Genomic DNA, 72,089 nt, shown 5'->3' with positions numbered 1-72,089 from the left:
GATTAGATTACTTCAGACGTAATCTAATTTTATTTTAGTTAATGATAATGTTTTTTATTTAGTTTTAGTTTCAGTTTTCATTAACTGTAATAACACTGGTTGGAAACTGAGAACTGGTTCTTTTTCACATCCATAAAAAAAAAAAAAAAATCTGGAACTGAATGATTTTCATGACTTTCGGTTCCGTAGGCAGTTCTCGAACATGCATTCCTCCGATTCCTGAATGAATGAATCTTATGAACCGGTTCTTTTGAATCTAGAGTGCAAAACATATAGTGCAAACAGTGTAGTCTGATTCCAGAATGAATGACTATTATGAGCCGGTTCTTTTGAATCAAATGTGCAAAACATATAGCGTGAACAGTGTAGTCCGATTCCCAATCGAATGACTCTTATGAGCCGGTTCTTTTGAATCTAATGTGCAAAACATATAGAGCGAACAGTGTAGTCTGATTCCTGAACGAATGAATCTTTTGAACCGGTTCTTTTGAATCAAATGTGAAAAACATATAGTGCGAACAGTGTAGTCTGATTCCCGATCGAATGACTCTTATGAGTCGGTTCTTTTGAATCTACTGTGCAAAACATATAGCACGAACAGTGTAGTCCAATTCCCAATCAAATGACTCTTATGAACCAGTTCCTTTTGAATAATTTCAAGTAAATCATTACTGGATGCTTATTGATATGACAGTGTTAAAGAAGCATTTAATGGATCGGAACTGGAGTCGTTATGCAACCTCATGATTTCCATCTCTACTAAGCAACCACCTAGTAACCACAACCAAATGTATTTGAGTATTTGTTCACTTAAGTCAATAGTTTACTTTAAAATAATGTTTGATTGTCATTGTCCTAGATGACAGAATACCAAACCATCTGAGCTCAAACTATCTTCACTTTTCTAGGGTATTTTTGTTAAATGACGTTTAATCAACTGCTGTTTTTTAGTGGATGTATGAAGTCAGTTCCCCTCAAGTTCACACAGCTGACCTAGCAGAGGAACTCTTGTTTTATCATTTCAGACCTAAAAAACATCTTAAAGTAAAAGCCACGTGCTTAGATATATTGTGCAATCACACTGAACTTAGTTTGGAACTTTGATTGTCCAGATACTTTTGTGTCTCACTTATATATACATTTAAACAAGGTTTATAAGTTCCTAGAGTCGTCTCTTTTAACTAATGCTGTTTGTTTGACTAACAGATTCGGGGTAAAGGCTTCGACTGGCCCTCGTAGTGAAGGACTTTAACCTGATGAAGTGGATTGGGGTGAACTCGTTTCACACAAGTCACTACCCGTACGCTGAAGAGATACTGCAGATGGCCGATCGTCATGGCATCGTGGTTATAGACGAGTGTCCTGGAGTGGGCATTAAAGACATGTATGACAGTTACACACTGTCCCAACAAATAAAACGCTTTGTTAATAATCATGAACTTAAAGGTGAAGTGTGTAATTGTATTGATGTTACAACAGAAACCTGCTTGTTAATGGGAAACAGACATTATTTTTGCAATTCCGTTTGGTGATACGAGTGATACAAAGATGACGCACGTCAGCTAAAATCATGCTTGCAAAGTTAATTGGTTTATTTAGGAAACTTGGACTCATGATGCAGTTTCGGGAACGTTTCTTTGGATCATCAACTGATCGTCACGGAGGAGCTCGTGAGATGTGATAAGAATCACCCGTCTGTGGTCATGTGGTCTATGGCCAACAAACCGGCGTCTGAAATGCCGCCCTCTGGATTCTGTTTCAAGTGAGACAAACTAAATGTGAATAACTTGTTTTTCACCGGCGGGTCCAAAAAGGGGCGCTATATCGCGAAAAAAGTTTACACTTAAAACGTTAAAGTCTCTGGATATATAAGTTAGGCATATGAGGTATCATTTGAAAGCTTAAAATATGAGCTTTACACAGATAACCATCACTTCTGCATTTATGTTACTTAAAATCACAAAATAAGGCCACAAAACATTTGCGGTGAAAATTAGCGCCCCCTAGAGGTAATGGGGTAGAAATATTTATATAAAAATAAAAGTCCTTCACATAGCACCTAAATGGACAAGTCATATATCAAATGAAAGCTCTCATTCTCAGGAATGTGACTGTATAGTTTATTGTGTTGTCCTGATACAACAGTTCGAAAGATTTTCAAAAGAATCACAAAGTGAAATATGATTTCTGTATGTCATCAAATACAAACATCTCTTTTATGCTCCAATAACTGCTGCAGTAAGCCCCAAGTACCCAAAAACTTTATATCTGCTTTTACCTTAGGAAGTTTTCTAAAAAATTAGCCATTATTTACTTGTCTGTGAGCTTGCTTGTGTTGAATAATCCAATGTTATATCTTAGATGTACCAGAACAAAATATGCCATCCAGAAGGAAAAGCATGCAAAACAAATCATCAGAAAATCTGTTCAACTATTGATGATAAAATTGTATATATCATTGCAAAGGGGAGGATCTCAGCTTTCTAATGACTCCTAGATTGAGCTTCTAGTCCACTCAGAGGCCGAGATATTCAATGAAATAATGAGGGTGGTGCTTGAACTGAAAATTAGACTGAATGTCTATGGACGAGCACATCTGTAAGAGCTGAAATGTGTTAGAGCGCCACCTACATTTCAGATCTGTATATTGTGATGGAATGTGATAGAGAAAAAACAATATTTGTTCTTGTGCTTTCTGCCATCTAGTGGAATAAAATGAAACTTTTCATAGTGATGTAGAGTGAACAGAACCAGAATTACATGTTTACAAAGTAAGGACAACAACAAATAAAAAAAATAAATAAATAAAAAACGTTTTTTAAGATTATAAACACATACAATATTATTTATGAATAATTGGAGTCTTTTTTTTTATTTGAGGGGTTCTCTGAAAAATGTGACCAATTATTTGCAATTACTCCACAGTATGTGTGAATGGTGAGCTTGTAAATTTGAGTGTGAAAAATTGCGGACAGCAGCCCAAAAAATGCACCAGAGTTTAAGGGGTTAAAGGGATGGTTCACCCAAAATGGAAAAATATTTCATTATTTACTCACCCTCATGTTGTTCCAAACCCGTATGATGTTATTCATACGAATGAAAAACGCACAAAATTCTGTACAGCTCTTTTCTATACAACAATAGATCATAGTGACCACGGGCTATCAAGCACCATGAAAGCAATATGAAAGTAGTCTATTTGGCACAGACATCTTACAGCAAGTCTTCTAAAGCCATTTGATAGCTTTGTGTGAAAGTTAGTCTGAAATGTTTAGTCATTATTAACTGATAATCTCCCCCTTTGTTTTAATAAATGTCGTGGGTAAACTAAGGAGGGCGTTTTGGGTTCGCTTTGTTACAGTATGTCACCTAATACATCAAACAACTTCAAAAGACCAAGAAATATCCTGATTTGACCCTTTTAACGTGAATGTTGTTGTTGTTTTGGTGAGCATCTGGTTTTACCTTTATGTGTACAGTATATCATAATCAGTTGTTGAGTCATGTTTATTTAGGTGTAAATAATGTGTTCAGGTAGAAACAGCTGCTCTCTCATTCATGTGAAAGAGACATTTATACATCTGAACAGGCTGCTGTGTTGGAATTGTCTCATGATCTAATATATCGGATTCACTGAGTCTCAAAGCCTTAAACTCTTCATGCACACAAGAGATGTGATATTAATTTGCAAATACATCAGTTTGAATTATGTACTCTCAAATGCAGTGAATTACTGTTGGCCATTTTACATACAGCAGCGATAGAAACACCTAGGTCATATTTCACCCCAAAAAATCGAAAATAAAAATGCAAAATTATATTTTGCTTAATTAATAGATTTTGCACAAAGAAAAGCCTATTTTTAAGACTTTTTGAATGAAGATTTTTTTTTTGCATTGTCATATTATTTTCATTAATATTAGGCACATTCAGAGCCCCAATGGTCAGTAGCTATTGTAATGGGGGAAAAAAATATATATATATATATATAATCTCAGACACAAATAGTGAGATTAATGCTATGAGACATTGTAATAATTTGGAAGAACAAAATCCTATTTGAGTAGCATGATTATTTTACCTTTTTTTAATGTTTATGTTTTACTGTCTGAAACATCATAGATTTACTGTTGTATTTTTTTGTCCACTTGACCGGTTACATGCATCACAAACAGCAACTATGCCAGAGATAAAGAGGTGAGACACCTTACATCATTTTAGGCATGAAATTGTGTTCATATACGTTACTTTTGAGTAATATATATGTTACTAAGGAACCATTTGACAGCCTAGTACAATTCAACTTTGTGTGTCACCTGTTTAAACACTGTTTATCTTATATCTCATATTGTAACACTGAGTAACTGTAAGTTTGAAGTATTTCTGCGGCATGCAAATACAACACAGTCACAATCAGTCATACGTTGAATTTACTTTAGATAACTTTCCTAGAAAACTGTCCTCATAGTGCACAGGGCTAACCGTGTTTACCATACTCATTCTAGCACACTTCACTTTCTCTCAATAAAGTTGAAATTCTGGAAAAAGTGAATATTTTGGAAGGTGTATAATTATTATTGTATTTTAAATGATGAAATTTCTTCCCCCAAAAATGCAAGCACTGTTAATGCAATGCATTTATTTTTCATTAAGTGCAATTCAGTGTGCTGTTTTTTTTTTCTTCTAAGAAATGTGTCATTATTATACTTCCGTATGGTTTAAAAGATGAATTATAACCTTAAAATAACAGCATAGACCAAATGTTCTAATCTAACCATGTGCAGTTTATATTTGCAGATATATCAACGTCCTTTTTATGCAGAACTGTATTTTATTTTTGATAAACGTTTTATTTGTTAGGATTTATGTATGTATAAATGTTAACATGATCTGACATATTTCTGAGTAAAACGGGATGTTAAAAAAAAAACTAAATTTCGGGCAGGACTCTTTTTTTTTTTTTTACATGGTAGCTGTATTAATAAAGTAAATAGTCGGGGCCTGGGTATCTCAGCGAGTATTGACGATGACTACCACCCCTTCAAATCAGTGTGCTGAGTGACTCCAGCCAGGTCTCCTAAGCAACCAAATTGGCCTGGTTGCTAGGGAGGGTAGAGTCACATGGGGTAACCTCCTCATGGTCGCGATTAGTGGTTCTCGCTCTCAATGGGGCGTGTGGTGAGTTGTGTGTGGATCACGGAGAGTAGCATAAGCCTCCACATGCTGCGAGTCTCCGCGGTGTCATGCACAACGAGTCACGTGATAAGATGCGCAGATTGACGGTCTCAGAAGCGGAGGCAACTAGACTTGTCCTCCGCCACCCGGATTGAGGTGAGTAACCGCGCCACCACGAGGACCTACTAAGTAATGGGAATTGGGCATTTTAAATTGGGAGAAAGGGGATACATTTTAAAAAAATAATAATAAATAAATATAGTAAATAGTCAGTTTTCATTTAAAGGCGTGGTATTCGGGGCCTGGGTAGCTCAGTGGTAAAATACGCTGGCTACCACCCCTGGAGTTCGCTAGTTCGCTAGTTCGCTAGTTCGAATCCCAGGGCGTGCTGTGTGACTCCAGCCAGGTCTCCTAAGCAACCAAATTGGCCCGGTTGCTAGGGAGGGTAGAGTCACATGGGGTAACCTCCTCGTGGTCGCTATAATGCGGTTTGTTCTCAGTGGGGCGCATGGTGAATTGAGCGTGGTTGCCGCGGTGGATGGCGTGAAGCCTCCATACGCGCTATGTCTCCGTGGCAACACGCTCAACAAGCCACGTGATAAGATGCACAGGTTGACTGTCTCAGACGCGGAGGCAACTGAGATTCGTCCTCCGCCACCCGGACTGAGGCGAATCACTATGCAACCACGAGGACTTAGAGCGCATTGGGAATTGGGTGTTCTATATTGGGAGAAAAAGGGGAAAAATCCCCCAAAAAACAAAAACAAAAAAAAAGGCGTGGTATTCTACACATTTGTAACATATTTATATCTGAAGTACACTTATAATGTCAGTCAAGGTTTGTTGCACTAAAAGCAGTTGTAATTTATTTTGTCGTGACCACTTCCAGAGTTCCCATGGTCATGGAAAACCTGGAAATATCAGTGTTTTCTAGGCCTGAAAAACCTTTGCAAATTTGTGAAAATAATGAATATTAGTGAAAGTAATTTTTTAGCAGTTGTTTCGAGCTGGTGTTGAGTAGAAGTGAAGATTTCTCCTTCTTTGGAGTCGGTTCTTTGCCGTTATTTGGTCACAGTGGTTCATTAGCTAATCAGTCTGACTCAATTTCATTTTTAAAAATCGGTTTCGTGATATAACAAATGACTGGAAAAGGGGACTGGTTTTAATTTTCACCATCTGTCTGACCCTTACCACAAAACTGGCGTTTTTTTGCTGTTGTGCCTTTATAATTATGTAAATGACTTAAGATTAGCTAACCTCTTTGCATATAAAATAAGAGTCAATGCCAAGTTGCTGAATACTTAGTAGGTGTTGATATCTATATGTGGCTGTTCTTGCATTTTAGCATCAATACATTTTCTGGTTGGACTGAGGAGGAAGTTTTGAGTCTTCAAACTCTTTTAGTTCAAAAGAGCAAAAATAGTGATGTTTTGTGCAATAAGAGGATATATAAATACTGTTTCTGTTGACATTGGCTCTCCCTCAGGCTCCATACGTGGACGTTATCTGTGTGAACAGCTACTTCTCGTGGTATCATGACCCGGGACATGTAGAGGTCATGAGTATTCAGTTTGATAACTGGTATGAGAAATAATACAGAGTGAATATGGAGTGGACGCTGTGCCTGGCCTGCACAATGTAAGTCTACAAATGAATAAAGCCAGTCTGATTTAGTCTGAGATGAGCAAAAGTCAGTAATAACATATCATTTTTACACTGGGCTGAGAAAAGATTGTATAAATTGCACTCCATTTTAGATGTAATGTTGGTCTAGCTTGGTTCTTTTGCTTTTTTAAAGGGCTAGTTCATCATTTACTCACCCTCATGTTGTTCCAAACCTGTATTTTCACACGGTTCTGTTGCAAAACATGGAAGAAGACAGTCAAGCTGCAAAAATGACATAAAAGCACATTTGGGTGAATTATTCCTTTAATTGCATGCATTTTGTAACGCAATATTTTTTATATAATTAATCGCACTGAATTAACGTGTTAAATCAACATCCTTGATATATATAATGCAAAAATACTATTTCATTGCTGGTAAAAAAATATTTATTGGGCAGGTGTGGCAGAAAGTAAATTTCCTTTCTTTGTTGTTGTGTAGGATCCACCCATGATGTTCACAGAGGAATATCAAAAGACCGTCCTGCAGAACTACCACAACGTGTTTGATCAGTTCGTCACTGGAGAACTCATCTAGAACTTTGCTGACTTCATGACGGCTCAAAGTAAGAAATAATCGCAACCCTTTATTACGAACAGGTTTTTCTGGAACACACATTAACTAACGGCATACTTATGCAACCTTGATAAGAGAATGAAAAAGTACCTATAGTGTTAACAAAAAAAAAAAAACAACAACAAAAAATATGGAAAACATCATTAGTGATAAACTGGCCTACACAGAATCTGTACATTCCTACACATTTCCCTTATCACTTTCCTTCTACATATTTCTGGTCTTATTGTGAACGATTTATCAGTGCATACTTTTCCAATTAAAAAAAAATCCTCATAATCATGAAGTCTCCGCCTCTTAATTGACCTTCCTTTTTCGTCTGACGTCACCTTGGACATGTGGTCTGTTGCTACAGCTGATTTTGTTGACATTTTATGACTATATGACTATATAAAATGTCACTTATTATCTTGGCTCGATTGAGCCGACATACTGTTATTCTACAAACTTTATTTGTAGAGTTTTTTCAAAATCCCTAAACTGAGATCAACATTTCTAACTCTAACTCCTCTTAGAGCTTTCAAGCTACATCCACCAAATTTGGCACAGACCTTCAGACTGTTCTGGAGTAGTGTGCTATGTAATTTCTAACTGAATGGACTTATGGTTTTCGCGTAATCTGTCTGTAATGTCGAGCCCCTGAGAGGACAGGGCAGGAATTTGCTTTCTAAAATAGTTTGCGTGCCCTCGCAATAGGTTTTCCATTCCCCCGCAATAAATGTACCATGGTTTTACTACATTAACCATATTTAAACCATGATATTCATAGTAAAACCATAGTGATATTACAGGAAAAATAAATTTATGGTAATATCATAATTTTGTGCGTATCATGGTTTTACTTTGCAAATACCATAGTTTAACCATGGTTTTACTGTTGCAATATTGTGGTTACACTTTAAAATATGGTTACATTTGTAAACATTAGTTAACAACATTTTTTAAACATGAACTAACAAGGAATAATGTTGTTGTTTTTATTTATTTATTAATCTTTTGACAAAAACCATGGTTTTATTAGTAATATTATATTATAGTAACTATGAAAAGTAAATAACCATGTTTTTTGGTGGAAATCATGGTTTTAAAACAGTATACTGTATCCATATAGTAACCATGGTTTTACTATAGATTAACTATAGTTTTACTACAAATACCATGGTATTTGTTGTAAAATCAAAATAACCGCAAAAGTATGATTTTATTACCATATTTTTTGTTTTCCTGTATTAGTACTGTGGCTTTACTACAAATATCAAGGTTAAAATATGGTTATTTTAGTTAAACCATGGTAAATTTATTGCAAGGGAACACAAACTATTGCGAGAGAATACAAAACTTAATGCAAGGGCAAGCTAAACTTATTGCGAGGGAACGCTAAACTTATTGCGAGGGAACGCATAACTTATTGCAAGGGAACACAAACTATTGTGAGGGAACGCTAAACTTACTGCAAGGGAATGCTAAACTTATTGCGTGGGAATGCAAAACTTATTGCGAAGGAATGCTAAACTTATTGCGAGGGAATGCTAAACTTATTGCGAGGGAATGCAAACTATTGCGCGAGAATACAAAACTTATTGCGAGGTCAAGCTAAACTTATTGCGAGGGAACGCATAACTTATTGCGAGGGAACACAAACTATTGCGAAGGAACGCTAAACTTATTGCAAGGGAACGCTAAACTTATTGCGTGGGAACGCAAAACTTATTGCGAAGGAATGCTAAACTTATTGCGAGGGAATGCTAAACTTATTGCGAGGGAATACAAAACTTATTGCGAGAGAATACAAAACTTATTGCGAGGGCAAGCTTAACTTATTGCGAGGGAACGCATAACTTATTGCGAGGGAACGCATAACTTATTGCGAGGGAACACAAACTATTGCGAGGGAACGCTAAAGTTATTGCGTGGGAATGCAAAACTTATTGCGAGGGAATGCAAACTATTGTAAGGTCATGCTAAACTTATTGCGAGGGAACGCAAACTATTGCGAGAGAACAAAACGTATTGCTAGGAAACGCAAAACTTATTGCGAGGGAACGCAAAACTTATTGCGAGGGAATGCAAACTATTGCAAGGGAACGCAAAACTTATTGAGATGGAACACAAACTATTGTGAGGGAATCCAAAACTTATAGCGAGGGAACTCAAAACTAATTGTGAGGGATCGCAAACTATTGCGAGGGAACGCAAAATTTATCGCAAGGGAACAAAACTCATTACAAGGGAACAAACTATTGCGAGGGAAAACAAAACTTATTGTGAGCGAACAAAACTCATTGCGAGGGAACGCAAACTATTGTAAGGACATGCTAAACCTATTGCGAGGTAACGCAAACTATTGCGAGATAACAAAACGTATTGCTTGGGAACGCAAAACTTATTGCGAGGGAATGCAAAACATATTGCGAGGGAATGCAAACTATTGCGAGTGAACACTAAACGTATTGCGAGGAAACGCTTAAGTTATTGAGAGGGAATGCAAAACTTATTGCGATGGAACGCAAACTATTGCGAAGGAACGCAAACTATTGCGTGGAAATGCAAAACTTATTGCGAGGGAACTCAAAACTAATTGCGAGGGAACGCAAACTATTGTGAGTGAACGCAAACTATTGCGTGGGAATGCAAAACTTAATGCGAGGGAACTCAAAACTAATTGTGAGGGACGCAAACTATTGTGAAGGAACGCAAAATTTATTGCGAGGGAACAAAAGACATTGCGAGGGAACATAAACTATTGTGAGGGAAAACAAAACTTATTGCGAGGGAACATAAACTATTGTGAGGGAACGCAAAACATATTGCGAGGGCACGCAAAATGATTATTATTTTTTTTTAATCCCGCCATGTCCTCTAAGGGGCTCCGTAAATGTCTGTATAACCATCAAACTTAGTGTTCAATAACAATAGTGTTCAAATCATGTGTCACACTACTTAGCGAGGAAAACATAATTTCTCTTTCTCTCTCTAGCCATCACTTGAGTCATTGGGAGTAAGAATGGAATCATCACCCGTCAGCAGCAGCCAAAAGGGGGAGCGTTTCTCCTGAGAGCGCTACTGGAGGGTCGCCAATGAGACGGGTGTGCTGCCCACCTGGGCCAGATAACCTTGCCTGTGTTTCTGCTGAAGCAGAGGGGAAAAGTGACAGTCAAAGTGAAAGTGTTTTATATCATTTCTGTGGAAGCACACAGACCCTTCCAGACAATTGTAATGTCTTAAAAATAATTTCTGAATGCTGTTTGTCCTGTGAATGACACTGATGTGGCATAAATACAACTTTCTGGAACTACTTATAGATACGCTAGTATAGCTGTTGAAGTGCAGCAACACTGTTGGACCTGATGTCTTATCCAAGTATTCAGCCTCTGGGAATAAATATTGTTCATGTTTACATTCAATTCAAATATGCAAACTGAACTTATGCAACCTGTCAAGAACACGTCCAGGTCATATTTCAACCCAAAATAAAAAATGTAAGCCTATTTTAGGACTTTTATTGTAATTGTGGCATTATTAAAGGGATATTTCACCTAAACATAAAAATTCAGTCATTGTTTACTCCACCCCTGTGTTGTTATAACACTATATGACCTCATAAGGGAGAAATTGTGAATAAATGTTGTGCTCAGTGATGTCATACAATGGCAGTTTATGGTGACCACCTCTTCAAGCTTCAAAAGAACACAAAAGTATAATTCAGAAGTCTAATAAATTATTCATGAGACTCATGATTGTTATGAAAGCATACGATAAGATTTGATGAGAAACTGAAATCTAATGTATTATTTAGTGAGAATGTTCACTGACCGTTGATCTCCTGTGTGTGTTCATGATAGGACACGAGAGCAACAGTTCACGCATCCCCCTCGTGACATTGGGGCGTTCAAGAGGAAACTCGTTTAATCTAAAAACAGCGATAGTGACAACGGAACACAACACAGCTGCACACAAAACAGAGAACAGAACTTACTAAACATGTCTGAAGAGTTTGTAGTCCAAGAATTGATGCATTTCTATGCCCAGCCTTATTTTTTTTTTTAAGTTTAAGGACCGGTGCCAGTTCACAGTGGATGGAGTTACCTGCGCGATGCCGAAAATAGAAAACAAGCGATTGATAGAATGTACCGTCGCTCATCACGGCTGGTTAGGACAAAAACTCTGATTACCATAGAAAATATATTTTTTATCATGTGTCGTTTGCCGTCAGGTTAGGACACGGTCAGGGTTCCCACGGATTCTTAAAAAGTCTTAAAATGTTTTAAATTCAGTTTCCCAAAGTTTAAGGTCATAAAAAATTCTTAAATATCTTAAATGATACAACAAAAGTCTTTAAATTGGGGGCAGAAAGATAGGAATCATGATATGACAATGTGATTATCAAACTTCAAAAGAATATGATTTAACTAAATAAATTCATGCGCTACATCCTTCAAAGTGAAAACGCGACACTGTTGTATTTTCTCCAAGCACGCGGGGGCTTACGAGTGTTTCCAGCTGTTGCGGAGCAGTTCACAATCATTAGGACATATCGGAAACTTATGACAAGCAATCACTAATGATCTACTGTTGATGATGATGTAGTGTTGATAAAATATGACAATGTTTACTTTTAATTGTTTATATTGTAATACGTTGTAGATTATTGTAGGAGTGCACATTTTATATCCTGTATTTGTTTGAATGAGCAGCAAGAAGCAGAGAAGCGCAAACATTTCAAAATAAAAGTCCCCGGTGTATTTCAGAGTTAAAGTGCATCTGGAATTTAATTCAATTTGGACTCATGTAGCCTCTGTCTGGCCCTCTCCATCACAGAAATTAAAGACTAAGAACATTTCATATAGGCTAGCAATTTTAAAAACTATTGGCAGACTAACTGGCTTTCTTTCAACACATTATTGAATCAGCACAATCCAATGTCAGTCGACCTCTAATTTGTAATTCTTTATATAATGGTACATAAACCAATTATAATGTTATATATATATGTGTGTGTGTGTGTGTGTGTAGGAAACATGAAAATATTGAGTATTTCAAACTTGCATATCTCCTACCCTGTTTTACTGATAAGAAATGTTAAGGCCATGTTGAATGTGTGCTTCTGTCTGTTTAAGTAAGAGTCTGTGATACATGATTTATTTTGAGGTTGTGTTGATTTGTTTTGGTACGGGGATACCGTATTCATTTTATTTGTTCGGGTCTTGAAAAAGGTCTTAAAAAGTCTTAAACTCTGCAGCAACCCTGACGGTGTGACTGTGGCTGCCTATAGTCTCCTCTATGTTTGATTTCGGAGTACTCTGTTAAAAAAAAATACAAAATGAGGCTGGGCATTAAAAATCAAATTTTGTCAAGAAGCGCATGTAATCAGACTACACTGGCATACATTCAGACATTATGAAGGCAGATCTTTACTGAAAGATTTAAATGCATTTGCAGGACTTTCCACGAAAGTCAGGTTGGGGCATGTTGTCACATGTATGGAAGGCCATTTCTGCCACATGAAATAAAAAGTGCTTTGGTAAGTCATTAGTTTGTGATACTAACTCACATTTATGAGATAAAAAGTCATAATTAATAGTTTCAAAGTCATTTTGAGATGTCAATTACAAGAAAGTGTTTAAGAGATTAAAACGTCATAAAATGTCACAAATTTACCAGTTACAATATTTGTTGGTTAAAACAATGTTTTGATATTTTGTGTTATGTTTTCCATTTTTTGTTGCTTTATGAATCATTTTGCACCAATAATGGGCTGTTAAATGCTGCCGTTTTTCACATTTAATTCAATTCTGTATAAAAATGTCTTTAGGCAGTCCAATCAAATAATGAGCCAAGATGATGGAAATTGCTTGGTTCGTTCATTATTCACACATGCATTGTGAATACATTGTCCCACCTAGTGTGCAGCATACATACTGCATACTTCAGAAATATTAAGAGTAGTAGCCTATGGCCATGTTCAGAATAGCATACTACTCTTACTATTTCTGCAAATCGTCTTTTCTCGGGTCAAAGAGGGGTCAAAGAGGCCACATCTGGGGGAATGTTTTAATGTCAGACCAAATCCACACAACAATGACACGCTTTTTAATGTTCACTGTGGCGTCTCCTCCGCGCTGATTCCCAAATAACAGATTTCTTCTGTTTCTTTTCCTTCGTTACACGTGATCCATTTAAGAAAATACAGCATTTTTTTCCTTAAATTCATATTTGGCAAATACAGAAGCAAACCTAAACAGTTTATTTTCCACAAAACTCCCCAAAAAAGGTGCGTTTAGAAATAAAAACTGATGCCAACACAGAATCTCCAGTTCATCCGTTTTTTGTATTTTCTTTATATACTAAAATATGCTATAATGTTAACAGTCTGTACATCTAAAGGGGCTTGTTTCACATCCAAACGCACCCCACAATTACACCAGAAAATAAAAAGAGGAAAGAAAAAGTGACACTAGGCTATTCAGAAATAATACAAATATGAGTGCAGGAGCAATCAAACCGTTTAATGAGACAAATGGTTTTGTTTTTGCTTGTTTTAAAGTGTGCAACAATTGTGAGACAATATGTATTTAACACTGCAGATATTTAAACATCACCAATCTCTCTGAACTTACGCCCAGAAAGGCATTTGGACATCCGAACTCTTTCTGAACAAAGGCTGCACAGTTACTCCAAACTCCAAGGCCCAGTGGACATACAGAAGGCACTTTTATTGAAATTTAAAGTTGTGAAGGCAACCTTTTCTGTCATTTTAAGGGGATCATATTGGACATAAATGAATATGCAATAAAGCATTTCTCTCTCTCTCTCTCTGAAAAGCCTTAAATCTCTTGTTCAAGTCAACATGAAATCAAAATCGACTGCTTTGCTTAATAATACACGTTCCTGGGTTTGTTGTGCACGACTCATCAATGCATGTTCTTCCAAATAGGAAAGAAAAATGTTTTCTTTCATCAAACTAATCTGCTCCGCCTCTGAAACGACTTCCCTTTTTGTGTGATGTCACCTAGGCCAGGGTTTCTCAACCACTGGGTCGCAAACCAAAAGTGGGTTGCTGATCATTGTCTGCTGGGTCACGTGATCTTTTCTGTCATGAGTACAAATTACCAATTAAAAGTATAGAACTGTACATTTGCAATGTTTGGGGCAACAGTGATCTCTATCGTTGAATCGTGTTAATATCTCCAGGTTTACGTAAACAACCGCAAGTAGTAATTATTATCTGTCCAATTACAATAATCCATCAATGCTATGAATCTATCTTTTTGGACAAGGTCTGAATGCAGTCCCATTTCTGGACATCATCATTTCAGAGCGGCAGTACCAAGTAGCCATACGGGATCATCCTGTATTTAAAGATGAAATGATTCGTCCCGTATCGAATCAAAATGGGATGCAATTTGTCCCGTATTTAAGCTGCTCCGATGCCATCACCGCAAAATCGTTCAAGATCATTAATTTACGGGGGCCTGGGTAGCTCAGCGAGTATTGACGCTGACTACCACACCTGGAGTCGCGAGTTCGAATCCAGGGCGTGCTGAGTGACTCCAGCCAGGTCTTCTAAGCAACCAAATTGGCCCGGTTGCTAGGGAGGGTAGAGTCACATGGGGTAACCTCCTCGTGGTCACTATAATGTGGTTCTTGCCCTCGGTGGGGTGCGTGGTGAGTTGTGCGTGGATGCTGCAGAGAATAGCGTGAAGCGCTAGGTCTCCGCGGTAATGCGCTCAACAAGCCACATGATAAGATGCGTGGACTGATGGTCTCAGACGTGGAGGCAACTGAGATTCATCCTCCGCCACCCGGATTGAGGCGAGTCACTACGCCACCACGAGGACTTACAGCGCATTGGGAATTGGGCATTCCAAATTGGGGAGAAAACAAAACGGTGGGTAAGGGACCGTCTGAAAAGTCCTAACACTGTGCTAAAACATGCTAAAACTGTGGAGGGTGTGGTAAGGAACCATCTGAAAACTTCAGCCAGAAGCACCAAAGCTACAAATATTGGTCGGTCATGGATGACTGGCATTAAAAAGTGGGTCGCAGTGGGCAAAAGTTTGAGAAACCCTGACCTAGTCCAACCAATAGCCAAATCGTTTCAAGAGGGGAGCAGTACTCTACAAACAACTGCAAACTCGCTTTCAGATCTGGCTCCATTCTGGTACAGAATGTCTACTTTTCACCATTCAATCCATTCCAGATGGATAAAATCAAGTCCCACCCAATAGTTGTTTCCCATTGAATATCCTGTTTCCCTTGAAAATGTCACATTACGCAAGTAAAATATGAATGACTTTAATTGGAGTTAATGTGTGCATTTGCATGCACGATGATACCCCACCCAAACGGTTTTCCGTCAGAAACGGCTTAAGAATAAAACAATCCTAGATTTGTAACCATTACCCTGATTTTGCATTGCACGTAACCATATTTCCCATCGTCCTTACCAATTTATCAAATTTAATCCATTCAGAGGTCAAATGCAGAGAATAATCTGATGATTTAAAATCTAATTTAAACCGGTTTCATTCGTTGTTGGACTTTCAAAATAAGCTGATTTCTTATCGTTATCATTGTATCGCGGTTCATGTAAATCCACGTTACATGTATGTGTGCCGATCTTTTTTTTTTTTTTTTTTTGTTAAAGCAAGGTTCCCACTCTTTTCAAGACACAACTTTCCAGGACATTTTATTTGCCCAAAGGGTGTAATATTTAACCAAAAACACAGAGGTCATGGTGTCTATAATGGTTATTTTTTCTGAATTCATTACACACGTTAATTTAAGCACACAGCACATGCAGATTATATATTTATTTAATTCAATTGCAGACATTTGCATTTTAAAAACCACACTAGGACATATCGCAATTATAATTTTATTATTTGTGCATTCCAAATTTGTCAAATTCCAAGACATTCCACGTTTTATACATGTAGCTAATGCCATTTTTATGACTGGATTCAGTGATTCCGACAGAGTTTTCCACATCGCGGAAATCATAGGGCCCTAAATATGGTAACTGCGGTATAAGTGGACTCGGATCATTCATTTATTATTGAAAATTAATTTACATCCTGAGGTGTAAAGGCCACATCACCACGTTAACCACCTCAGTTTGTGAACTCTACAATGTTTATGTAGTTAACACAACAGCAATGTTAGAGCGAAAAAATTATATTTTTCACTATATTAATACTTGCACTATTTCATTGGAGCAAAGTAGAGATGACAGAAGATGAGCAGAGAATGTACGGTACAGGGCTTCTTTAATGACGGTCAACCGTTGACGTGTGGGAACCCTGTAAATCTGTTCATGTCCTTAACCAGACAATAAGATACCATTTAAAGTCAAACCATGAAGAGGCTTGCAAACAACACTTGCGTACATTAGATAAACCGGTAAGAACGCCTTCTACCAGGGTAGATCAGTTTATTCTTAAACCGTTTATGACCTTTCACCGATAAAGGAACGCCGTTTAATGCGTTTACATGACCTCACACGCTGTCGGCTTATTAACCCTCCTATGGTAAATTTTCCTCATTTAATAAAATGGTTTCCTTTATCTGAGCAGTAAAAGACTTAGTGACTTTTCCTGCATTTGCCATCGGAACATATAAAATTGGGCTTGATTCGATAAGTCTAAGTGGTCGTAAAAAATAAATAAATAAATAAATAAAACAGCAACACCTTTGGTATTCACAGTCAAAATTGACCGACCATTGAAAATGAATGGGAAAGACAAAAAGAGCAAATTTTTTTTTTTGATCTATCAAATACAATCAATAAATCAGCCACAATGCAGGAAAAAAAATAAAAATAAAAATAAAGACAGAAATTACAGGGTGAGACTCTAAAACATCCTCATAGCAAAACATACACACCCACTCACACACAAACACACACATTTAGAAATGAAGGGGTGAGACGATAACACACTCACAATGCAGAACACACACACACACACACAAACACACACAGAACCAGGGAATCAATAATTGGAGCTCTACAGCATCTTTTGGTCATTGTCGGCATTACAAGTCATCTGTAGTTTCCAACTGATCTGACACACACACACTTTTTACTATATAAAGTTTGAAACTACAAAATGTTTACTCTGATTCTTCTGTTTTATACTCTAATTGAATTTTCAGAATTTTGCAGTTTATTTCTGTTTCTTGATGTTCATTGTGTTGAAATTATTATGCATTTGCTTTGACTTATTACATTTTTATGTTTGAAATAAATTATTGTTAGAAAAATGCTTATCTTTGTAACACCATGGTCAGGTTTGATTGCAAGCATAATGACATTAACTATAAAAACTGACACTTCAAATAAATTTGAGAATGCTAAACTTTGACAAATAATAGTTTGATAATGTCTAAATATATATCCAAATGCACATCTTGTGATAAAATATAACATTAGGTTACAACAAGCCATTAGACTACACAGTAGGGGACTAATGACATCTACTGGCTGTTACTGGCATGACATGGTTTAATTTGTGTCACATTCTAATATTTTATTCATGTTTCAACTTATAGAAGTGTAGGTTCTGAATTTTTACTTTTTTTTTATTTTTTAATTGCTTTTGTATATGCAAATTAATGGACACATTTAGACATTTACCTGTAAATAAGATAAAAATAGCATAAAATCCCAAAAGAAATGCAGAATTTTATTGTTCTTACTTCAGGGAAGAAATGGTATCATTATCGTCATCAAAAAAAAAAAAAAAAAAAAAAAGAAAAGTGGGTTACACATCTGATCCTTTCCATCAAAAATGACCGCAAATACCAAAGGGAGGTGCTCTTTTTCAATACCATAGGAGGATTATGCATAATCGGTGTATGCAAACATGCTCAATGCAATAAAAACCAGCCTTTACATGACATTTGAAATAACCGAGTTATTCTCTGCTTTTGACTGCAAAATGTAAACAGTCATGCGCACAACACTTGCGCACATCGGATAAGCCGTTCAGAAGGCAGAAAAGGCGTATAAAATGCAAAATCGGGGTAATGGGTAAATAAATGGTTATCCCGATAAAGGAAAGCCGATAAAAGCGTTTACATGACCACACACGTTGTCGGTTTATTAAGCATATTTGGTATATGATCGTGCATGTAAACGAGCGAGTTGCTGGCAACTTCTTCTGCTGACATAATATAGAAAACCAAGACTACTTTTGACAACGACCAGATGTTAACAACACAAGACTTCAGACAGTAATATACAAATCTGATCAACTCTATTGTAGAACTGGAGCTGTGTAACTAACTATAACCTTTAGTTTTATTCTCTCTGACTGTTGAGTTCAGCTTGTGAGGTATCGCAGCTTGGCCAATAACGCTTTATAAAGAGGCAGAAATAAATTATATTTGCTTAGAATTCCAGCCACATAGAGCAAACACAAGTTGTGCTTCACAAAAGCATCACCAATGCCACTCAATACAAGCCACAAGGTTTCAAGTATAGGCATAACTCAACATCTTCTTGCCACGGACATTATTTAGGGAAGACGCCATGTTTAGTACGATGCAAATAAAAACAAGGCTGTAAGCATTAGATGAACAGTCCATCCAATACCATCTTAAGTCATGTCTATTTTTCACAAACCACATTTTTTTTATCCATTGGGAGTTTTTCAGGCAGACATATTATTTGAATGTTTCGTCAGCTGAACGATCGACACCAAGAGATAAACAGTTTAGCATTGGATGGACATTACCTTTCATTTACATTGTTATTTAATTGTATCAAATTAAAAATGGTGTCTAACCCGACTCCATTTATTTAAACTTCACTAAAGGTGCTGTGAGCTGCGAGCCAGGGCTATCAACTGGCCAGGCAGGGACCTCGAGCCTCAAGACCAAAATCGATCTGCATTCCCGCCATCGGGCCAATAACACTGCAGAGTTGCCCAAAAACCCGCCCATAATATGCCGCTGCAGTGCCAACACCTCAAGCAAGAGGGAAGCTCAAGCTGAGGTATCATGTTATCTAGAATATCGAGTTCATACTGAATGCAAACAGCAAGATCAGTTAGCGTTGACAACTCACCGACTGTAACTGCCATGGTGTCCCAAGTGGTCTCTCCACTAACAGCGGGACGATGTCCCAACACACCATCTATGTAAGTTCACTGAACCATGGAAAGTAATTTCTTTGAGCATCGCTTTGTCCATTAGGCGTTTTAACGGATGTACTGTGTCCGCATTTATTTTTAATCGATTTTTTTCCCGAACCTGGCAAATTCGGCGAAACTCCACCTTTGACATTGAACCTGCCTCAGTCCCCAGTTGGCCTTGTTTGGCCCAAGTGTAATAGGCGGGACAAAGGCCATTGGCCATGGGAAAGCCCAGAGGAGGCACGATGAAGCCCTGGATGTGACAGTGAACGCAACTGGCCCTGGCATGAACTAGCACGCCCTCATTTGGCCCGATAGTGGAAACGCGGCTAGTGACTGACAGACAGAGAGTGCTTCAAAGTCTTCTGAATGGCTAAACAAAGAATCAGATTTTTTTTTTTTTTTTTACAGCTGTTTACATCTTGATATTTCACGGCATCCTTTTCATTCATATTTGACAGGTAATAGGGACGTTTTCTGCGTTCAATTAAAAAAAAAAAAAAACAGCACAAACTTTACCTCAACTCGTCACTTAGACGTTCCCACAGCCCTAGTTATTGTTACAACTATTTCAGTGTACATGAACACACAACAGACAGCCTTTCGAAACAAGTTAGCATGACACCACCAGAAAATGTCCTAATCACTAAAGCTCAAACTAATATTGTTCATCTATGACGAGTAGTTAGTCTTGTGTAATACTAGGGTTGGAAAATTGGTAAGTTCAGATCATGACTTCACATTTGTGTGAATACAGTATTGACAAGCGACAAGTAACAACTTTCAATATTAAATTCAATGTCCAATACACACCAGTTGGTGGAAGATACAACAGGCCCACTTTACAGAAGACCGAACTTAAAGAGGGACAAAAATGGCATGCTTGGACTCTGTTGCATCTCTTTGCATTATTTGGTGACGTGACTGACTATCCCACCAGCTGGAGAAGTCTATGCAGAACACTGAAAGATAACGATTTGAAAGAAAATTGGAATAGTTGTGAAAAGCAGTGGGGTAAAAAGTTTAGATGTAGCTTATTTGATGTGGCTTGTACACATCAGGGTTGCACAACACTATCACAAGACAGAGATTTGAGTGTTTTGGACTGAAAAAAATCTAAAAAGCCAAAGTCAGAATAACAAGGGTTCAACCCTTGGTAAACAAACGTGGGAGAGAGTGAAAGCTCTCAATTTTCGATTTTCTCTAAATGTCTAAATTAGTAAGGAATGCTTAAAATCGGTGTACTTGATGTTGAACTGATATCAAAAGTACTCAATGAGAACTCATAGCAGAGCTAATACATTTGAGAAGAGATTAATTGACCAGAGTCTACTGATGATGCACCATCTTGCCAAATGCCTTTTCAATCAAAACTGATAAAATTTTGCTGCGTTCACACCACCTAGGAATTTCGAATCATAATAACTAATTGTCATGGATAATTCATTGTTTAACCTGGGTAGCTCAGTGGTAAAATACGCTGGTTACCACCCCTGGAGTTCGCTAGTTCGAATCCCAGGGTGTGCTGAGTGACTCCAGCCAGGTCTCCTAAGCAACCAAATTGGCCCGGTTGCTAGGGAGGGTAGAGTCACGTGGGGTAACCTCCTCGTGGTCGCTATAATGTGGTTTGTTCTCGGTGGGGCGCGTGGTGAATTGAGCGTGGTTGCCGCGGTGGATGGCGTGAAGCCTCCACAAGCGCTATGTCTCCGTGGCAACGCGCTCAACGAGCCACGTGATAAGATGCGCGGGTTGACTGTCTCAGACGCGGAGGCAACTGGGATTCATCCTCCGCCACCCGGACTAAAGCGAATCACTATGCGACCACGAGGACTTAGAGCGCATTGGGAATTGGGCATTCCAAATTGGGAGAAAAAGGGGAAAAATCCCCCAAAAAACCAAAACAAAACTGACTGATCTCAGTTCAGGAGACTCTGTGTTGTCAGTAAAGGGTTCAACTTTTAACATACTAAGTCATGTGACTAAACAACATGGTGCCAATCACAGCGGAGTTTGTCTTTGGGAGAAACGCCAACAAAACTACATCGGGTAAGAAACCTTATTAAGTTTTTACATTAAAACCGGTTTGAGTCATAACATTAGAGTCTCTAGTTTCATCCGATATGCCATTTTTCAAATTTGAGCGATTTATTGTGAAACGGCACGCTGTTAAACACATTGTACACTAATGTGTACTTTAGCACATTTTTTCCTTAGAAATCCTATATTTACTGTGCATTATCACATTGAGAATCAATGGTTATCCAAAATACTATTAAAACTAATAATTTCTCAGTCTGAACAGTTAAGAGTAGAATTTCGGTTTTGTCATCTCGTAATTACAATTATTCCAACAGGACATGAATGAAGCATTATTCTGTGGTTGAGAAACCGCCGTAAGACGAGTCAATCGCCAACAACACCTGTACAGAGAACAGTCTGCCTTTGCTAATTTTCCAATAAAACCCACAAATGTTTTTTTAAACACTTGTTGGAAGTGACGGACATGCTGTAGATCGGGACTTTTGTTGTTTTCTGTTTTAATGTTTCAACGGTAAAACAAACACAACCTAGTTTGGAGATTTGCTTTTGGCAGCTATTTACAGAACTGCAAAACAAACAAATAAAAAAAGTAGTCACAGACAAATCTGATCTACACACATACAGCTCACATTCTTTCATGTTTTATGGGTGGTCCTCTTCCAAAAAAAAAAAAAAATGTAAACAAAAAATTACACTTTATTTGTCGTTTTCAATGATGTGTGGAATTACCTCTGCATCCGGTACATTAACCTCATGATCGTTCACGTTTACCCTTTATAAACCCTTAAATTCAGTCCCGCTGAAAGCTCAAGTTCGGCTCGCAACGAGCAAAGACTCTCCCAGTGGATTCAAGTAAGCAATTTCCATGTTTTCTCCATCATTTTATTCCTCAGGGAATGGACAGTCTCTTCCGTTTGTTTGTTTTTCCCATAAGTTCACAGCCTAAACCTCAAGAAAGAAAACCGACGAGAAATAAAAATGGACAACGATGTGTGTTCGTTTTCAAATCCTTCCTCGCAATGTAATAAACCTGTGAATAAACTCTGGCCCCTAAAATGTTAACTTTCTTTACAATTTTTCTTTCGTTGTTAATTTTTTTTTTTTTTTTTTTTTTTTTACACACACACACGACAGAATGAACATTTGTTTGGAAGCAAGGTCTCCTGGTGGCAAGTCACAAATGTCAGAGGTCACATTTTCCCCCATTTGTCCCCCCACCCCCTCCCCATCCCCCGTCTAGTCCCGTTTGGCTTGGAGCTGTTGCTTCCAGGCCTCGTTCAAGTAAACCAGTCGCTTGTAGTTGAGCACAAACAGGATGAAGTTCAGTGCGTATGTGGTGACACAGATGATGCAGAAGTCTTTCAGGACGAAGTACAGGATGTATGCCAGATAGAGGGAGCCCATCACAGACACGATGGACGTGGTCATCAGAATCAAGGCAGCCATTGCGCTGGCCGTCAAACCTGCGCACACGTGCAAACAGCAGTTAGCGAACTGGACAAACAACAAGACCAAAAAGCATTAATGCAGGAAGATGCTTCAATTGTAAAACTGTATTTCCATCACAACTGTGTCATCAACATACATGCAATTCAAGACATAATTAGGTTTTAATATTTTCAGACAGAAAACAATGCTAGGCTTAAATAAGCATGTACGAAAAATTGCATTGTTGGTGTATTTGCATTTAAACACTTAAAATGATCTGATTTTCAGTAGTTATCAGTGTTTGTTGTACATGAAAACACATGAAAACACACCCAATGTCCAAAAGATGCAGACAGGCAAAACAGTCTGAGAAAAACAACTTTACCACTTATTCAAACACTATTCAATCTTAACACATTAGGAGGAAAAGAACGCAGATAGTAAAATCTAAAAAGAGCCTTTTTCACATTTCTGGGTTTTGGAATGCAGAAGTAAACTTCTATAAATGTGAAACCACAGTAAATGTTATTTTTGGCATTCCCATGAGCTCCAACAGCAAAAGAAAATAAATCCACTATTACATTATGTCCATTAGGACTGGGTATTAGGTATTAGGGATCAATGCCTTTTTCACGAAGATTTTCCAGATGATTATTGATATATATCTGGATTTTTTTTTTTTTCAGTAATAAATTGGGCTGCTCATTGTCTTTGTCTTTTCTAACATATTTCCCATCACAACTTTGGTAAAGCTTGAGCGGCGGGGTAAAAAAGGGGGGGGTTGCACACCGGACGCGTGATGTTTCTAATCATTCAGTTTGCACAGTTACATCAGTTTCATACACTAACCTGCAAACTCATCAAATGTCACTTTGTTTATTCTTGAAGTACAAAAACCTTCATAACTTTGGACTGCCATCAGCTCGTCATGTGTGTGTGTGATCATTAAATAAACCGGATTCAGTAAATGTTATGTCGCTCTCTTGTGGTCTCCCAACGCTATTACACCAGCCATTAAACAGAAGACCAACTGAGTGAATTGGAAAGCACGCAAATTAGGCTTCTAATTTTAATGTCGGCTAATTTTAATATATCGATACCTCAAAAATATACCTATTAAATAATGTGCCGATCAATAATTGATATATTGATATTTTATGACATCCCTACTGGATATTGATTCAAATTTCCAGATTGGATTCAGATTCATAAGGGTATATATATATATATATATATATATATATATATATATATATATATATATATATATATATATATCTCACTTATAATGTCCATTTTGCTTGCATATAAAATCTATTTTCTCTCGACTAATTCCAGTATACAGCGGACCTTTTGGCCAGGTACATTACCAAAATTCAATTTATATTTTATTTAAAATCATATTTTATCAGTTTTTCATTGTCACATTTTAGCTTTTTAAATTGTACAAATCCATATATTCCATAAAAAATATGATATCTGAATCACCCCCATATCATCACTGATCCTGGTCATCTAATGGTTAGACGGAGACCTGACGAGGCCTTCAAGTGGAGGATCGGTGATGATCTGGGGGTGCTTCAGTAAGGCTGGAATCGGGCAGATTCGTCTTTGTGAAGGACGCATGAATCAAGCCACGTACAAGGTTATCGTGGTAGAAAACTTGCTTCCTTCTGCTCTGACAATGTTCCCCAACTCTGAGGATTGGTTTTTGCAGCAGGACAATGCTCCATGCCACACAGACAGGTCAATCAAGGTGTGGATGGAGGACCACCGGATCAAGACCCTGTCATGGCCAGCCCAATCTCCAGACCTGAACCCCATTGAAAACCTCTGGAATGTGATCAAGAGGAAGATGGATGGCCACAAGCCATCAAACAAAGACGAGCTGCTTGAATTTTTGCATCAGGAGTGGCATAAAGTCACCCAACAGCAATGTGAAAGACTGGTAGAGAGCATGCCAAGGGTTATTCCAGCAAATATTAATTTCTGAACTCTTCCTAAGTTAAAAAAGTTCATATTTATAAATGAATATGAACTTGTTTTCTTTGCATTATTCGAGGTCTGAAAACACTACATCTTTTTTGTTATTTTGACCAGTTGTCATTTTCTGCAAATAAATGCTCTAAATGATAATATTTATATTTGGAATTTGGGAGAAATGTTGTCAGTAGTTTATAGAATAAAACAAAAATGTTCATTTTACTCAAACACATACCTATAAATAGTAAATCCAGAGAAACTGATCATTTTGCAGTGATCTCTTCATTTTTTCCAGAGCTGTATATTGTTTACATGCATAATTTGTACTATTTACAAATATTTTCATTGATATGAAGAACATGTGCTTAAATGACACTGTCTAGGGATGCACCAATATGGAATTTCTGGGCTGATACGATAACCGCTAATTCACAGCTCATTGTGGCCAATAAATGACCATTTAAAGACATTAAAGTTAAATGTTTTAATCTTTTATCGGCCAATTAATGGCCAAATTATAACCATCGGCAAATCGGTTTAAGCATGAAAACGCCGATATGAAAACCTGATGGTTCAATTATAAATAATTATCACACTTTGTAAAAACTCATATAATATTTGATTTTTATTCTCTCACATTAACGAGGAAAAAACTTTGCTACGTGACACTTGTGAAAGCGGCACTTACCTATACATGATGAGGTAAAACCATCCAAACGCTTTGATAACAGCAAACTTTGACTTCTGAGACATTGGTATGGTATCCATTAAGGATGCACGATTGATTAAGATTGAAATCACAATAAGGTATTGCGTGATTACAAAAGCTTGAAAGGCTGTGTTTAAAAAACAGACTGATAGCAGCACTTCAGTCAGCATTGTGTAAGCAAGCGGCGCCCTCTAGCGGTCTGGACGGCATTTTCCAATATCCATTACACCACTGTAGAATTTAAAAGGGTGTTTTGTTCCATTGGTAACTTTTTATTTTTAATTGATGTGGTTGACATTTCTGTGGAATTGTCCAACATAATATGTTTGCATAATATGAATTTGTGATATTCTATTATATACAGTACAAACATGTAAAATGTGAGTTATGTTGTTTTGAACTGCAAAAACAGAAGTGTTTTAGTATAAAATAACCTTTTGCTTTACATCAAGCATCATGCTATGATTTTTTTTTTTAATCTTTTTATCTTCTATTTATCTTTCATTGTGGCTCTCTTTAAAATTTTGGTCTGTCATGTGTTCAACAGATCCAATCCATGTTCAATGGAAATTATTTATTGTTAGAACGAAAGCTTTTGTACCTCTTTGTATATATTTAAAAACACAAATCCTGAGCAAAACAGCGATCTGATGACAAAATATCGGTATCAGCCAAAAAATGTCATATCCCTGCTACTAAGATAACTTCTTTTGGTCAAATTTCAAAATGTTCAATTGCAATACTCAAGAACGCAAGTACCGAGAATGCATAAAATTAACCGAATGTGTTCTCGATCAGGCCGAATATCGAGGATGCATCGGATGATGACTTGTGGACAAGAACCCGGGGCTACGGTGGCAGACAAAGGACATTTATCGTTGTTTTCCCTCAAGAGTTTCCCGTTATAAGCTCGCGAAAGTCATTATACTCCAACATTTGTAGTTTTGTTGGGCATGATTTTAATAAACAAATAAAGTAGCATTATGTTCTATGTCCTACTGTACTTCCGAGTTCGTTCTTCCAAGGTAGCTTGGCAAGACTGCTATTAATAAGAATGCAAGTCTGTTCTCTGCGTTCTTTGCATTGAGAAACACCCTGTGACAAAATCCATCCAAGACGATGGACGAAGCCAGAGAAATGTTGATTATAAATAGGCCTATAAAAAATATATATATATATATAAAATACTAACAAAATCTAAATAAAACTTGTCATGTCAAAAATACTGATAAAAATGGATATTTGTAATTAAAAATGGGACTGTTTCACTCAATATTTGTGTGCGCCAAGTATTTCTATGATTATTAAAGTTTCACGTTGTTAGCTTAGCAACATGCTAATGTCAAACTTTGTCTAATGCACTTCACGTGTAGAGCACCATTTATATGACACACATATAGTTGTTGACAATGTGTGTTCCAAATCAATCACTTATTTCAGTAAGAACGTTGCCTTAGAACACAGCTGCCTATTTAGGCAGTAGACAGCAAGAGAGCTTACTAGGTTTTGGAACAAAGCCCATATCATCAGCTGATCTTGCCAGGCTGATATCAGGTGAGTGGGCGTGGCTTGTACAGAGGGCATGGAGTATATTTGATGCTTGACCTTTCCTCTACTCATCCCTCCATCAACCCCTCTCTCTCCTTCAGTGTCTCTTGTACGAAAGGAACGATTCTCCAGAACAGAGGGCATTCAACACACTCACTCTGACACAGTCTGGCTATTCATAGTCCTGAAATTTCATTAGGCCACAGCAGGACAAACGGAGCACAAGGACAGAGCGAACGAACTTCCAAACTTGCGTCTGAGATTTGAGTAATGGAGATACATAACATGAGCTAGACTTATGCCAAGACATCAGGAATTAAAACTACTTCAAATGTCTGTTAGTTCAACGTACAGTTCAAGGCTATTAGAGGGTTCTGTTCAAGTGAGCAAACAGAAATGATAAACAGGTAATGGGACGGTTCCTAGCTTACAAAACCGTTTATCACTCGGAGAACTGTACATTAGCATCATACAAACGTACTGTAATAGTGTGGAGAAAGAGTTGACTTTGTCCAGTCATAGAAACACAATGAGTGCTGAACCTGAGCACAGATCTGCAGGCCAAACTCACATGACATTGAGTAATGAAGCAATGGAATAAGGAAGACATACAGTACTTGTTAATGAGGCCAACTAGTTTATTTATGTCTAAAGCGAACATAAACAGCAGGACAAAAAAGCAGATTTGTATCATATTATCAGACTTGAAGTGTAAATGCAGCATAATAGACCTGCGGCTGTCTAGTATGTCGTTAATATTAATAAAACAACATTAACAAAACAAGATAACCACTAAACTTTTCTTGGTTGGATGACTTTCAGTAGCTGTATTTTAACAGTGAAGACCAGTCATTTAAAATAGTTTTATGTTACATTTTATTACTGTTTTAAATGTTTTAATGTTTACTTGAATAGTTAATACTGCTGTTAAAAACGTAAAGCACTATTTTTTTTTTTTTTTTTTGCATCTTTGTTCCATAACTTGTCATTTGTTTCTTTGAATCTTGTTCAGTCACTTGTCATAACTAGACTGGACTACTGTAACGCTCTCATTGCAGGCCTCCCTGCATGTGCAATTGGACCCCTGCCAATGATCCAGAATGCAGCAGCACGTCTGGTCTTTAATGAACCAAAGAGAGCACATGTTACACCACTCCTTGTCTCTCTTCACTGGCTGCCGGTTGATGCACGTATCAAGTTCAAGGCTCTGATGCTGACATACAGAACAGTCACTGGGTCTGCTCCAGCATACCTAAAATCATTTCTGCAGAGCTACGCGCCCACTAGAAGTCTGCGGTCGGCTAAGAAACGTCGCCTTGTTGTACCAACACAAAGAGGCACCAAAACACTTTCCCGGACTTTCAGCTTCATCATACCACATTGGTGGAACGACCTTCCCAACTCCATCCGTGAAGCTGACTCACTTTCTGTCTTCAAAAAACGACTAAAAACACATCTTTTCCATGAGTACCAGTCACAAAAAAATAATTGCACTTTAATCTGTTTTGAATACTATTCTGATGCTAGTGAAACTTTGTAATATGGCACTGTTATACCACTGTCTCCTTAAGATGATTCGCTTATGTTGTCCTCTTTTTGTAAGTCACTTTGGATAAAAGCGTCTGCCAAATGAATAAATGTAAATGTACTTGAGAACTTAAAACTCAAAGTAGTATTTTGCTGTGGTATCGTAATTGCTACTGAGAATCGTCAAATTGCTTTTATATGTAAGCAAAATGGACATTATACCTGAAATATATACCCAAATGAATCGGAATCAAATTTAATTGAATCTGAAAAACTATATCGATACTAGGCTTGGGATCAATGCCTTTTTTTAACGCATCGATAACAACGATTTTCCCAATGATTATCGATATATATCAGGATTCATTCAGCTATAAATTGGGCTGCTCGTTGCACAATTCTTTTCTAACATATTTCAAAATACAACTTCAGTAGAGCGGCAGGGTTATTTAAAGGGGGGGGGTCACATGTCTCGCGGACGACAAGGTGTTCTAAAATTCAAAACAATTATTTTCTATGAAGGTACGCACAGACCGCCAATGCTCGGTGTCAAAATTCTGCAGCGCCATGGAGCTCAACTCGCATATTTTTTCCATTAAATTCGACCCAAATCATTATCAAAGGACAAAGATTATTTACTCTAGTATAACTGGATGATATATTGTGTATATGTATCTTTCATACAGCCTACACAATGTATTTTCAGTAATGTCGTTTTGTAGTTTGACAGCTTGAATGAAAGACCTGTTCAATACAGAGAAATTGCATTACAAACGTCACCATTTCTAATCGTTCAGTTCGCTCATCAGCGTCACTTTGTTCATGCTTGAAAGGGTACAAAAACTTTCGTAACTTTGGACTGCCATCAGCTCATCCTCCTGTGCCTTGTAACCTGCTTCAGTAAATGTTATATCACCCCCTTGTGGTCTCCCAACGCTATTATGCCAGCCATTAAACAGAAGTCCAACTGAGTGAATTGGAAAGCATGCAAATTAGGCTTCTAATTTAAATGTCGGCTAATTTGAATGTATCGATGCCTCAAAAATATCGATAAAATAACGTGGCAATCAATAATCGATATATCTATTTTTGGGGGGGGGGGATTTTTCCCCTTTTCTCACAATTTGGAATGCCCAATTCCCAATGCGCTCCAAGTCCTCGTGGTCGCATAGTGATTCGCCTCAGTCCGGGTGGCGGAGGACAAATCCCAGTTGCCTCCGCGTCTGAGACAGTCAACCCGCGTGGCTTGATGAGCGCGTTGCCACGGAGACATAGCGCGTGTGGAGGCTTCACGCCATCCACCGCGGCAACCACGCTCAATTCACCATGCGCCCCACCGAGAACAAACCACATTATAGCGACCACGAGGAGGTTACCCCAGTGACTCTACCCTCCCTAGCAACCGGGCCAATTTTGTTGCTTAGGAGACCTGGCTGGAGTCACTCAGCCCTGGGATTCGAACTAGCGAACTCCAGGGGTGGTAGCCAGCGTATTTTACCACTGAGCTACCCAGGCCCCATGATATATCTATTTTTTAATGTCATCCCTAATCGATACTTAGCCCTATTCTCATGCAAGAGATTGTTTTTATTGTGTCACACCTGGTTGAAACACATCAGATGGATGTCTTTTGGTCATGACCCTAAAAAACCCTAAATATACCAGTCTAGTTGTTAAAAAACACAACCCGACAGGTAAATTTTATGAAAATAAGATGTAAATTGATTGCAGTCATGGGGATATAGACGGTTAATGTTGTGAATGTTTGACATGTGTCTTATCTCTGAAACGTGATTTCAAACATCAGCAATGATAGACAGGGTCATGTGAGGGTGATGATTCAGAGGAGGTGTGCATACATATGTACATGCGTTTGTATTCTTTCTTGCAGTAAAAAAAAAAAAAGCAAAGCTAGACAAAGAGCAGCAGAATGGAGTGTTTTGTTTTTAAAAATAGACTTTCAATAAACTTTAACTTGACACTGCATCTTAAAAACATGGCGGTCATCGCACAAGGTATCACAACCAAAGACATTTTACTGATGCATGTGAATATAGAGCAACAATTAAAAAACTGCACAGACGGAATGCAAGATCACATCCTGTGTGAACTAAGATTACTATAGTTTAGAATTCTGAGTTTTCATTTTTATTTCATTTCCAATTTCTAATTATTACTTAGTTGCATACTGTCAGTTTGTAGGTTTTTCATTTTAAGTCGATCAATAAATTATAGTTAGGCTGTGCGATATTGCAAATATTCCCGATATAATCATGATTAATTTGCGCACGATATAAAAGTTAGCAATATTGTGAATATCGCGATGTTTTTAAGCATCTTTTATTTGTCCACTGTATTTCCCAAAGAGCACGTCATTTGAGCTTCAGGGCTGCACAACTAAACAAAATAACATCAGAACTGTGATGTAGTCCTATGTCAATATTAAACCGCAGAAGCCTGTGACTTTATGACGTAAGTTAATAATCTGTGCATGCTTCAGAGGGAATGGGTGACGCACCGAACTATGTGCACGTGCGGGGCTAATGATGCCAAGGAGCTCGCGTGATATATCACTATCTTCAGGTCTCGGAGCGGTTCTTGTGCATTGTGAAAACTGCAGGTTATTGTGCAGGTGAAAACCGCTACAAGTTATTAACACGACACAAACCAAGTTTCCATCCACTTTTTGCACTGTTCTGTTATCGACAAAGTGGAAATGAGTAAAAAAAAAAAAAGTTTGATGTCTCCTGCTCATTTCCATTCAAAAGGTGTTTTACCAATAAAATGGGGTGCGTGATGACATCATACTTAATAAAATAAAAAAACCTGCCGCATAAGTTTTGGTTTAGCGCAAAAGAAATTTGGCCTTGAGGCGCTTCCATACAGAATTTTGCGTATATTGCAAATTGTTTACCTTTCGCGTCCCAGCACATTTGTGTAAAATGGAGAGAGTAATGATTTAAGTTATTAAAATTGGCCAGCTCACTGTCATTTTAATTTCACATAATTGCAATCGATAGAAACATCAGAAGACGATGCCGAAATGGAGAAGTAGCTTGTCTGTATCTGGGATTATTAGAAGAAATTGATTGTAATACCTGGCAAAATACAACAGAACTGGTTGCATTATAGCAAGCCTGTAATGCTATATCACACACTTGAATTAAAAATATGGACAGTCCGTTCACTTTATGTAATTTTATTTGTCCCTCCAGAAAATATGTTGCCAAACGGGGCTGCGGTGTCCGAACAACACATAGAAACTTCAACACTCTGCTTAAATCACACCATTTTGTGTGTAGGCTACTTTTCAAAATTCTCCAAACAGTTCGCTTCTCTCTCTTTACATGGTAAATAAAAACTAGATGGTAAATAAGCTAAATAAGTAAATTCTAGTAAATAAAGTCTTAATTACTTCCTACATATCCGTTATCTCATGTCTATTTTTATCTGTATATTAATTATTTTGGCACTTTTGTTTAATCCCCTTGGTGCTGAATTTTATTTGTTTGTTTGTTTTACCAGCTTATCAATCGCACAGGAATAATATATCCTGGGGTTATTTTTTACAGGCCGCTTTGGTCAAAGACGCCATTATCTTCAGATTATCGGCACGTGAACACACCGTCCATAAAAAGTCTAGAAAGACTTCCATCAAGAATAAAGGTAATGTCATTGTCTTTAATGAAATCGAGGAAAACTCATGTCTCCTCATCAGTCCAAGTGTTCCTCTCCGCTATACTGTTTGTTGTGAGGACACATGTGATGTAAATTGTCATGTGACGTGCCATTTTTCTCGACCAAAAAAAGTTTCCAAACTAGTTTTTCATGACATTTGACGTGTCGACACAGGATTTATACGAAAAAATATTATGCTGACACTTGTGAAATTTCATTGATAATTTGAGTTTCCATCAGCTTTATTTTGATGCGCCAAAACGTTTTTCGCAAAAACAAGCCTTGGATGGAGATGTAGTTAAAGCATCACAGAAAAGAAGGAAACGAAAGCGTTTCAACTTTCAATGTTCCGCCAAAATAAAAGCTCGAGGTAAAATAAATGACAAAAACACATTACTATTGGATAAATCTAATTCTCAAATAAATAGTAATACTTATTCAGTATTATATTATAGTAATGAACCTGACTGGGTCAAAATGATATAGTATTCAACTGGGTTCCAAAATAATAAGTGAGGGAAGTTTATTCCCAAAAATGCTTTAGAGTGGGGGTCTGGGTATCTCAGCGAGTACTGACGCTGACTACCACCCCTGGAGTCGCGAGCTCAAATCCAGGGCGTGCCGAGTGACTCCAGCCAGGTCTCCTGAGCAACCAAATTGGCCTGGTTGCTAGGGAGGGTAGAGTCACATGGGGTAACCTCCTCGTGGTCGCTACAATGTGGTTCTCACTCTTAGTGGGGCGCGTGGCGAGTTATGCGTGGATGCCGCGTAGAACAGCGTGAAACCTCCACGTGCGCTATGTCTTCATGGTAATGCGCTCAACAAGTCACGTGATAAGATGCGCGGATTGGCGGTCTCAGACGCGGAGGCAACTGAGATTCGTCCTCCGCCACCTGGATTGAGGCGAGTCACTACGCCACCACGAGGACTTACAGCGCATTGGGAATTGGGCATTCCAAATTGGGGAGAAAAAATTAAAAAAAATAAAAATAAAAATGCTTCAGTAAAAACATATTTAGTTAAAGAATGCTTTTTATTACGCCAATATGTATTATTGCATATGGGTGCACATAAATAATCAAATATATTTATATATATTATGTGTTTACTTACAAAATGTGGAAAATATACCTTCATTAATTTTTACTACATTTTTACTTTATGCATTAAAAACATTCTGAACCTACTCAACTACAATTAGTTAAGTTGACATGACGGTTCCTCTGAAAACAAAAACAAATGACATTTAAGCCATTTCAAAGAAAATACATAATTATCAATATATATATATTGAATATATTCAATTGGCTGAAAAATATCGAGTTACTGTTCTGATGACTAGGGCTGGGTAAAAATATTGAACGATCACAATTTATTGATTTGATCAAGACATATTTCTTGAAGGAATTTGAACATTTTTGAAAAGCTAAAATAATAAAAAACTAATGATAAGTCAAATGTATATTTACATAATGCACTAAATTAAAAGGTCCACTGTATAATTCACAGCATTAACTAAGACGGAATTTATTTTATATGCAAGCAAAATATATGTTATAACTAAAATACTCTAAAGGAAATAGGAAACAATCGAGAGCTTGTGAATCGGAAGGGTATCAATACACAGCCCTATTGATGAGGCAGCAGCATGCGGAAAACCAAAGTATACTTTGGCCTTTAATTTGACCATGTTTAAATGAATTCTTCAGAACTTCACTTGATTTTCACTTTAAGCTCGTCAAATTGTAAATCTGAGCTTTAATGTAGAGTAGGGCTGGGCGATATGACGATATATATCGTGGCGACGATATAAAGTGTCAACAGAGAGAGATTTTGCTATATCGTGTATATCGCGATATATAAATATCCATGTGCATAGTGGGGGCTTGTCTATCAGTGGGCGGGGCTTCACGTAAGACTGAGAGAATTGAAGAAACAAGGACGGGGATTTTTCCAGCATTGAACATTTTTCTGTGGCCGCCCAAGCGAATTTAATGACCTTCATCGTGCGTTTGGCGCTTTAAAAGCACTAAATATTCTTCTCATCTAACACGCGAATGTTTCACGTGACTGTGGCGCGCTGTCTCTGGAGCTCCGAAGTGCTTGCGAATCAAGCAGGCTTCCCGATGTTTGTGCTCCAGAGACGGAGAGCTCAGAGCGGGGTCACTCGAGCTACCCACTCATTATTGACCCGAGAAAACCCCAAATGGAGAAAGAAATCTCCACAGAACGGGACGACTCCCAAACAGGTCAAGAAAATGAAGAGCCTGTCATTAAAGCGGGTGCGACATCTGTGGTTCGCACGACGATAATCACTCGTAATAAAAGCAATCTGTTTTATCACCTCAAAATGAAACGCACAAAAGAATATTATGAAAGCCAAAAGATGAACTCTGCATTAATTCTGTCATTTAGTGATGGCCATCAGTTACAGCCAAAAGATCTACACTGGTTCATCCCTACAAATTACAAATGCTCACGTTCAACCGTGTCACTTTCTACAGAGCAATGGGTTGATGTTGTTCTTACCTAGTAATAGTTGAAAGACATAAAAGAATATTCCATAGACACTGTTTGGCTGGTTTACAGCGCTGTCATTCCCAAAAATGCTTCCCAACAGTCCGAATCCTCGACCCCATCTGGACAATAAGACAGAAAACAAAACAGAGATGAATTCAGGTAGGAAACGCAGAAATCAGAAAACATGACAGATCTAAAAATATATATGAATATATCCTCTGAGCAGTCTGGGCTTTGCACGGGAATACAAGCACATTAAAAAAGAAGGTTTGGCCTAAATCAAAATGATACAAGACGAAGATCAAAACAGTATATTAAAGAACAGTGTTTCCTATTATCAATATAAACAGCAATTTAATCCCCAAAACATATGAAGCAATAAAAACAGCATAAATATTCCTGTTCCAAAAACAAATGAGAAAGTGTGTCTATTTTTAGAGAATTCCAGCATTATGTGTCATTTGCAATCAACACATGAAATGTATATTCACAGAGAACGTAATTACCAGTATACTGAATCATTTGCAACAATGTTACAATAAAGCAACAATAATGAACAAACACAATCTGTTTTAACTAATAACACAAATTATTGTGTTGTTATTATACATACTGAATCATTCAAACATTTACAATGTACGTTGGAAAAAGTATGTGAACCCCTAGGCTAATTACGTCAACAAACGCTAATTAGAGTCAGGAGTTGGCAAACCTGGCGTCCAATTAATAAAACTAGATTGGAGGTGTGGGTTAGAGCTACTTATATAATTGCTTTGAATAAAACTGGAAACAGTTAAAAAGTTATCTGGAAGAGCTTAGATATTCATCTGTCCACAGTTAGACAAACTGTCTATAAATGGAGGTGATTTAGTACTATGGGTACTCTCACTAGAAGTGGCCGTCCAGCCAAGATGACTCAAAGGGCACACCGCAGAATGCTCAATGAGGTAAAAAAAGAGTCCCAGAGTGACAGATAAAGACTTGAAGAAATCATTGGAACTGGTTAACGTCTCTGTTCATGAGTCTACTATACTGAAAACATTAAACAGGCGTGGTGTTCATGGCAGGACATCATGAAGAAAATCCACTCTTTGGAGTGTCCCAGTCAGAGCCCAGACCTTAACCCAATAGAGATGCTGTGGAATGACCTCAAGAGAGCCGTTCACACCAGACATCCTAAGAATATGTCTGAGCTGAAGCAGTTCTGTAAGGAAGAATGGTCCATAATTCCTTCTGAACGTTGTGCAGGTCTAATCCGCAGACACCGGAAACACTTGGTTGAGGTTACTGCTGACAAAGGAGGATCAACCAGTTATTAAACCCAAGGGTTCACTTATTTTCTCCACAGCACTGTGAATGTTTAATGTGATGTGTTCAATAAACACATGAAAAATTATAATTGTTTGTGTTGTTATCTTAAGCACATTGTGTTTGTCTATACTTGTGACTTTAATGAAGATGAGATCACATTTTATGAGCAGAAAACCAGCTAATTCCAAAGGGTTCACATACTTTTTCTTGCCACTGTACATAAATCACATAGACAGAAAATATACCACATTTGAAAGGCCAATTTAAAGGGTGTTTTGTTGCTTTGGTAAACACTTTTAGCAAAAAAAAATTTATATTGTGCCAGCAGTGTTTGTAAAGCCTGAAATCATTTTTATACCTTTTCTTCTTCTAATCCAGAAGAATAAAAGGTGTGTCACATAAACCTGGAGTGCAGGTCCCATTTCATCATTGCCTGCCAACGTATTTGTTAAAGATGGACTTCAGTGCCATAACTCCTGAGGTCACACCTAAATCTCTACCATATGTTCCATCAGCCCCAGTGAAAGCATGTTTATGCTCAGACTGCTGCTGTTATTATTACTAAAGCTAACAAAGGCAAGCATTACTATCACTTCTAATTACTTCTAATTGATTATTGCTAAGTGATTTTCACCTGGCAGATAAAACAACAAACTGACAACAGAAATCCCATAGACTTCCATTAAAAGAGGGATTTGAGCTATATCTAGAGACCAGAATATCACACCAAGTCATCTTCAATACAGTTTTGTTTTTTACTTAAGGGTACTTGTAAAGTTTATATTGAAGCAAACTGCATGCTATTTTTGGTCAGTGTTACTGCTCTGGCAGTCTTTGCATTCCATCCAGTTTCATGCACTCCAAATTAGGGCTGGGTATACACAGATTTCCCAATTTGATTCGGATTCACAAGCTCTCGACTCGATTAGCTGAGAGAGGATTTCTTTCATACTGTATGTAAGCAAAATGGACATTATAACTGAAATGTACCCAAAAGAATTAGAATTGAAAGCTTGTGAATCAGAATCGAATCATTATGTTGTGATGTAGCACGATGTATCAAATCATCGTTAGGTGGCTGCCGATACCCACCTCCATCATGTTGGTTACATGTTAGTTTTAAGAATTTACAAATCTGTGTATTCCATCAATAAATATGGCATATATTTATATTACATATACGCTTTTTGTTCCATGTTTATAATTTACATGATAAATGAGCTTTTTCCAAGTATTTCCATTAATATGTAGAAAAAGTTCTAAAACGGTACTGTCTCTTTAAGAAAAGCGTCAGTTCCGCGAGCATCTCACAGAAGTGTTTTGGTTAAGCGCATATTAATGACAGTTTGTTTATGGCATCCATGCTGAGAGTGACTTGGGGATGAAACGGTTAGTCGACAACGTCAACAATAAAAAATTGTCGACAAAATTTTTCATTAGCCGAATAGTCGTTTGATCACATTTAACGTTAACACAGTCCAGACGCATCCAAACTTTCCAAACAGCCTAAAAAAAATACAAAATAAGTAAATACTGAAGCAGTTCTGTCGTGAAATAAGTGGATCTGGATCTGGCATTCCGCTTTTAGCAAAACTTGCATGTCAGAGAGACCAAAAATAATTGATTGCGACAATAATATAAAATCTAGTCGCCTCTGGCGACAGTCGGGTTGTGTGCGTTCATAAGCGGTTTCATCATATATCATCTTGTGAGTTATTGAATACATGTATAGAGCGCGCATCATCGGTGTGGCTTACGCCACTTTTCACCCGTTCCGTTTCTGACGAGCTCGCTGCACCGCACGCAACAACAAACCCAGCGCGAGAGAGTCGTGAACAAATGACTCTTTTGAACCGGATCTTTTTTATGAATCACCTGAAAAGAACTGAGGGAGTGAACAAAGGATCTCAGGATAGCAGTTTGAATCAGATTCACTTTCTCAGCGAATCATCCGTCAGTGTATTCACAACTGGGAGCGCAGACATTTCAAAATAAGAGTCCCATGAGTATTTCGGGCTTCTTTATAATTAAAAATTCCCATATTGTGTGCTGTTTTCCAAATATTCTGAAGCTATGATAGCATTGTGTGAGGGACAGAATGAAATTTAAGTTGCACTGATAATCTCACCCTCCACCGTAGCTGGAATATAGTACACTTTTATAATACTTCTACGGCTTTTTGTCATGTCTGGAGTTTGAGAGACGTGGTCAGGATGAATGTCGTATGCAAACATTGTTGTATGGAAAGAGCTGTGTGAAGATCCTTCCAACATTCTCCTTTTGTGCTCCACAGAATAAAGAAAGATATAATGGTTTGTAAATGATATGAGGGTGAGTAAAGATTTGTCATTTCTGGGTAAACTATCGCTTTAAGAGATAGACCTAAAGGCCTGATTATGTAACATTCCTGAAAACCTTCACCCGGCTGGAGTTTTGTTTGTTTGTTTTCCTGTTAAACACATGTTTTATCAGAACTCCCTGCTAAGCACCATGGACTGAGAGGTCCCTCTGCAAGCAAACACAACACATTCACCAAAAACAAGGTTTCTGAAGCTATTCTGTAAACTTAGATGCACAAACAGTGAGAAAAACAACTATCCAACAATTCACATGACAGTCCTTGCTATCATATCTACATCTTTTTTCCCCTCTAAGCACTTTTAACAAAAAACAAGTTGCATGCTACAAACAGGGATGCCACTGTGGTGAGTTTTTGACACCATCAGATAACCTTCTGAGAAACAAATTGCATTTAAAGGAATATTCTGGGTTCAGTACAAATTAAGCTCAATCGACAGCATTTGTGGCGTATGCTGATAACCACAAAAAAAATTATTTCTACTCGTCCCTCCTTTTCTTTAAAAAAGCTAAAATTCTGTGTTCCAGTGAGACACTTACAATGGAAGTCAATGGGGTCAATCTGTAAACGTTAAAATACTCACTGTTTCAAAAGTATAGACACAACACATAAACAATGTGTGTTAACATGATTTTACTGTCATAAAATCACTGTTCGTTGCCATGACGATGTAATGTCAACAAACCCTAAAACCCTAAAATGACTAAACAATGACCATTTAAAAGCTTTATAGCTCAAATACACAAGTTTTAATAGAAGAATGAATGTAAGTGCTTTTATACAATTTTAAGCTTCACATTTCTGCCTTTAAACCCTCCAAAAATTGACCCCATTGACTTCCATTGTAAGTGTGAACCTCAATTTTTGCTTTCTTTTTTTAAAGAAAAGGAGGGACGAGCCGAAATTAATTTTTGTGGTAAACAACATTGTCACAAATGCTGTCGACTGAGATTAAATATTTTTTTAGACTATAAAATGCACACAAAATTGCAAAACACTAATTCACCACAATATTTACTCAACATTTTCTAAACACACCCCCGAGAACACAACTTGTTTACCATCTATTGACAAAGCTCTCTGAAGATTTAGAACCTGATCACTTCTGTTAATTCTGTTATAACACTGGACTACAAAATAAAATAAAATAAAAATAAAAAAATCACAGGCTGATTTAAAAGGTTACTTAACTGATCAGGACCAATCAATTCCACTTTAACGCACCACTAAATCTATATATCAATAAAACAAACATTCAACTCTTCAGGGCAGATGTATACTAGAGGTAGACCGATATATTGGTTGTATCGATTAATCGGTGCTGATATTTACTTTTTGGAACTATCGTTATATCAGTTTTACAGATTAATCGGTGCCGATAGTTGCATTTTTTAACTATTGGTTATTGGCAATATATCGGTTTTACCGATTAATCGGTGCCGATAGTTGCTTTTGGAACTATCGGTTACTGGCAATATATTGTTTTTACTAATTAATCGGTGCCGATAGTTGCATTTTGGAAATATCGGTTATCGGCAATATATCGGTTGTAACAATTAATCGGTGCTGATATTTGCTTTTTGGAACTATCGTTATCGGCAATATATCAGTTTTACAGATTAATCGGTGCCGATAGTTGCATTTTTTAACTATTGGTTATTGGCAATATATCGGTTTTACTGATTAATCGGTGCCGATAGTTGCTTTTTGGAACTATCGGTTATCTGCAAAAATCTATGCTGATAGTTGCAGTTTTTTTTCATTATTATTATTATTATTGCTCAACAATAAACCTCATCTGGTTAAATATATATACAAAACTTCATCTGGTGATTATATAGGCTATAAAAAGCTTAATTTGATAAATACTTAAGAGCATTGTAACGGGGCCAAGACTCTGTCATTTCAAAATAAGAGTCCCCGGTGTATTTTGGGCTTGTTTATAGTTAAAAGTTCCACGTTATGCAACAAATCTCAATTTCTCTGGTTATTATTTACATTTATGCATTTGGCAGACACTTTTATCCAAAGTGACTTACAGTGCACTTATTACAGGGACAATCCCCCCGGAACAACCTGGAGTTAAGTGCCTTGCTCAAGGACACAATGGTGGTGGCTGTGGGGATCGAACCGACTACCATTTATGTGCTTTAGCCCACTACGCCACACCACTTATTGGGATTTTGGTTGCACAATAAACTGCTTTTGGGATTTTATTATTTTAATAATCTTTTAGCCTCAACGTCTGTGCATGTTACAGTAAAAAAGAAAAAGGCTAAGAATTTTATTTATCATTTTATAATTGTTTATAACTGATTAATCGGTTTTCCAACATCTTAGTTATCGGTATCGGCAAAATCCACTATCGGTCGACCTCTAATGAATACTGCATTTACAATGGAGGCTTATAAAGTACATATTCATGACATGAAGAGAAATACACTATATTATGGTAAGTGTCAGATTATCTTGATATTAAGCAGCCTGTTGTACTCATTTAGGGACTGAAGTGTTAGCTAGATAAATGCTAATAAATGAGTGGTTTGGATTTATAATCAAGCCAAAAATATGACCCACTGGATTACAAAATAAACACATATTTATGAAATAATCAGGTGTATAATTATCACTATAAAACCAGTTATTCAGTGGACTGATATGGAGTTCATTCACTCATTAGCACTGTTAGCATTAGCTGCTATCGCACTGTTTCAAAAGCCACATACAAATTTATAGCAGAAATACTGCTATAAAAATAACATTTTAATTTATGCATATTTATCTTTGCGTTTAGCCAAGCCAAACAATTTTGCTTTATAAGAAACGACCATAAAAATTAGCCTGATATTTTAATTTGTTATATTTCCAGTCAGGCAGCGGCCCGGAGCGACTCTCAGATGGTGTTTCAAAACCTAATGAGCTCCCTACCTAGCTAGCACCCCCTACATAAAGAGCACTTTTAGGGCATTACAGGCGCGTTGGGGACGTTTGAACGCCCCTGTTATGCCCAGAAACGTTTGATTCGAACTTTCGGCCGCGCCTAAAACAATCGAAAGCGTCTAGGACGCACACACATGCTGTCCAGGTAGGAAACTCGCTATGTTTTGAGCCACAGCCCCTCTCCCTCTCTCTCTATTTCTCTCTCACCTGGACGTGAAGACTTTAGAACAGCTGACCGAGCTGCTCAGGTCGCACATGGCGCGGTAACTGGCGTCGCGGCTCTTCTCCCTCTCCACATGAAAGGCGTATAGTGACAGTAGAATCCCTGCGAGACATACGAGCAGCCGGACGATCCGCTCCCAGCGAGGGGTGGACACTCGCAAGACGGGCGCCGCCATTTTTCCCCGGCCTTTGCACGAACGCGCGCAGCGCGAGCGGGGCTGGGCGGGCGGGCAACATGGAAAAGCGTCGGGACGTGTCACACCATGAGGGCGTGGCTTATAAACGGAGGCTTGGTTTTAATGACAGTGGGCGTGGTCTATTCGGAAATGGGTGTGTCTTCCAAATGTCTCAGTGGAGGGCATTCATGGGTCCAGATACAGTGTGTTTTTGGGGGCCCTTTGAACTCTAATTATACCTACACAGTACACTCACATCTTATAACTTGCTTTAGCGATTTTATCCTGTTAACCTACACTATATCTGTCTATCACTAGCTATATTTATAGTTTTATTAGCTGTCATAATGTTAATAAAATAGAAAGAATTATGAACCTATTTATTGTCTTAGCAAAGTGGAGAATACAATATGAGTGCCGAGCCCAGTGTTGCCGTTTTTTTATTAACTTAACCCTTGTGCGACCTTCAGGACATTTTTGTCTTTTTCATTTTTGTTTTTTTCGATCATTTTGGCTGTGTTAATTCCAACAGCATACATTTTGCCAAAGGTGTGTATTTTGGGGGAAATTTGATATTTCAACCTCAGGTCCTACAGTACACTGTGTACACAAAATAGTCACACTCAAGACCTTCAGGACAAAAATGTCCCCATTGAAACCCATTAAAACTGCCATATTTGATCCCAGTGCCATTAAAGCATAAAATCATGAATTCTATGATATTATGCTTTCATTCCAGAGCCCTGGCTTCAGTATTTACATTTGTAATATTTTCCACTAGATGGCGCCATTTTTCTCATGTTTAGCCTATGGAGCAAATACATAGCTTTTTCCCTATTTTCTGTTTGCTGTATTATAGAGCACTGCAGGACAATTGAAAAAATTATGCAGCTAAAATTGTGTGTGTGTGTGTGTGTGTAAAAAACAACAGTGCATTATGTAAACAGAGTGGCATTTAAAGGGTTAAAATCCTGAAAATGAATAAATATTTGGTAGTTATGATCAGGACTGATGTTGGTTAAAAAAATGTACTAATTGAAAGTGGAAAATAATATTTATATATAATATTATTATGGCAGTTTTTTGACGCGGACATTTTTGTCCTCGAAGGACCTCTGAGTAACTTTTTTAAACTGACGCACAAGGGTTAAACTCTCTCTCTTTCTAACATAATGTATATATATAATGCATATACCAGTGATTCTCAACTAGGGGTGTCGGGACCCACTAGGGGGCCTCAGCACACTTCCAGGGGAGGCCTCAAGATCTCTTAAAATTATTTAAAATAAGGTAGATTATTATAATTTTTATATAATTATTAAAATTTAACTTACTGACAAAAAAAAAAAAGTAATAACTCCCTTCAACAGCTTGATTTTTATGAAGAACGTACAGATAGATATATCTTATAATACGAATATCTCATAGCCTATACATTGGGGGCCTTTGAATATTTTCTCCGACAATGGGGGGCCTTGGAGTCAAAAAGGTTGAAAACGACAGGTATATACAGTATATATGTGTATACAGTACTATATGGTGTATTGCACATTCTACTCTAAATCATGTTTATCATCAGTCCTGTTTCCTCTCAGTATTAATGATAGTGTTTAATTAACAAGTATAATACTGAATTATGACCCATTTAATTACAAGTGGATTAGTCCTCATCTAATAAAACCACTCGTTAAAGACATTAATGTCTAGTTGAAATATGAAAATATGTTAATATAATGAAATATGTGTTGGACGTTATTACATGAATCAAGGAAGGTACAGCATATAGTGAAACAACAGTGCCACATTGTGGTTTAATACTGTTGCAGCACATGCATTGATTTCATAGAGATGTGCTGCTTTAGTTTTGTGAGTTCCTGTATTGTCATCCACTATCAAAGAAGTAAAATGTCTTCAACCAAAAGTGCCAAACATCTGAGTGTTATAGGTCGAGTCGAATACATCATAAACATATTTGAAGAGTTTGACCAGGGGTACTCAACTTTGGAGATCCCGGGGGCCGCAAAGCAGCACTGAAAAGAAATATAGTGGGAAATATTAAAGTTGTAAGTGATTTTTTCATGGAAAGGTATACAAAAAAATTTACTACTCCCTGAAAGATATGAATGAAATAAGTGTCCTCTGTGACAGCTCTAAACTCTGTAAACAGCAAACAAAAATATGTCTGTGGTCAATGACGCTTTCGACCTGTCAATCATTTTGTGCGTTCTCATAGTATTGTAGTTGCAGCGAATTTTTGAGGCTTAATGCCATTTTTATGCCATGTTGTTCATAACAGTTGCCAGTTGAGGGCGCTATTGTGCTGCTGATGTTTTTAAAAAACGTTTCTGCACCATGTTGGTCTCAATAAAGCTAATTTAGTATCTTTGGAGGGCGGGGTTTTGGAAAGAGGGGCGTGGCTAATCAAAGGCTCAGTCTCGTGTAAGTAGAATGGCTAAAATCACATACAGCACCTTTAAGTACTTTTTGCATTGAATAAGTTTGTTTAAATGTGAAAATTATAATGTTATGTAAATTCTACATTTGTAATCATTTCAAACATGTAAAAAATTATGCTCTAGCTTATATGTAACTATTATTTATGATTGTTTGTTATCTTTACATTGTGTCATCATGTATCAATCCTGAGGTAGAAAACTTGCTAATTTAAGTACATTTCACAGATAAATAAAACAAATACATTTTGGGGGCCTGGGTAGCTCAGTGAGTATTGACGCTGACTACCACACCTGGAGTCGCGAGTTCAAATCCAGGGCGTGCTGAGTGACTCCAGCCAGGTCTCCTAAGCAACCAAATTGGCCCGGTTGCTAGGGAGGGTAGAGTCACATGGGGTAACCTCCTTGTGGTCGCTATAATGTGGTTCTCGCTCTCGGTGGGGCATGTGGTGAGTTGTGCGTGGATGCCGCAGAGAATAGTGTGAAGCCTCCACACGTGCTATGTCTCCACGGTAACGCACTCAACAAGCCACGTGATAAGATGCGTGGATTGACGGTCTCAGACGTGGAGGCAACTGAGATTCGTCCTCCGCCATCCAGATTGAGGCGAGTCACTACGCCACCATGAGGACTTCAAGCGCGTTGGGAATTGGGCATTCCAAATTGGGGAGAAAAGGGGAGAAAATAAAAAAAATAAGTACATTTTACTTAACTTTCAGAAACTGGTATTCCCAGCATGCACCGTGCTTAAATAATTAATGAGCTTGCATGATTTCACTGTTTGCAATTTGATATACGCCATTTTTATTGTTGATTTTGTTGTTACGTTTGGTAACTTCTTGTTTTGTGCACTCTTAAGTTAATTTTCTACTCAAAATTATCAACAAAAAAAATATCTGTTGATTGTTATCGTCATCCTGTTTTGTGCACCAAGTGTTGAGGTTTGCATGCACAGCTCTGAATCTTGTTTTCGCCTGTAATACAAGGTGATGTTATCTGATAGAAAAGCATTGAGATGCTAGAACATTTTTAAAAGCAAGGCTAAATTAAGTTTTAAATTGCCTGAGTAAAATGTACAAATAAAGAGTGATTAAAAATTACTAGAAATAAATTATTGCAAAATACATTTTATTTCAGGATTTCTAATTAAAGTCACTAATTATTGTGTGTAGCCTTTACTTGAAAAACGGTATGTTAAATTCACTAGCAATTTCTGTGTAGAAATTGTGTCCATGTTTTTTTTTTAAATAATCCCCACTCCATTTTTATTATTTTTTTCCAGTGAGGATCCCTTTAGCTTTGAGGGTTGGACTGTTTTTTTATTTATTTTTATATATTTTTTTTTATATAAAGCTGCACTCAGTAACTTTTGTCTTTGTGTCATCTTGGACTTACACTGACACTAGTGGTGTGGATGCAGCATCATTTAAAATCAATAATTTTCAGTTTCAGATGCCATTGTAGAAATGTAGCATTCACAGTCAGCCGCGATTACTTTAATCAATGAGTGAAAGTGTCCAATAACAGGACGGTTACTGAGATTAAGTAAGTAGTATTCAGCTGATCATGTGATTCTAACATGTGTGGACCCTCTCCATGTAGAATAAAACAGATTTTATAAGGTTACTGATATGACTGGAGTCTTCACTTTAGTGTGAGAGCTCATGATTTTATACATATATTGCAAAATGGCAATTCATGTCTTTAGGAGTTAAACATTTGTAATGAGGAAAACATTACTGAGTGCACCTTTAATTAAAAAAAGATTTTAATTACTTTTAGCAATCAACATGCTATTTTAATACATTATCGAAACATGTAATTAACAAGAATACAATAAAACACATTATATACGGATGTTTTAAGGTGCTGTAAGCAAGTTTAGCCATTCTAGAAAGTCTAAATGCTGTCAAGATGAGCCGTTGGATTAGCCACGCCCCCTTTTTCCAAAACCCCGCACTCCAAAGATACCAAATGAGCTTTATTGAGACAGATATCCACCAGAAACTGTTGTCAAAAACAACAGCAGCAAAACAGCGCCCTCCACTGACAACTGTTATGAACAACATGGCATAAAAATGGCATTAAGCCTCAATAATTCACTGCAACTACAATACTGTGAGAACGTGCTTGTAACAAAGTAAGGTTGGGAAAGGAGGAGGCAGGAACCGGCTGAAGAGTCCAAATAATATTTAATGAGAAATTAAAGCATAAAGACAAAACATAAACACAAATGCACACACTGCAGCTGCATGTGGCTCTCTCTCTCTCTCCTGATGTGCTGCGTCCCGCTGCATTTATCCCTCTCCTTGGCTGATTAGAGCGATTGGGGGCCGTGCATAGTCACTTGCTGTTTACAGAGTCTAGAGGTGTCACAGAGACCGATGAGATATCTTACAACACTTATTTCAGTGATATCTTTCAGGGAGAAGTAAAAAAAATTGCATACCTTTCCATGAAAAAATTGCTTACAGCACCTTTATCTTATACTTGTAAAAGTGTGATTCTTAATAGTGCTCTGAATGATCATGTTGTTTGTCCCCCACATGTTTACAAATAGGCCATATACTGCAGCAAAATTTTGAGATTCCCTCAAAATCAGTAATAGCCTAATAATAAAAATAATAGAAAAGCTCTAAAAGTGCTTCAATGAGAAATCATTACTATCTATAACTACCCTGTTTTAGGGTTTTGTAGAGGTTAGTAACGCAAATTACTAATAGTTAAGCATTTGGGAGAAGACGTCTTAACGGCGATATAAAAAGAGGGTGGGAAAACCCCAGAAAGGGCGTGGTTAATCCAGATGGGGGTTGGACCCACAACAAAAGGGGGTGGCACTTCCACCCATGGTTAGGGTTTGATCAGATGAAGTCAAATAATATAAACTGAGCAGCAAAGGCAAGTGTACTCCACATGTCAAAACCATGCTTTGAAGGATTTACTTAGTTTACAGAATTTTTTATTTTATTTTTACTAGATTTAATAAGTACCTTAATAATGTCTGGTCAATGGCCTGGGTAGCTCAGTGAGTACTGACGCTGACTACCACCCATGGAGTCGTGAGTTCGAATCCCAGGGTGTGCTGAGTGACTCCAGCCAGGTCTCCTAAGCAACCAAATTGGCCCGGTTGCTAGGGAGGGTAGAGTCACATGGGGTAACCTCCTCGTGGTTGCTATAATGTGGTTCTCGCTCTCCATGGGGCACGTGGTGAATTGTGCATGGATGCCGTGGAGAATAGCATGAAGCCTCCACACGCACTAGGTCTCTGTGGTAACGCGCTCAACAAGCCATGTGATAAGATGCGCGGACTGACTGTCTCAGATGCGGAGGCAACTGAGATTCATCCTCCAGTAAACATGGCATTGGCGTGGTAATTTTTGGTACTTTTACGTGCTTTCATGTAATGTTAGTATTTTGATACACTTTAATTAGGAAATGTCTTTACCTGCAGTAGACAATCGACTGCACTCGCACATGACGATTAAATGCAGGTTTTGTTTCAATGAATTGTAAGTAAATATCCACTTCATTCAGCATTGTTTTTGTCTTCTGTCGTCTAAAGCATGTTTTACTTTTTGACAAAGTGATTAATTCACACATCGGGCATCGCTCTGATTCACGAGCCCCATGCTCGTGAGTCTGTGGCCGTGTTCACAATGGCATACTATCCATACTTCTCTCACTGTTTTTGGCAAACACAGAAATGACAGAAACAGTAAGAGTAGTATGGTAGTAAGGCATTTAGTACACTGGCTATATGTTCCATGGAGGGCGCCACAACACGTTATCGGAACGCCCTGGGCGCATTTTGTTCAACAAAGTTAGGACACATGCTAAAATTGGCTCAGTAGATTGCCGCCCTTCCTCGCCCCCGAAGCGATGCCGCCCTAGGCACTCGCCTATGTTGCCTAATGGGTTGACCGTCCCTGAAGGCACCATAAAAGTAATCCATACGACTCCAGTGGTTTAATCCATGTCTTCAGAAGCAGTAAGATAGGTGTGGGTGAGAAACAGATCAATATTTAAGTCATTTTCTACTATAAAGTCTCCTCCCTGCCCAGTAGGTGGCGATATGCACGGAGAATGTGAATCGCCAAAAAGAATGTGAAAGATTTATAGTAAAAAAAGGACTTAAACCCCATTCACTTGCGTTGTGTATGGACCTTCAGAGCTGAATTATTCTTCTAAAAATCTTCATTTGTATTCTGTAGAAGAAAGAAAGTCATACACATCTGGGATGGCATGAGGGTGAGTAAATGATGAGAGAATTTTCATTTTTGGGTGAACTATTCCTTTAAGTATTTAAACATTTTGCTTAACGTATAACAAAAACACTGGTCAATTACGTTTTATAAAAAAAATTATAATTTTTATTATTATTATTATATATATATATATATATATATATATATATATATATATATATATATATATATATATTTTTTTTTTTTTTTTTTTTTTTTTTTTTTTTTTTTTTGCTGAAATCAAGCAGCAAGATTTGCCTTCTTTGGCTTTTTATATTTATAAATTATTTTTTGTCTTACTCTGAGAAAACCAAACAAACAAGAACAAACATCATTATAGCTTATTATCTCATTAAAAATGCACATGGTTAAGAATTCAATGCATAAAATAAAAGCAAGCAAACAGCTGTTTATGGCATAAAGCATAAACACATTTTAATTCATCAAAGTGCATTGAATAGAAATGAGGCAGATAAAACATTCATTTTGAATTCAGGCTTTTTTTCACAAACACTTTGTTACATTCTTGACCATGCTATAATGGAAACTCTGAAGAACTGTAGAAAATCTTGGTACTAATACTTAACATTTGCACTGGTACATTCTGCGTACCATAGAAACCTGAGTGATCATATTTTATCCATGTTATTTCCAGTGTTGGGGAAGCTACTTTGAAACTGTAGTTTGACAAGGTACAAGCTACTCATCATTTAAAATAGTTAAGCTAGCTTAAGTTACTATCAAAAAGTAGCTAGCTACATTGAAGCTACTTAATGTAATATTTTTTTCAATGTTAATATCAAACCAATAATATTAATAACAAAATGTACACTAATGACATTTATTAATTAAATACATAATATTTTTTTTGTTTTAGTTTTTTTGTGGATTTTTCCCCTTTTTCACCCAATTTGGAATACCCAATTCCCAATGTGCTTTTAAGTCCTCGTGGTGGCATAGTGATTCGCCTCAATCCGGGTGGTGGAGGACGAATCCCAGTTGCCTCCGCGTCTGAGACCGTCAACACGCGCATCTTATCACGTGGCTTGTTGAGCGCGTTGCCACGGAGACATAGCGCGTGTGGAGGCTTCACCCCACCCACCGCGGCAACCACACTCAACTCACCACGTGCCACACCGAGAGCGAGAACCACATTATAGCGACCACGAGGAGGTTACCCCATGTGACTCTACCCTCCCTAGCAACCGGGCCAATTTGGTTGCCTAGGAGACCTGGCTGGAGTCACTCAGCACACCCTGGATTCAAACTAGCGAACTAGCAAACTCCAGGGGTGGTAGTTTAATGTGTTTAATTTAATATATTAAATGTATTTAATACATTTAATGAATAGTAACATTAATACAGTTAATAATGGCCATAAAATAAAATCCAACAGTATAAAATAAAAACAAAAAAGATCAGATGCCATTAAAAAATCATTTTTATACTATACTTCACACTTTTCAGTCCTGCTGTGGCCAGGTGTAGCCTACTTCCCTAAAGATCACATTTTTATGACAAACTCTCTTTGGGCTGGCATTTTTTGTAACATGCAAGTGCCAGCTTTACAGATCACACACAGAGTGATGGATGATCATCCTAGATTGTTGCATAATAATACATGCCATAAATTATTTCTTTTACCAATCATTTTATTTATTTTACATGAAAATTACAGTTAATTAAATGCTAAGAAATGGAGAAATCAAATAGTTCTGCATGATAGTAATTATTATAATAATTAATATATACTGTATATTTATAAATATTATAATGATAATTCACTCGCTGCTCCCAATAACGCACAGATGATGAGAAGTGAAATAAACGTATTTACAACAGAAACAAAATTCCTCAAAAGACAATAATAGCTTTTTGAATTATTTGATTTAAAATAGTAGAGGTAAATATGCAGTTGTGTGATCTATTAAGAACAAAGTGTCTGAAACATTCTTTGTTACATTGAAGAATAAAATGGTGTTCTTTTATCATTTTCAGATTTACCTGCCCCTGTGCATCTTGTAAAGGTAAACAAACTGTGGTCACTCGCTTTACATAACCATCAGACAATCTCTGTGATCTGCCATTACTAAAGAAGAAGACGACGCTGCCTGATTCTGATCAGCAGACAGAAATATGCTGCCAGATGGTCAGACGTTTTGCCGGTAAAAGTTTGGCTTCTATGCAATAAGGAAGGCTATTAGTTATAATCTGACCAACATGATGTAGCGTTTGGTCACGCTACACCGCTACTTGCTGGAAAAGTAGTTCGCTACTGTTAAGCTTCTCTGTTTTAAAAGCAGCTGAGCTACTGTCAAGCTACTGAAAAATGTAGTTAAATTAGTAGCGTCGCTACATGTAGTTAGCTACTCCCCAACACTGGTTATTTCATGCACAGCATACATTCATTATCTTATACATCTTTCTAAGAATACATATGATCCTTGATTTGATCTGTGAAGCAAACAAAAAATAATGAAATTGTGTCATAATAAAAAGTAGCATGCTATGCATAATATTTGCCGTCTAATATTTCTGACGCATTACAAATAAATCAAATCTGAATCAGAAATCAAAATCTGGAAATGGAGTAAAAACTGACATGAATTTAGAGTACAATTGAACAGACTCCAGATTTGTCATATCTGACAGTGAAACAGTTTTAACATTCCATAATCTGTATTTATAGTCTAATTGTATTTTTCTAAAGCTTCTAAGACTATTACTATTTTAGGTTTTAGGTGAACTGAAATATTCAGTGATTTCTGCATTCCACTAGCAAAACGAACTCTCTGACAGAATTTCTGTTAGTGTTTAAGCAGTTGTGGTAGTGCATTAAATAGTCATATTAAATGGCTCGATATAAAAGTAGAGAGTCATGGCATAAATTACATGTTGTTTAGAAAGGCGTGTCTGTACATGTGCAGCTACAGCTGTTTTAAGAATGGCTCCTTACAGAAAAACACTTTCACACAATAACTTTTGATTTTAAGGTAAGAGATTCGCACATACATTGGCAAGAAAAAGTATGTGAACCCTTTGGAATTAGCTGGTGTTCTGCATTAATTGCTTATAAAATGTGTATCTTTATTAAAGTCACAAGTATAGACAAACACAATGTGCTTAAGCTAACAACACACAAACATTTATAATCTTACATGACTTTATTGAACGCAATAAATTGATTTCTGATGATTTTACCAAAAGTGTTAGGTATAATAAGCAGAATGTGATGTGCCGCACCAACAACAGCCCAGTCCAGTCCCACCAGTCCATCGTCACTCAACTGCAAATGATCCCGGATAAAATGGACAGGACAGTCATAGGGCCAGAGAGTACCGAAAACAGTCTGTAAAGACGGACTCATTCACCAGTCCCATTTTGGTACCAATAAAGGCTTGCAAAAGCTAATGCAATGTTTGAAAAGGTAGTTTGCCAGGGCAGAGGGTTTGCATATCAAGGCGACCACTGGTGATTCACCTTACCCCTCTAGGCAAAATATAGCGAGTAATAGCTAATAGTATAAGTCTATGACAATTATGTTGGTGTTGCTTTCATGTATAACTTCACATGAAATAAACGGAAAATAAAATATCACATACCATTACTTAGAGGAGGTGATTATCTTTCAAACGAGCCCAAACACAAGGTAATCAGATGCAGAGATCATTAGATAATCCACATGAAGCACAATGTTACATATGACCACCAGGAGATGGCGCCAAATACATGACACAGACTCAATGATGACTCAAATGGCACAGAATGAAACTCATTCTGTGAAATCTCATTACTAAAATCATGTCTGCATGCCATGCAAACCTTTAGTCATTGTTGTGTTTGCATGTGTAATTAGTTCTTATGTACAATTATTATGTTTTATTTGTTTGGAGAGGCTTTTGGACACATGGAGACATTTTTGGACACTGATAAATTATTTTTGTAATGCTATAACTTTTGATTGCTCTGTCGTTTCTCAGATACAGCTGACATGATTGGGAACAAAACAAAAGCAGTTTTTCGGAGCCAAGTATATTTTTGGCTCAATTTGTTTGTGATTTTTCAGCAGTTTCTTAGACTGAGAGTCTCAGAATGTATCATGAAAAAAATTTGAAAAGTATTGTTTGTCAATATTTGTGGCTCATCCTCACACTCAATCATAATGATAATTTGAGTTTCATCGTACCTTCAGAGGTACTTTGTTCTGTTTGTTGCATTTGCATTTGGCTGTCTTCACCCCACCGAACAGGATGTCCGTGTGTACCGTATGCTCATGAGCTTCATCCAGGATTACTACAATATACCGCAGTAATAATGGATCTCCTATCACCTCTCTCAACAACATCCCGTCGGTCATAAACTTCAGCTTGGTCTCGGATGATGTGATGTCTTCTGATCGCACTGTGTAGCCCACCTGAGAGACAAAGTGAATGAAGATCGATCTTTTTAGTCAGTATGACATAATAACAGGTCATGTGTCAGGTGTGCTAATCAATGAGAACCCACCAGTTTCTCTTCTGCCACTCGTCCAGCCGGTGATATGGCTGCAACGCAGGGTTGAGTGACGGCAATGACACCCTGCCGCCCGATGCCAGCTTCATATAGGTGCTATCATCTGTGTCGTTTTACCTGAGCCTGTCTCTTGGTTCTAGCGACCAAACTCCTCACAAATATAAGTATTGTAATCACTGTTATAAAGAAGAAATAGATTTAGGCTTTGGTCAACTATCTTTATTTAACAATAAGTCAATGGGTGGAAAATAGCCTATGTGTAATGCAACATTAACGTAGAACATATATTGATTGACACCAGAGAACAACCTGAAGACAATTACTGCATACTAGGAAATCTACATCACAAAAAAGAGCTGTGGTGTTACCAAGGTACATGTCCAACAATATGGTATTACCATAGTAACATTTATGAAAACAAAGTATTTGCATGATACTCAGTGGTACTTCAAAAGATTTTGATGATATTTACATGGTACTCCAGGGTACTTAAAAAATGTACGTGGTACAATTGTCCAAAAACATGGTATTACCATGGTACTCCAGGTACTTCAAAGATTTATCATGATATTAGCATGGTTCATGCCCAAAAACATGGTATTAAGTATTTATGTGGCATTCCAGGGTACTCCATGGTTTTATTACCATGGTACATGTCCAAAAACATGATATTCCCATGGTACTTCAAGGTACTTTAAAGATTGCCATGTTATTACCATGGCACATGTTCAAAACAATGTGCTACTTTATGGTTCTCCAATGTTCTTCAAAGAATACTATGCTATATGTCTAAAAAAAATATGGTATTTACATGGTACTCCAGGGCACTTAAAAATTACCATACCGTACCATTATCATGATACAGGTCCAAAAACATGGTATTACCATGGTATTCCAGGGTACTTAAAAATCATCATGGTATTACCATGGTATATGTTCAAAACAATGTGTTACTTTTTCTGGTTCTCCAATGTTCTTCAAAGAACACTATGGTATATGTCCAAAAACATGGTATTGCCATGATACTCCAAGGTGCTTCAAAAATGACCATGATATTACCATGAACCATGCCCAAAAACATGGTACTACCTTGGTATTCAAAGGTGCTTCAAAGATTACCATGGTATTACCATGGTACACGTTCATAAACATGGTATTACTTTGGAATTCCAAGTTGCTTCAAAGATTACCATGGTATTACCATGAAACATGTCCAAAAACATGGTATTGCCATGGTACTCCAAGGTACTTCAAAAATTACTGAGTTGACTGATTAGTTGTGTTCTGGCCTGATAATTGGGCAGCTGTTTCCTCTGCAGGTCCACGCTGATTGGCGCATGACTCAATCTGGACAGCAGCATGCCACCAGGCATCTGATCCAGATGGAAGAAGGGAGACGCCGGCTTGAATCTCTTCGCCAGAGGCGGATTGGGCTCGCAGGGCATGATCTGCAGGAACCGCACGGCAGTCATAGACACAGCAGGTGTACAGGTGACATCAACTCTGTGCGACATCACTGTGCCATGTGGGGAGGTGATGTAAACAACTGCTGTGCAAGACACTCTCCTTACATGCCTTGCAGATTGAGGGAAAGCATGGATGTTACCATACAAGTGTTGTATGTCTAATAAAATAAAAGAAGTTCACTTTAAAAAATTACACATGTAACGGTAGCCAATGGTAACGGTAGGTAGCTCCCCTGGCCTCAAGAGGCACACTAGCGACTGACGCTAGGGGCTGTAGCTTTTAGCCTCCTTGTCAGTGCACCCGCCTCCCATGCTGGAGACCCTGCATGGAGCGGCTCGGAGCGGGTCAAGCAGGACCAGTTACAGTGGTGCCGTGACCCAGATGGGAGTGAGGTTTAGGGGGGTGAGTGTAATGGTAGCCAGCTGGTAAGTGGCTGTGTGGTAGATAATCCTCACTCCCCTCGCCTCAAGAGGCACACTAACGACTGACATTAGGGGCTGTATCCTTTAGCCTCCTTGTTAGCGTGCCCTCCTACCATGCTGGAGACCCCGGTTCGAATCCCGCTCAGAGCAGGTCGAGCAGGACCGGTTACACACAGAATTAACAATTGTAATGCACCACTCTCTAAGTACTGTACTTTGGTGTGATTGAAATGCACCTTTTGTGAAGACAAGAGTGATAAAGCCTTGCTCACCTGTTTTATTTTTGTGATGTGACATCTGTTTTCTGAGGCCTGTACCATGAAGCCGGTTTCGGTGGCTAGCCAGGTAAGCTTTAGTGTAGTTTGCCTCAACCCCAGGTTTTAGGTACCATGAAAGTTGGCTGGCTTTTAGCAGTGTTCATCGCCATAGCAGTTTACGCTCCACGACTAACCTGCTCTATAGCAGGTTTCGTTCTGGATTACAGATCGCTAACAGATGCTGAACCAGTCAGCTGTGAGTAAAATTACATCTCTGACGCAATCACTCCCCTGTGTCTCTCAAAGCATACTTTACAAATAAAATCGTAGAAATCCACAAAATCGACTCTTCATGCAAAATTATTTATTTGAGAATCTAAATGTAGATTTTCAGCAGATAGAGAGTTGTATTTTATTTCAAATTTAATTGCTTTTTATTTACCCTCTTTAGCCATAGCGAAAAATATCTTTAAAATATATAAACATAAAACCCCAATTCCAAAAATTTCAAAAAAAATTCTAATAAAAACAAAAAGGAGTGATTTGTAAATTATATTCACCCTTTGCTTTGCTACACTGAAAGCTCTACAACTACACATTATATGATGTTTTACCTGGTGAATTTCATTGTTTGTTTGTTTTTTTTTTATGTGCAGTAATTTCAGATCAGATGATTGCAACACACTCCAAAAAGTTGGTACAGTCGAGTGTTTACCACTGTGAAACATCACCATTTCTTCTAATAACACGTATTAAGCATTTAGGCACTGAAGACACAAGATTAAGTTTAACAAGTGGAATTTTCCCACATTCATCCATTATGTAGGTCTTCAGCTGCACAATTGTAGGGGGTCTTCATTGCCATATTATGCGCTTCATAATGTGCCATACATTCTCAATTGGAGATGGTCAGAACTGCAGGCAGGCCAATCTAGCAACCACACTTTCTGCTTATTTGGCCATTATGTGGTTTGAAGTTGTCCTGCTGAATATGCTGGGACGTCCCTAGAAAAGACAGTGCTGGATGGCAGTATGTGTTGCTCCAATATTTTTAAATATTTGTCTGTATTAATGGTGTTCTCACAGATGTGCGAGTTACCCATGCCATGGGCACTGACACATCCCTGCCCCATACAGACACTGGCTTTTAGACCTGACACTGATGACAGCTTGGATGGTCCTTTTACTCTTTGGCCCGGATTACACAACGAATGTGTTTTTCAAAAACAATTTGAAATGTGGACTCTGTGTTCTATGTTCTACTTTCCCTCTAAGATGAGACCGAGCCCAGAGAAGTCGGCAGCGCTTCTGGACAGTGTTGATGTATGGCTTCTCCTTTGCATAGTAAAGTCTTAACTTGCATCTGTGGATGCAGCGGCGAGTGGTGTTGACTAACAAAGGTTTACTAAAGTAATCCCAAGCCCATTTTCATGATATCCACTACAGATGAGCGACATTTATAAGACAGTGATGTCTGATGGATCAGAGATTGGGTTGTATATTAGGCTACCTATAAAACAGCCAGTAAAATGGATTAATATCATACCTGCAAAAAATAATAGTTTTTCAAATATTAAAAGCTCAAGATAGCTATGGAAAGGGGTGCATGCCACCCAAACCCCTGCTTTCTTTCATGGACTCGAGATGAACATACAGTATTTTACTTAAAGTTATAATAATATAAGCCATAAGCAATATAAGCAATGCACACAATATGTATTTTTTTATTATATTGACATTCAGCTGTCGGTTGATAGTCAGTTGCCAGTGTGTTGTTAAGAGAGATATCATTTATGACAGTCCGGTGTGAGATGTAAGAGTAATAAAGTGCAGTGCTGATGTATTTTGATCGTGGGAGATCAAGAGTTCAGAAGTCTGATTGCTTGGGGGAAGAAGCTATCATGAAGCCGGCTGGTGCGGGTCCTGATGCTGCGATACCGCCTACCTGATGGTAGCAGTGAGAACAGCCCATGGCTCGGGTGGCTGGAGTCTCTGATGATCCTCCGAGCTTTTTTCACACACCGCCTTGTATATATTTCCTGGAGGGAGGGAAGCTCACCTCCGATGATGTGTCTGGCAGTTCGCACCACCCTTTGCGGGGCTTTGCGGTTGTGGGCAGTGCTATTGCCATACCCGGCGGAGATGCAGCCAGTCAGGATGCTCTCTACAGTGCAGGTGTAGAACCGTGTGAGGATGTGGCGGTTCATCCTCAGCCGTCTCAGGAAGAAGAGGCACTGATGAGCCTTCTTCACAATGACTTCAGTGTGGATGGACCATGTGAGTTCCTCAGTGATGTGGACACCCAGGAACTTGAAGCTGCTGACTCTCTCCACTGGTGCTCCATTGATGGTGATGGGACTGTGTTCTCTGTCTTTTCTTCTGAAGTCCACCACAAGCTCCTTTGTCTTACTGACGTTGAGGGAGAGGTTGTGCGCCTGACACCAGTGTGTCAGAGTGTGCACCTCCTCTCTGTAGGCTGTTTCATCATTGTCAGTGATCAGACCTACCACCGTCGTATCATCAGCAAACTTAATGATGGCATTGGAGCTGTGTGTTGCCACACAGTCATGTGTGTACAGGGAATACAGGAGTGGGCTGAGAACAGTGTTGAGGGTTTAATTTCTTAAGGACAATGGCATTTTACCCAAAATAAGTTTTTCTGTATGTATTTTGTTTTAAGTCTTCCCGATTTCATGCTGAACTCTTGAGCAGTGTAAATGCATTTACATTTTTATATATATATATATTTTAAAACAATGTCTTGTGCACAGTTTAAATTAATTTAAATTCTTATTTTCATAAGAATGAATCACATAAGAGTGAATTGCGTTCTCTCACACGATTGGCTGTGCGCTGCAAACATCACTCATTCATGTGCACGAGCGCGTAATCTAATCTTAAATTCAGGATCGACGCCTGAGTTGACAGAGAAAGTTGATGAGTGGCATTATGGTACCAATTAAACCTGAAACCAATCCCGAAACCCTGAGTTCAGCGACCTTCATACTGCAGGCCTCAGGTGTAAAGTGCATCATCATTGTTTCGCCAATTTAAAGTTAAATTATAATTTTAGTCTTGAAAACATGATTTGTTTTTATGAAAATATAAAGCTAACTTGTTCATCCTTGCAGCAAAATGTAAATTCCTCAAAAAGATGCCCAGATTTGCAGCTCTCGACTATTTAATAAATGTGCTGAGTAATTAATAATAATGAAAAAATTTTGTCTGTCCCTATATGTTATAAAGAATATTTCCTGTGCCATGGCTTATAAATTAGAATTTTTTTGTATTTAATTTATTTTGAATTAAAATTCAAAATGCCTTTGTGACTTGTGATGTTCAATTTGTGTGCTTACTTTATTAAACATGTACATTTTGTCCATTTTTTATTGAAAAATATTAATATCACAAATGCAAAAACAAACAAACAAACAAACAAACAAAAAAACATTATTATCTATATAATAATTATACAAAGAATTCTGGAGTTTTTGTAATTCCTTAAAATATGCAATAAATAAATAAATAAATCAGAATGAAAAGATTTTTTTTTTTTGCTTAAATCAAGAATTTTATTTACAAGACCCTTCTGCATAATTTATATACTGTGTATATTTACAATACAATACAGCTTTATTAATCCCATAGGCCAATTTATTTTCATTTATTTTATTTTATTTTTTTAAAGAAGAATATATATTGTACAGTTACTCATTTTATTGGGAAAATACCATACATGAGAATTATTAGAGTTTATAGCTGAAATGCTTTTACCTAACAATAGTTGGAATATTTGGCTTCTTAGAGTCACTGTGCCACGTGTAATAATCAATAATAATTGTAAAAGCTTTTTGTATCATTATTCAGTTAGTCAAGATAATTGAATGATGTCCATTTACAAGTTATAACTCAAAGATAAACCCATCAAGTCACTTTGTATACAACATTTATTGTTGTTTATCATGGGTATTGCCTCTACTGAAATGCCTTTCAATTCTACTGGGAGTGGCCTCTTGAATAAGCGACAGGACTTTTGACCAATCAGCGTGCAGTCACGCCTTTTCAGCGCTATTCTGATTGGATGTTGATCTGCTATAAGTAATGCAGCTTCCTACAGCGCCCTCTTTCTTTCACGCGTCTGTACCGTGAGGTAAGGCTTGCATTTCTTCAACGCTGCTTTTACTGTTCTAAGCAAATATTGTGACTATTAATCCCTAATTGTGTCATAAGTCAATGAAGAATCATTATTAAAAAGTGCTCTAATGTGTATGCGTTTAAAGACTTTGCATTTGATTCTTTTGTTCGTCACAGTTAGCCTTTAGCTTGCTAGTATAGGCCTCTCGCTATGTGTTGAGCTTTGAATGATGAGATCTTATATCGATTTTTGATATTTTATTGGTTTGTCGATGTGTTAAGTTGATATCATGGCATCACATCTTTCTTGCCACATCAAACCATTACAACCTGTGCAAGCCTTAGCCAAAAAACTGTATTTGTTGCCAATTTTTCTACGGTAAAATCATAATTATGATTTAATAAATTAATATGGAATCTCCCTCAAACAGTTTAAAGACCTTTCATAATGTTTAATTTTCTTGTTTATTATAACCACAGTGGTTAACACTAAAGTCATCACAGTAGCACTGTATTAACTGAAATAACATGTCATATTACATCAGAATGAGATGTATTATACACACACACATGTATATTTTTAGTGCATATTTTAGAACCACTGTTGGTACTAATATTTTGCATTAGCATGACAGTTAAGTGGATGCATTTATATTTTTACCTGGATTAAGCCATTAAAATGGCCATAGACCACCATGGTATGGTATTAAAAACATTGACATATCCTTTTAAAGTTCTATAAATTATATTACGAGTAAATGAAAGCAGAATGAAGAAGACACAATGCAAAAAATAGTAACCCTCATGCACTGTCCATCATTAAATCGCACTCCAGGTGTTCCCGGTCAAAAGTGACCGGAAACAATAAATGCGTAATTTTCAATTGTGTTGAAAGAAATGTAACAACTCTAAATTAAATAATGTAAAAGCATCAAAGTTGTCTTTTTTTTTTTATTTTATTTTATTTTAAATTAATTTTCCTATATGAGCTTGAGCATGAAAATTGACTTGTATTTTCTCATACTGAACCAATCCTCATATACCGCTTGAAGTCTTAAGGATCAAACTGTGCTATTCAATTAAAAAAAAATATGCTGCAATTACAAGTATAAACACTAGATGGCTGCAGAGAGCTACTTAATCCCTGGTTGAAGAAGATTTCTAGATTTTGTCAAGTTCTGCATTGAGGTATATACATATACACACATTATCAAAGAGTACATTTGTCAGATTTAGCACTTTGTTTGATTTGAGGTTATTTGTCAGTTTTTGTATACCTGAAGTAATAACCTAATTCGTCCCTGGTTGTAACAAGATGAATGTGTGTTCTTGTGGCTTTTTTATTTTTTTATTATCAATTTTAAAGTTTTGATTTATAGTCTGACCAGTTCAGTTTTGTTTGTGTTTTGCCCTCTTGATGTTTTTTTTTTTTTTCTTTCCCCTTTCATTTCCTATGGTGGTCACTTTTGACCACCATAGGAAGTACAAGCATACTTTCAGTACAAGTGTAACTTTTTTTTTTTTTTTTTTTTTTTTCTACCACTTAGACTGATCGAATCGACTCTTCTTTGTGTGTTCCGATATCAAATGGACAAAGTCACCAAGTCTCGTACCCGTAAGATAAAGAAAACCAGTTTTATTGAAGAAACCAATTTCGGTCAAAAATGACCGAACAGTGCATGAGGGTTAAGCGACCTTAAAATGAGCTTAATTTTCGTTTTCTAGAGTACTTCTAATAGTTTGTATATACTAAATGTCTGTTTAAATGTCTAATTAGTTGAATTCTCAAATCCTCAGATTGCAAAACCTTGTCTTTAAACCGGCTGTTAAACCGATCCTTGGAAGCACTGCCAAGATGCCCAGGGAAGACAGGGCCACATGGAAGTCTAACTATTTCATGAAAATCATCGTAAGTTCTCACCGCTACTGTCATTTTACGAAATGAACTCCAGCAGGTTTAGTTACAGGTCAGCTGTGACCGTGCTGATTGGTCGTTCCCCCTGCTGAAATTAAACTGTTTCATACTATCCCTGTTTGTCTGCATCCCACAGCCTGCAGGGACGCTTGGTCTCAGACATTGCAATGCTTTAAGTTAATCATCATGAGCACCCCCCCCCCCAGTGAGGTCAGTTTTTTGATGTGACTCTTCTCCATAGCAACTGCTGGATGACTACCCCAAATGCTTCATTGTGGGCGCAGACAATGTCGGCTCCAAGCAGATGCAGACGATTCGTCTGTCGCTGCGGGGCAAGGCCGTCGTGCTCATGGGCAAAAACACAATGATGCGCAAAGCCATCCGTGGCCACCTGGAGAACAATCCCGCTCTGGAGAGGTGCGTATCTGACAACGAAGTGTTTAAGCATTAGCCATATTCAGACTGCAATTGTTTCTCAGGGTGATGTCTGTAAAAGTACATTTGCATGGCACCTCTGTGATGAAACTCATATGTTTGGATGACAATTAATCTTTTGGCGAGACTGTTCGAGGATCACATGATTCCAGTTACGCTTGTTATATGGAAAATTCCTCAATCCACAAACTATGTCCTCTGTATTTGCATTTTAAATATGTTTGGAATTGGCTAATGTGAAAATTAGACTTTCAAAGCATGTATGAGGGAATCGAGCGGCAGACATTTACAGTGCATGTTTTCACGTGTGGCACAAGCCAAAATTCTTGCGACTATGCATAATTTATATTGTTGGGTGTGACCAATCAGAATTGATTCAAGGAATTACTCTTTATAGCTATACAATTATAACGTCTGTTCTGTTGCTTGTGTTACAAATACGATTTAATTTGATAAATGATGGCGCTTCATTTTATTTTGTAGATGTGCATGTGCAAGCTGAGCGGCACGCGTTAGGCACAGATGTGCAAGAGTTTTAAGTGCTCTGTTCTACAGGATGTCCTCACTCAAATGGCGCTGGAAAGTTTGCGAATCATTTTTCTTTGAACGAAATATCAGAACGAACCAATTCATCGCAGTATACTTCTGTGCTACAGAGGACGTCCTGGAAGAGTGCGTTCGGTTCACGCGTCTCTGCACGCTCTGTTCAGCCACTCGCACAACAGCAGCTCTACTCCGTTGTATGATGTGAGATATCGGGACATGAGTAAAGTATCTAACCTGATGTCAGTCCTTTTAATAAATGCATCATTCTTTCTGCGGGGCACTTCATCCTTGGAAGTATTCTAAACTCCTGTCGAACTCTTGGCAGTGGATGAAGCTGGTGACGACACTGAATGCACTAGCGGAGACGCTATGCTGTGAATAGTGGCTGCACGTGATGGCGACATCCAGTGTCCAGAATATGAATTTCAGAATTTCTCCATAGCGGGCCCAATTCTGTTCTATTTCTAAAGTCTCTCGCGGGCCGCATCAAAGCAGTCGGAGGGCCGCAGATGGCACGCGGGCCGGACTTTGGACACCCCTGGTCAAGAGTTTTTAAAAAATTGGCAGGGGAAATTAAACCTTTTAAATATGGTGGACATTGACCCGGCCACTTTTCTGGGACTAATATAGATGAGTAGTCGTGCGAGCCTCATGTATAAATGCGTATATAGTATAAATGTATGACGTAACTTGTTGCTGTAATAGCCCATTAAAAGTTCCCACTCGCTGTTTGTATTGGTGACGTAATAGTGAATCATTTCATACAATTGTTAAACAATCCTCAATTGTTCAAAACTGTACATTACCGCAGGAGTATGCCACATCTGTTTTGCATAAATTGTTAAAGCGGCGATTAACTGAAAGTTCCCGAAGAGTTAACGCTACATGAATTTGATCTTGGTGTCCTTCAGTTATTCGTTACAATAAGAAATGCAGATAGATGCATTTATATGCAGGATAAGTTACAGTCCAGCTGTCAGTGCTGGTTTGTCGTTCCCCCTGCACAAATCAACCTGTTTCCTACTATCCCTGTGTGTTTGAATCCCACAGCTCACAGGGACGCTTGGTCTCAGACATGACTATGGCATTTTGTTATATCTCCCATTACTGTTCTGTATTGGCTGGATGATGTTTATACATTTTTCGCATGTCTCTGTAGGCTCCTCCCCCACATCCGTGGGAATGTTGGCTTTGTCTTCACCAAGGAAGATCTGACTGAGGTCCGGGATCTGCTGTTGGCAAACAAAGTGAGGATTGCTGTTTATAGTCTTTCATTGATCCTTAAGGGCTTGAAAGTGTCTCAGTGTAAACCGATGTAAGCATGTCCTTACAACTGTGATCTCTTGTCTTAGGTGCCAGCTGCTGCCCGTGCTGGTGCCATCGCCCCCTGTGAGGTGACTGTGCCTGCTCAGAACACCGGGCTGGGTCCTGAGAAGACCTCTTTCTTCCAGGCTTTGGGAATCACCACCAAGATCTCCAGAGGAACCATTGAAATCCTGGTGAGGAGCAGAATAAAAACTCATCTCATTCGATGTAGTCAGTTAAACTCGTTCCATTAAAACGTACGTTCTGTCCTGCTCACAGAGTGACGTTCAGCTGATCAAACATGGAGATAAGGTGGGCGCCAGCGAGGCCACGCTGCTCAACATGTTGAACATCTCGCCCTTCTCTTACGGGCTGATCATCCAGCAGGTGTATGATAACGGCAGTGTTTACAGCCCAGAGGTGCTGGACATCACTGAAGATGCTCTGCAAAAGAGGTTCCTGGAGGTGTGACATTTATACTGTCATTGAATTGATCCCTGACTGAAAGTTTACTAATAATGCAGTACATTAGGCTGCGACCTTACCACTTCCCTTATTTGTACAGGCTAAGTGATGCATGTTGCTCTGATCAACCAAACAGCCATTGTTTTAATGTAGATTTAAGATATTTTGTTCGTCAAAAATACAAATGTAGACACTGGAAACACCATGGAGAATAACCGTTTTCATTTAAATGCAACAGTTAGTAATGCATTTTAATTAACCTTTTAATTACAAATTTGGTTGCAGTTTACAGTATGGATCTAAAGTTTTAATTTCAGATTATTTTTCTATTAAAAATGGATCTTAAACATTGAGCGCATTTACATGCACATTCTTATGCTCAAGCCAACAACACGTGTGGTCATGTAAGCGCTATAAACATATTTATCGATGTAAGGTAGTGGTTCTCAACCCTGTTCCTGGAGCCCCCAAACACTGCACATTTTGTATCTCCCTTTTCTGACACCCAATTCCATTCTTGGAGTCTCCACTAATGAGCTGATGAGTTCAATCGGCTGTGTTTGATTAGGGAGATATCCAAAATGTGTAGTTTTCCAGGAACATTGTTGAGAACCACTGGTGTAAGGTCATAAACGGTGTAAGAAAAACCATCGACATGGGTAGATTTTTGCCTGTTACGGCAATTTCGCGTGGCATGTATACACATACCGGCGACGTATACACTTACCGGCATTCCAGTGTGCGCATGTGTTGAGCGCATGTCTCTCCACGGATTGATGTCAAAAGCAGAGAATGATGCGTTTATTTAAAATCTAATGTAAACAGTTTTTCTTTTATATATATATATATATATATAAGCTGATTTTTGCGAGTAGTCGACGTATTTGTGTGCATGTAAATGTGTTCATTTAGTTTGACCTGTTTTATATTTTAACCTCCCTTTCGTCATGGTAATGGCCTCAGAAGCTAGCATGGCCTTAATAAAATAACATGACTTATTATTGTGGGGGGCCTGGGTATCTCGGTGAGTATTGACGCCGACTACCATCCCTGGAGTCACTAGTTCAAATCCAGGGTGTGCTGAGTGACTCCAGCCAGGTCTCCTAAGCAACCAAATTGGCCAAGTTGCTAGGGAGGGTAGAGTCACATGGGGTAACCTCCTCGTGGTCGCTATAATGTGGTTCTCGTTCTTGGTGGGGCACATGGTGAGTTAAGCGTGGTTGCCGCAGTGCATGGCGTGAAGCCTCCACGCGCTATGTCTCCGTGGCAACGTGCTCAAGCCACGTGATAAGATGAGCGGGTTGACGGTCTCAGGCGCGGAGGCAACTAGGATTCGTCCTCTGCCACCCGGACTGAGGCTAGTCACTACGCCACCACGAGGACTTGGAGCGCATTGGGAATTGGGCATTCCAAGTTGGGCAGAAAATGAAAACTTATCTATTAACATGTTACGGTAATGCAATGGGTATTATGAACTAACAATTGTATTATTGGTTAACGTTAATTTATAAAAATTGTCGTGTTAGTCCATAATGCAATAACTAAATTTAATAACAGTAATTCAATAACTTTATTTTTAAATTGGTGATGGTCATTTTCAAGAAATTGTAATGGAGTACTGTAATCATCAAACAAGTAATCGATTACACAAAGTTATAAATGACAAGTTTAATGCGCATTACATTTTTAATTTACAGAATGCACCAAGAATGGCCTCAAAATTAGATGGCTTTAACAAACTGTGGTGTTCTTTTGAGAGCAAAATAAAATAAAGATTTAAAAGTCAAGGTAAAAAATATTTGCACTCACCCAGGGCTTACATGGAACCAATACTGACGGCATTAGGGTATCACGCTTATCAATTCTAAGTCTACATAAAAAGGCTATGATGTTTTTATTTTACATCTTATTCAGAAATAGAATAAGTTCTGAAAGTTGCCTCTTTTTGTCAAATGCGCTCTGCCCGTGTTAAGTGTGATGCGCTTCAGAGTTTCTCGTACCGCTTCACATTTTCTTTTCACTGTAAAAAAGCAGATCCTTGTCTGTTGGTATGCATGACTCAAAGAACCGAATACCAAAAGGAGTCTAATTCAATAACAATCTAAACATTACAAGTATTGCCACACTTCGGCTTTGCTTGAAGGCACACAAAGACGCCATCTTGACTCCCATCCAACTTTTCGACACATCTATAGCACCCCCGGTGGACTTGATTATAACTGTACTTTCCCTCTGAATCTCACCCAATCTCAGTGTAATTCAGTCAAATATGCACAGGAAAGTCAATTTGTGATATTCAAGTAGTTTTAATACTTGACCAGCTGGTGTACAACGAATACTCCAGTAATGGATTACTCGTGCACATCCCTAATATTAACCAAGATTAATGCGTGGTGTTCATTTTCAGTAATGTAGTTAACTTAACAAATATAAGTGTTGTAAAGTGTTGCCAAAATATTGATTGAATCAGTTCAAAAGGTGCATTTAAATGAATCAAACTGATTCATGAGTGATGCATATGAAAGGCTGATAATTGTTTGTAAAGATGCAGGATAAGTTACAGTCCAGCTGTCAGTGCTGGTTTGTCGTTCCCCCTGCACAAATCAACCTGTTTCCTACTATCCCTGTGTGTTTGAATCCCACAGCTCACAGGGACGCTTGGTCTCAGACAGTTAAAAATGGTCTTCAATGGTTGACCTCGTCATTGTGATCTTGAGTGTTTCCAAACATCTATTTGACTTTATCTTTATCTCTCAGGGTGTGAGGAACATCGCCAGTGTGTGTCTGCAGATCGGCTACCCCACCCTCGCCTCCATCCCTCACTCCATCATCAACGGATACAAGAGGGTCCTGGCTGTTGCGGTGGAAACCGACTACTCTTTCCCCTTGGCTGAGAAGGTAAATCTCTGTTGCTCTTTGGTCTCAAATACACATGGATCTGGTTCTGTTTGCAGGTTAGGTTACAAAGCAGCTGCTCAGTGCTGTTCTGTCATTCCCCCTGCACACTAACGTGTTTCCTTCTATCCCTGTCCGTCTACGACCCCCGACAGGCAGGGACACAAGAAATATTTGTCTGTCTTAAATGGGTGATCGTCATTAGCTTTAACTTTGCTATATAGTTTACAAGTGAGTGATCTGCTGTCTCCGCCATGTAACGTCCTCTCTTTCCTCCACAGGTGAAGGCTTACCTGGCCGACCCCACTGCCTTCGCTGTCGCAGCTCCTGCAGCTTCTGTTGCTGAGGTGAAATCTGCTGCTCCGGCTGCTAAAGAGGAGGCGCCCAAGGAGGAGTCTGAGGAGTCCGATGAGGACATGGGCTTTGGCCTGTTTGATTAAACTGCAGAATGAACACCATAATGTTGATTTAACATCAATAAAACATACGGAAACCAGAACTGGGGCTCTGAATTTCTTTTGAGTTGGAGTGAGGGCATTTGTCAATCTGTAGTAAATGTATGCTCAGATATATTTGAGTTTTGATTAATGGATAGTTCACCCAAAAATAAATTGCAAAACCATTTGACTTTAGTGAAAGACTCAAATTTGGCAAACTGTAAGCATCAGTTACCGTTCACTTTCACTGCATCTTTTCTCTCCATACAATGGAAGTGGATGGTGACAGGCTGGCATTCTGCATTGTCAACTTCTGTTTTCCACAGAAGAGTCATATGGGTTTGTAACAACATGAGGGTATAATCATTTTATTTTTCAGTGAACTATCCTGTTGTGAGGATACACTCACTGAACACTTTATTAGGAACACCTGTACACCTACTTGTTCATGCAATTACTACGGGTCAGGAGCTTCAGTTAATGTTCACATCAACCATCAGAATGGGGAAAAATGTGATCTCATTGATTTGGAGCGTGGCATGATTGATCGGCTGGTTTGAGTATTTCTGTAACTGCTGATCTCCCGGGATTTTATGCACGACAGTATCTAGCGTTTACTCAGAATGGTGCCAAAAACATGTTCCTAATAAAGTGCTCAGTGAGTGTTTTTGTGTTTGGTGGGGAGTTTCCCAAAGTCTGATTTACCAGATCTACAGATCACTCCATTACTAATCTTGGCAGGCACTTTCATCCATATTATCCATTCACTTATTACCATGGATCAAACCTTGTGATGTTTGAACATGCAACCTTTACAGCTGAAATGTGCTGCTTTTATTATTATTTTGTCCCAGCTTTACATTCAGTCTCAACTATGTCATTTTTACGTTGATTTCACCTTAAAGTATAACACTGGTGCCATCAAGCATTCTTCTCTTTTGAGAGGCCTGACACGGATGCATTGCACCAACCAATAGTGTGAGTTTGGGACAGGACTATGTTAAACTTACAGAAGGGGAACTTTCTGGGAAATATCTGAAAACAGCTGAATTTGAAATGGCACGCTACCCTTACCTATATGGCAGAAATAGTAAGAGTAGTATGGTAGTGTGCCTTTACAAACTCTGCCTATTTTTGCAATTCCGGTTGGTTAAGAAATCGAACTTCAGCTTTAAAGTGTCATGAAACCCCGTAGTTCAGCGCCAATCGTTCTGAATGGGAACATATGTAAAAATGTGGTGGTTATGGGGGTCAGAAGGGAGCGAAGAGCTTCTTTCAAAACACACTCAAAATAAAGATGGCTGAACATCCCATCACTTTGCTGGATATCAGTCATGAGTCAAAAGTGTGAAGAGTGAAAACAAATGCCCTGAAAGATTTGGTTGTTTTGTACAAACTTTGAGAATGAAGTGAGCACAGCACTCGGAGCAGACATAACCAGCAAAACCAAGTCTAGACTTTCACATCACCTCCAGCTAAAGATTGTGAAATCTTGGTTGGTTTCATGTATATCCTGCAAACCATAAATGTTTGGTACTAGATGTTTTGGTGTATGCTCATTCAGAAAGCCTGTGTCTTCTGTAGGTCATCAGCTCTTGTGGATGGTGAACACCATCACTGAGCTGGTCTGAGGTCAGTTATCAAAGGAGATCCACTGAACCAATAAAGCCAGTTAGATTTAAAATCGTGATTAATGCAATTATTTACGTAGTTTAATGCAGTTATGTTAACCCTATAATGCTGTGTGTATTAAATATGATACACAACGTTTGACAGCTCCTGTTTCACTCTCTGTTCAAGCTGACGAGCCAAATAACCTATGGTATATAAGTGTCACATGTTTATGGCACCATCTAGTGGTTATTTTTGAATAAAGTGGTTTCAATGTTTATATCGATCTATTTAAAATGGCTTGCGTGAAAAGTGACTCTTATGTTGGGATAAATGACAGCTTATTTTAATAAAGTAAAAGTGACAGTAATGATTACATTGTTACTGATATTTTAAAATGAGTATTTGCTGAATATAAGCAACTTGTGCTTGATTAAAATTTTGTATATTATTTTATTGAAAACGCATGTTGAAATCCAGGCTTTTGAGGAATATCTCTCAATCACCATTACATTACATTCATGCACACCACAAAACAAATCACAGAGCTTTGAAAATTCTGACATATACATGTTATAAAATATATTTAAAGTGTGAACTAATATTTCTGTGTATTTTCATATATGCAGTCTGCTCATTATAAAGATCTCATTATGTTACATTATAAGCTATTATGATGTCATCTCACCATAAGATCCTGAGACCCAGAGAAAAAACTTTTACAATTTCTCTTTTTTGTTTGGTGCATAAAATACATATGATTAAAAATAGTTTATTGAAAAAAGAATATTTTACTCATATTGTATTTGCACTGTGATACATTTCAGTCCATATTTATAGAGCAAGAAGAGGAAGTTGTCATGGACAAACTCTCAAATATTTGATATCTCTGAAAAGTCCAGAGAGTCCTCTGATAATACCCCAAGATTTACCACTGTAGAACAACTTACATAACAAATGTCCTACACAGAAATTAATTACTGGACCTCAAGTTGATAATGACCTTTAAAGCCTAATGTATATGATACATAAAAATGAAAAATTATTTTTTTTTACAATTTGTTTATATTTTGTCTAATGGTCCTAAAAACAGTTTAACATCTAAAAAAGTATTTCATGTGTCAGACATTACAGGGTTAAATAGTAGCGTATTTATGCATTTTCAATTTTTGTTCATGGTGATTAAATCAAAAGTTTTTTAATAACTGTCCATTTAGTAAAAAATAATAAAAATAAAATATCTGTGATGTCATCGCAGATACAGTAGCTTACATGGAATTTTGACTAGTCAAAATGTATTTACAGATATCTTGAAACATCTTTCTTACTAGTCATATTACGATTGCAGATATCTCAAACGATCATTCTGACGAGTCAGATTATAATTGAGACTTCTAAAATATAATTATGGATAGTCAGACAAAAACATTAAATGCTTAAAAGGCTTGTGATTATACAGCATTACATGTCTTACTAGTAAAAATGATAGTTTTTGATATCAGTAATTGCCTTGTTACTAGTTCAAATGTCCATTCCTGATGTCAACAATGCTGTGTCCTCCCAGTTAATCCTTGATCTCTATGGGTGCTGTGCAGTAGCTTATGAACATGTGTTTCATGTCAGCTGATACTATATTGTCTATTAAAGCATGTTTGGAAAACTGTGTTGCGCAATCATTGTACAGGTCTACACATGTGTTTTATAATAATGAGTATTTGTGCTGCTTGCTTTATAATAGCAATGACTGAGACTTATTTTTGGATAACAGTTTATTAATTTATTTCAACAGAAGCACAGTAACTATTTTTTTAATCAGCAAGCATGATTTAAATCCAAAGCAAATTGTGTAATTGTTCATTTGATTACTGTTTAAAGGATTAGTTCACCCAAAAATGTAAATTCAGTCATTGTTTACACACTCCTGTGTTGTTATAACACTATATGACTTTCTTCCTTTTTCTTAACACAAAGGGATAAATTGTGAAGAAATGTTGTGCTCAGTGATGTCATACAATGGCAGTTTATGGTGACCACCTCTTCAAGCTTCAAAAGAACACAAAAGTATAATTCAGAAGTCTATTAAATTATTCATGAGACTCGTGATTGTTATGAAAGTATACGATAAGATTTGGTGAGAAACAAACTGAAATCTAATGTATTATTTAGTGAAAATGTTCACTGACCACTGATCTCCTGTGTGTGTTCATGATAGGACACGAGAGCAACAGTTCATGCAGCGCCCTCGTGACATAGGGGCGTTCAAGCGAAAACTCGTTTTATCTAAAAACAGCGATAGTGACAACAGAACACAGCTGCACACAAAACAGAGAACAGAACTTACTAAACATGTCTGAAGAATTTGTAGTCCAAGAATTTATGCATTTCTATGCCCAGCCTTATTTTTTTGAACGGAGTACTTGTAAATCAAACAGAAACATAGAGGAGGCGACAGGCAGCGACAGTCACATGTGTCCTAAACTGACGACAATTGACACACGATAAAAGATATATTTTCTATGATAATCGGAGTTTTTGTCCTAACCAGCCGTGATGAGCGACGGTATATTCTATTAATCGCTTGTTTTCTATTTTCGGCATCGCACGTGTAACACTGTCTGCTGTGAACTGGCACCGGTCCTAAAACTTTCAAAAAAAATAAGGCTGGGCATAGAAATGCATCATTTATTTTTTTTAACTATAAAAGTTTTAATTATCAATTTTTTTACAGAAACCTATCGATTTGCTTCAGAAGACATTCATTGATCGACTCGAGTCATATGGATGAATTTTATGCTGCCTAAATATGCCTTTTAGCACCCATTCACTTGCATTGTATGGACATACAGAGCTGTAATGTGCTTATAAAAATCTTAATTTCGGTTCTGCTGAAGAAGGAAAGACATACACCTCTGGGATGGCTTAAAGGTGAGTCAATTATGAGAGAATTTTAATTTTTGGGTGTACTATTCCTTTAAGCAAGTTCTGTTGTCTGTTTTG

The 72,089-nt window shown here is 37.8% G+C and overlaps 2 protein-coding genes, 3 non-coding genes and 1 pseudogene across 5 annotated transcripts; 5 read left to right on the top strand and 1 right to left on the bottom strand.

Moving 5' to 3' along the window:
* Nucleotides 1-10,549, top strand: part of LOC127430069 (beta-glucuronidase-like) — a 48,121-nt pseudogene extending 37,572 nt beyond the window's left edge.
* A 2,904-nt stretch (nucleotides 10,550-13,453) lies between these two features.
* Nucleotides 13,454-42,043, bottom strand: vkorc1l1 (vitamin K epoxide reductase complex, subunit 1-like 1). The gene is made up of 3 exons (XM_051668255.1): nucleotides 41,804-42,043; nucleotides 34,996-35,105; nucleotides 13,454-23,056 (listed from the first exon to the last, which is right to left on the bottom strand). The coding sequence occupies exons 1-3, from the start codon at nucleotides 41,992-41,994 to the stop codon at nucleotides 22,830-22,832; spliced, it is 528 nt and encodes a 175-aa protein (XP_051524215.1). The 5' UTR covers nucleotides 41,995-42,043; the 3' UTR covers nucleotides 13,454-22,829.
* Nucleotides 42,044-59,459: 17,416 nt separating this feature from the next.
* rplp0 (ribosomal protein, large, P0) lies at nucleotides 59,460-67,543 on the top strand. Its single transcript, XM_051667996.1, has 8 exons — nucleotides 59,460-59,499; nucleotides 61,281-61,392; nucleotides 61,640-61,815; nucleotides 63,539-63,626; nucleotides 63,732-63,878; nucleotides 63,964-64,149; nucleotides 66,907-67,047; nucleotides 67,326-67,543. Exons 2-8 carry the CDS (start codon nucleotides 61,339-61,341, stop codon nucleotides 67,482-67,484), a joined length of 951 nt encoding a protein of 316 aa, XP_051523956.1. The 5' UTR covers nucleotides 59,460-59,499; nucleotides 61,281-61,338; the 3' UTR covers nucleotides 67,485-67,543.
* LOC127431315 (small nucleolar RNA SNORA63) lies at nucleotides 61,433-61,561 on the top strand. Its single transcript, XR_007895569.1, has one exon. It is a non-coding gene; the product is annotated as a small nucleolar RNA SNORA63 (small nucleolar RNA).
* On the top strand, nucleotides 63,330-63,456 carry LOC127431303 (small nucleolar RNA SNORA63). Its single transcript, XR_007895566.1, has one exon. It is a non-coding gene; the product is annotated as a small nucleolar RNA SNORA63 (small nucleolar RNA).
* LOC127431308 (small nucleolar RNA SNORA63) lies at nucleotides 66,695-66,821 on the top strand. Its single transcript, XR_007895567.1, has one exon. It is a non-coding gene; the product is annotated as a small nucleolar RNA SNORA63 (small nucleolar RNA).
* Nucleotides 67,544-72,089: the final 4,546 nt, after the last annotated feature.

The sequence above is a fragment of the Myxocyprinus asiaticus genome, chromosome 3 (genome assembly GCF_019703515.2).
Source record: "Myxocyprinus asiaticus isolate MX2 ecotype Aquarium Trade chromosome 3, UBuf_Myxa_2, whole genome shotgun sequence".
Lineage (NCBI taxonomy): Eukaryota > Metazoa > Chordata > Actinopteri > Cypriniformes > Catostomidae > Myxocyprinus > Myxocyprinus asiaticus.
The sequence above is the reverse complement of the archived record's forward strand: the minus strand, read 5'-3'. Positions and strand labels throughout refer to the sequence as shown.

What these genes read in the sequence shown, in the direction of transcription:
- vkorc1l1 (XM_051668255.1), bottom strand. Translation starts at nt 41,994, where the DNA reads ATGGCGGCGCCCGTCTTGCGAGTGTCCACCCCTCGCTGGGAGCGGATC. An exon ending in TCTAAAGTCTTCACGTCCAG is followed by an intron (nt 35,106 to 41,803) that starts GTGAGAGAGAAA and finishes CTTATTGTCCAG; the next exon opens with ATGGGGTCGAGGATTCGGAC. An exon ending in TGTCTTTCAACTATTACTAG is followed by an intron (nt 23,057 to 34,995) that starts GTAAGAACAACA and finishes ACGTGTGCGCAG; the next exon opens with GTTTGACGGCCAGCGCAATG.
- rplp0 (XM_051667996.1), top strand. Translation starts at nt 61,339, where the DNA reads ATGCCCAGGGAAGACAGGGCCACATGGAAGTCTAACTATTTCATGAAA. An exon ending in ATCTGCTGTTGGCAAACAAA is followed by an intron (nt 63,627 to 63,731) that starts GTGAGGATTGCT and finishes CTCTTGTCTTAG; the next exon opens with GTGCCAGCTGCTGCCCGTGC. An exon ending in TGCAAAAGAGGTTCCTGGAG is followed by an intron (nt 64,150 to 66,906) that starts GTGTGACATTTA and finishes TTTATCTCTCAG; the next exon opens with GGTGTGAGGAACATCGCCAG.